Raw genomic sequence first — 62,876 nt, 5'->3', positions numbered from 1 at the left:
TTTCCAAACAGCGCATATCCTGAAGACTACCAAGGCAATCTGACCTCAGAGTTCATTCAAACCTGCCCTCATTCAAACTGCCTTTGACCAAAAGCACTTCATCTTTTAATTTCGTGTTTTGCCCAAGGCTGCGTGCAATGCTTGCAACAGAGGAGTACAGATGTCGCGGGCAGGTACAGACCTAAACATGGATTATAATGTAAAAGACAAGACCCATTAGTGGCCTGCAGATGAGGAGCAGCAGGACCAAAGGTCAACACAATTTCTATGTAATAAGCTTCCATTCAGAAGGTTCAGCCTTACTTAGCTCATTTCCTAAGATACATTAACCAATTTGTCAAAAAAACCCAACAACAAAACAAAAAAACCCCAAACAAAAATGAACAAAAAACCCCAAACCCACACTTTTCCCAGAAATTGATTACGTGATATACATGATATTTACCTTAACAGATGACTACAACCACCCTGTGATCCTGCCCTCACCCTATCAATTTCAATTTGGTGCCTTATTTGTAACAACAAATAAATCGTATATTGCAGACAGCTTCTCCTGTATCCAAAAGCAACAGGTAGTGAACGACCACCATGAATTGGTAGCCTTTTGCTTATCTGCAGAAGTGAGAGACAGCTGCTTGACTGCCAATGAACTGCAGAAAGCGAGAGTACGCAATTAAAAGGTACACCTGAGTAGGGAAAGTTGATACAGCCATGCCTCCCTGCTGACTTATGAAAAAAAGATGTAACAAAGAGCTGAATGTTACACGTTGCTAGGGTCACTACAGATGCTGGAAGTGAACTCTCTTTCCACATTATTTTAATCTCTCTGTATCCAATAATCTCCAGTGCCCTTATTTAAAAAGGCCCACACAATTTCCTTCCAACACTTAAGAGCAAGTGATCTGCATTTTTTGCTGCAATAAATTTGTACGTATAAATTTGTACATGGGCCTTTGTGCTAGACTGAAATGGGGTCTTTAACAAAGATCATCCAATCCAGAGTTGTCACTCAACTGTCCCCACATTTCAAAGTCCAGTTATGCAGCAGGACTTTCTTCCATCTTCATTATTGTCTCTTGCAACAGGAAACACAAGGCACAAACATTACTGACATATCACAAGGTTTTTTTAAACTCATGCTGTAAAATAATTTAAAGATGTTGTTTCACAATTGATCAAGTTGCTCTAAGATAACATTGCTGCCAAAAAGAGAAGTTGTGCCCCGCCTGTCATCACCTCCCTTGCACCAGTTCTAGGAATGGCAGGACTGCAGAGGGAGGCAGATCAGCTGGCCAGGCACCTTGAAAATTTAACAGCTGGAAAAAAACCCCAAAACTCTTATTTCCCTTAAAAATGCAGCTTTTGGAGAAGCTGGAGGAACTGTGGAGGGACTTACTAAATGTAACTTGTGTGAAATTTTTGGAACTACCTTTATCAGTAATTTCTAAAATGGAAAATCCAGGCTACAATAGTAAAAGAACAAAAGAAAAGAAAAAAATCCATCCACCCATGAAAAGTTTTCTGGAGGAGGGGAGATGCAATTTTAAAGTATTTCTACAATATGTGGTGGCAAAACCAGTTTTTCTAAAAAAAAAAAAAAAAAAAAGAAAAGTTCCTGTCCCTTCTTCCCCATTCCTGTACCCAGGCTGCAACCACACTTCTTGATCTGCTAATGCAAGGGTTGCAGCACCTTGCTATGAATTCTTTAACAAAATCAATTAATCTTAAAAATAATCCTTCACTTAAAACTTGTGCTACCAAACCACAGCTCACTTAACTGGTTCATCACAACCTTGACAGAAACTGTATCTGCACACTAAACTAAGCTAACCAGCAGTATTTGGTGGATATTTTTTTTTGGCAGATACACATGAAACCTATTTGTCTAGCAGCCCTTCATCTTACTAAAGCTTTTTTTTTTTTAATATTAGTCTGCATGCAGTTTCAATTAGTTTTGGTATTACTTTGTAATAAATAGCATACCTATCCACTCCTCTGAAAGGAATGCCAAATTCATACATCAGAGTCACTTAAGTAACATTTCTTATGAAAAAGGTTTACAAAGGTTTGGACCCACACACAGTTCACTTCGCTTAGTCACTGCTGCTGAAAGGATGTCTCACATATTTTTAAACATAGCTTATTTGGTTCCAGTCATTCAAGAATTTTACAGAAAATAATAGTTAAATTCCGTTCCCCCCTAAAAGAAGCCCATTCATCTCCACTGTCTGTAAAAAGCAGGACGGGTTTTTTGTCTAGCACAACTGAGAACGCAGAGAGATCCAGGCTTAGGACAGCTCTGCTGTGCGATGAAGACCATCCGCAGTAACCTGGACACAGTAAGTGTTCTGCCCATACCAGCACTTTGTTCATACTAAAGAAGTAGTTGCACACTTTAAACTGGGAAAAATGACACTGACAATAAAATTAGAAAGCAATCCGTTTATCTCTTGATGCTCATTTTGCCCCTAGGCCACCCCCAATTCCCTGAGAGAAGCAGAAACACCAAGTGGCTGCACAGCAAATTAGATGGGGTAAGTTAGTCAGATGAAATTAGCTGAGCCAAGTAACTAACTTTTTTTTTTAAACCCCAACCAGTTCCCTGAGCAATAACACAAATGAACAGGGGACAGCTGAGAAGCACAGGGAGAACAGAACTGTCTTTCTTTGCCAGTTTAAGAAGTTCAGGGGACTGTGGCTTCCCTGACCCTTCATAATGCTCATTAACAAAACCAAACACAATAAATATTAATAGGACAATACTGCTTCCCACCCTTGCTCCTCCTATTCTCCAAACTTTACTGCCAGTTTCCACACCTCTACAAAGTTAGGCCAAACCAACTGCTGACACAACACAGCAAACTGGATCAGGAAAAACAATCAACTAAAAAAATAGTATTTTCTTCAGCTAAATTAATTTTCCCACAGGAGGCTGCAACTAAGGACTATTTAGTCCAGAATGCTCTTTTTAAGAGTCCTGTTGTCGAGGCTCTACACCGTGACATGTATTTACCCTGTTTTCTATGGTTGTAGTCAAATTCCTTTTAGTATATTTGAATCCTTACAGGTTTCCATTTTATTTGAAAGTGGTTATTCCATCTACACACAATAATGACTTCAAGTTTTTGCCATATGCCTGCTTTTGATGGCTTTCGTTAGGTCAGTTCCAATTCTATGCCAGGCACTCACCCCTTTGCCCTCATAGAGCTGCTACCAAGCCCAGCACTAACCGATCAGCCAGCATCCTCTACGCTTTGACTCAAAACATAAAAGGCAAATAAAAAAGAAGTTTTGGAGCACTCCACAGAACATCTCTTAAGAGTGGGAACACCGCAAGTTCACTAAATCTTGAAGACTGCTTAGAAATTTTTGTCTGCTACATCTTCATCTAATGAAAATACTTTGTGCATGTACTTTAATCTGCATGCAAACCCACAAACAGAGCCCATCAAAAGGGTCAGAATACCTTACAACCACTAGCTTTACTTCAGAGAATAACAGTGAAAATTTATTTTGGATATATAGTTACATTCACATGGGAGAAATTAAGATAAAAAGGTTTTTAGGCATCCATTTATTCTGGGTTCCTTTCATCATATACATCTACTGCCTGGTTTCCAGAGATCTCAGGCCCTTTCAAGTGCAACTGTAATCACAGGCTTTCAGATCTTCTTAATTCCTCTGAGTCACCCAAAATTACAGAGCACACTTAGGTCTTGATCAGCGTATTGTGGTGGGTCTGTGGCACGGCAAAGACAACACACGCTGCTTGACCTAGTCCAGCATTATCTAACATTTAAACCAGTGCTTTCTTTCTGTGTTCATGCAACTGTCTGGAATCTATGTTGGCGATGAATACTGAGACTGTAAGACAGAAATATAGCTAAAAATGAAAACATTTCTGCTACATAAACAGTCTATAAAGATGAAATCTATTACATTACCAGTCTCCAAACGCAGACCTTGAAGGATATGCCAGCTAGTGGATGGTTAAGAGTTTCAGCATATTGGGCCAGATTCCAAAATCCTCAGGCCAGTTGGTAATTAACAGACATCTAGGTCCTCCACATGAAAGAAGTCTATTGTTTAAACAGTGACACAAATTTTTCCTTTCCTTTTCATAGCCAGTCTCTGCCTGTGTTTTAAGATTCCCTTAGGACCATAACAGTGTATGATTTTAGAAGCTTCACTTCTCAAATAGACAATTTGTTTGAGTTTTAGTTGCCAGGAATGCAAACGTGCTTACATCACAGGTAGAACAAAATCATTTCACAGGCTGAGTGGCTTCTCAGAGATCCCAAATCTCCCCTTTCTTTGATTTAATAGCTGGAAAAATTAGTATCCAAATAACCTAATAATACCTAAAACCTAATGTATCTACAATAACAACAGAATTACAACGCACAGCACTGAGGGCCTGTAAACACTCTGTGACAAGTCCAATTAGTAAGCAACTACCTACAGGGAATAAATATTAGTATCTATCTTCATAAACGATGGGTTACAGCAAAACTTCTATGACAAGCCAAAGGATGCCCCACTGAACAGGTTTTGTAAAGAAGCAATGATCTGTTCAAAATTACTTGTTTTGTGATCTGTCTGTTATCTTAGTTAAGATAGATGAGATGGGTGAAAAACAAGGGACTACTTATAAACTATACTTAAACTAGTCAATGTAATAAAACATCATGTTAAACTTGCATTTTGAAATAATGAGGTGTGGACACTTATCTATAAGGGATCAAGTTAAATCATCAAGAAGGATAACAGGGAGGATGTGACAGAGGAAGAGCAGGTGAAAGTACTTGTACCTCAAGAAGATACTTTAAGAAGCAAAGAGTCAATAAAACAAAGAGCCAATCCAGTCAGAAAAGGACAAAAAGGTAAACGAGAATTATAAAACATTTTCTGAATGCCCATGGCTTTCCAAGGTCCATGGCTTTGACTACTTTGCTATCTTCTGGAGTCTGACCAATGTCTCCATACCTCACCCAAGCCCATCTGGCCATATGAGGATACACCCAAATCCCCATCACATTCAAGATGATAAAAACATCCCCGGAGAACTGGATGAGATAGTTCCTTTCAGATTAGCTTCATCTCCTCCCACTCAAAGGAGCCATTTGCGGTCTCCCTGTCTATGCAGTCGTTCATCTGAAGTCTCTAAATACGATCAGAACTATGTAACACAAAAGCGTAATTCAGCAACTCAATCAACAGCACCATGCACCAGGACAGTCAGCCCTTTCATTGTCACCCGAACAAAGGTGCTAGCAAATGCGTAAGCATGTGGAACGGGCTGTCCTCACCTCCAGATGCAGTTAGTCAGTCCAGGTCTAGACCGCAGAAGCTGGCGGGAGAGCCCCAAGCAGCTTATACCGCTGCTAGAGGAGTGCTCAGGCAGGTTACTGGCATGTCAGATCAGCATCACTTGTGAGCTGCTGCCACCTAACAAGTTTGGGAAGAACTGAGTTTACCGGCTCACTGGCAGAGTTTGCCGCTATGTTGCGGAAAGCCTATCTTACAGTTCTAGGTAAAAGCAAAACCAAGGAAACTCAGGTATGTTTCAGAACTGCCTCCTTAGAGTCATTAATCTTTGTTTTAAGAAAGATATATTTCCCATTCCTTTTACTTCAGATAACAAGCAAATTATATTACTAATTTCTCTTTTGCCTGAGAGGCATGCAGTCATGTGCTTCCAGCTTCTTCCATCACTCCCAGTTGCTAACAAAAGCTTTCGAGTGCTACTAACACTTTATAGGGAATAACACAGACTACACCAGAGTCACCTCTTCACTGCATTCACTTCCTAAAATACAGAAGATTGCATTTCCAATCGCACTGACATACAGCACATTTATATACACGTTAATAATGCAAAAGTCCGACTTCAATCGGTCCTAAATTTCATTTAGTAGATTCCTTGTGTTAGCCTCCAGGGTCAGCCTCAGCACTTCCCTGCTCTCTTTGCTGGAGCTAGGCCTTGCCGTGAGCGACCACCACGGTGCGCGTTCACTGACAAGCGCCAGGCGAAAGACCCACTAACGGCAGATGGAGTAAGCTCCGGCAGCTTGCTCAGAGCAAAGGGGCTGCTCTCCTCAGTGCTGCAGGGTAACGCCACTGACTGCTTCCAAGTAAAACTGTCATCATGGTCAGATTCCTAATACTTACATTTCAGTGAATTACTGCTCGAAAAAGGCTTGATCTCATTTGCTGCTCGTGACTATGAAGCATATGGCAGCTTTATCATCACAAAACCCCAATCATTTCCTAACCATATCAGGCAATAAGACATACACAATTCTGTTATCCAACCATAAACATGATTATTTAACAACACTAATTGTTTATGAGATTACTATACCATCTCCATATTGCTGATTACTGCTTACCACACAGCTTCAAAGCATGCAGGCAAACACAGGATGCCATTTAGGAGACACTTATTTAGAGAAGGAAAACTTTATAAGGAAATAATCTTTTAAAATAACTTCTAATTAATACAATCATTATGATGCTGTGCTCTATCTTCTCTGTATTTGGTATATTCCTCATATACAATTTGTAACACCACAAGTGTTTCATAACACTCAGTATTCACTTGCTTGTACTTATATATTAACAATTCAGTAAAATTAAATTACTTAATCTGCAATCATCATCTCAGTATATTCCAAGAATATATTCCAAGTATATTCCAAGAGCAAGAAAAGCTTGTACTTAATTTTAAACTAAACAATTACAGGAGAGAAATCTCCCTTTTTAAGACACAAACTACTATTTTTATTGGGAGATTTGTCAGCACATTAGTAATGCTGAGCCACCCTGTTCCCAACAATGTTATTGTTAGTTGCCTCATTTCTCTCTGTAGAGTTAGGCAGTACTCACGGGCTAATCAGTGAACTTCAAACACAGGCACAGACGTAGGCATGCCTATGTAAACATTTAAAAGGTTTTATAAAAATACAAAGCAGATGCACGACATCAAAATCTTCTGGAGGATCTTGGCTCTGACCAGAGCTCAAAGTCATGTAAACATAGCATTCCCCCACAAATTACATTTCTATCCCCACCCCCCCCAAAGAAATACTTTTAATAATATCCACAAGATTGGAAATGCTTTGACAGTTATTTGAGCATATTATGTTTATCTTTACAGTTTAAAGTGGTGGTAAAAAAAGAAGTGACAAAAAAAGTGATGACAAACCACCCTCCGTACCTTTTAAGAGTGGGTTAATTTTTGCCTCTCTGAAAAATCCCTTTATATAGCCAGAACGCAAACACTTGTAAAATAATGCTGCTGAAAATTTTAAGGGCAATGTAAACTTTTTTATTTTCACACTTTGAATCAAAAAGGCAGTAATGATTTAGCACCTCATAGGGTACAGCTGCAACCAGCAAAGGCAAATGGCAGGGGCCAGCAGTAGTTTAGTAACTCATTCACTTACCAAGTATTTTAATTTGGTGAACTGGAATCAAAAGTCCAGACACCCCTCAGTAACTTGCTTTTATTCTCCCCTGCTCTCCACCCGTTTGCCTGCAGCCCCACCGAGCTCAGCCAGCTGCCAGGAGCCCTGTGGCCAAGACAACTTCCCACAGGGGCCCAGCGACTGCCCGCACTCCGCGCCGACTGCGGGAAGCCCCACAGGCACGGGAGGCACGGGAGGCACGGCAGGCCGCCTCACCCCACCCCACCCGCTGAGAAAGGCATCGCATCCCCCAGCACCTCAGCCCAGGCGGGCCCCACCAGGCCCAAATCAGCGGCGGGGGCCATCCCCGCAGCCTAACGCTCACCCAAGCGCATCAGCTGCCTGACCCGGCCACTTTCCCCCTCGCCCTCCCCGGCCGGGCGATATTGTGCCAAGATGGCGGCACCCCCACAGCGCCCAACCTGCCCCGCCACCGCCACCAAGGGGTTACGGCACCGCCCCGCCCCGCCTCCACCCGGGGACGCTCCGCCCCCCTGCTCGCCCCGCCCCAAGATGGCGGACACACCTCCTGCCTCTGGGCTCTCCCCCCGCCTCCACTGCACCCCGCGGCCACAGCCCACCCCCCCCCACCAGCACCGCCCCATTGGCCAACGCCGCGCGCACAGGCGCCGCCACCGCAGCCAATAGCAACAAAGAAAAGCGCGCGTCCATGCGTGAGCGGTCCACCTCCTGCTCACCGCCATTCGCTCGTGCGGCCCTGCCCCGCCTTGCGCAGGCGCAGTAGCGAGGAGACGGTGGCGCAAAGCCATAACCCTCAAGGTTCGGCATCCAATCACCAAGGACTTGCCTACCCCACCAAGGGCTGCACGGGAGCGGGAGGTGCTATAGCCTCGTGCATGCGCCCCCGCCCCAGACCGGCGGCGGGAGAGGCGGTCTGGCGGTAGTGCGCACGCGCAGTGCCCTCCGTGGGGGCGGGGCGATGGCCTCGCTGGTGTGGGGGAGTGGCAGTGGGGCTTCCCTGGCGGGGCAGCGCCCCCTGGCGGGCGGCAGCGCCGGTGCAGCGCGCGCTCCCGGCGGCGGAGCGTGCCTCGGTGCGGGGGGAGCGCGGCTCGGCCCGGTCGTGCGCCGCCGAGCGCCACATGCAGGTACCGTTAGGCAGGGGCGGGCTCGGGGGCGGTGGCGAACGAGGAGGAGGGCGGTGGGCCGGGGCCCGGCCCGTGGCTCCGTCGGGGTCGCGCCGTCCCTCAGCAAAACCCCGGGAGGCGGTAAATAACGCCGGCTGCTCCAGGCAGAGCCGTGTGGGGCCCGTCACCCGGCGGGGGTGCTCGGCCTGGCCTCCCCCGGGCCGCAGCCCATTGCTCCGCGGAACCCGTGCCTGAGGGATTACGGGGGTCTGGGTGACCCCCGCGCCTCAGCGTGGCGGCGAGTCCTTCTGTCTGCGCCGCACGACTTTAACCCTGTTCTCTCCTAAATCCCCAGATGAGCTGAGAGGCGTTGGCCGGTGGCGGGTGGAGGGTGCGGGGCCCAGGCCCCGAGTGGTGCGCGAGTGTCCCAGGGCCGGCCCGGGGTGGCCCCTGGGCAGAGTCTCGCCCCCACCGCAGCTTTGCCCCCACCACAGGTTCACTCCATGTCAGCCGTTGACAAGCGCTGGCGCAGCGCTCCCAGCCTGACAGGCAGCCCGGCTCCTGTCCGCAGGCCCCTTGCGCTGACCCTGCAGCCGTGTCGGAGGACGGCAAGAGCAACGCACTGCGCTCCGAAGCTGAGCTGGGCTCCGCGCTGGCGATACCCCAACAAGTGTAGCAGCCCTCCATGCAGCCGCCCCAGAAGATGGAAGACAAAAGAAGTAAGCCTTAGAATAAAATGTTTTGCACAGTCATTAGGCAGATTTTGTGAGAAACTTTTATAGAAATCGACAATCTTCACTTAACCTCTTTTCCCAGTCAACCAAATGAAATTTCTGTGCCAGAATGAATGGAGATGGTTTTTTTCGGTTATAGCATAGAAAAGATTAAGTAGCTAACTTATAAGTAAGGTACATTTTATGCTCTCTGTGTCGCTAGTGGTGATAGTCAGTAATTTGGTATCTTCAATGTGGTTGAAGAATGCTGCCTTTTCCTTAGTGTTATTCCAGTGGAGGTATCTTGCTTTATCTTGCATTATCTTGCATCTGTTGAGAAACAGATTCAGTAAATTTCTTGCTATAAAAAGCCTTCATTTTTTCCTAAATAAATTAGTTTAGTTGCAGTACTGCTGTACTGACAGCATTAATTTTTAAAAAAAGAGAGAAATGTAGGAAGTGGGGATTATGTAGGCTCAACTTACTATGCTGGAAAGTATGGGTCATCTCATGACAGCTTCATGCTTGAGGGATAATAAGAAATGACCCATGTAAAAAAAATTTCTTTACACAGCTTGTTTCATTGGAGTGTTCTTCAGCCAGGTCTTGACAAGATGTGAGATGGCTGTTTGAAAGTGGGATGAATATTTCACCACAATGCTTTCTCGTACAGTGCTCCCACTGATACCCGCTGTAGTATTTTGAAAATTTTGAAAAACTAAGTAGCTACAACCATTTTAATTTTTCACCTGATCTCTTACTTACTTGTCCGTTCTGTACCTCTTGCAGTGCTGTGCGACTGCTTTGAAGTGGAGAACCTTAGCAGTTCCGGAGAGGAGAGGATTGAAGGTAGTGTAATTTGGATATATGGAGGGAAAGGGGGAGGTAGTATATATTTGGCACCACTTCTTGTGTGAAAGTGTTAACCGGAAGACAATTGTTTTGGCTCTTACGGTGTATGTGTAAGGTGTTAGTCAGCAGCCCTACAGGTCCTTTATAGGAAACACGCACTCAAGTATTTTTTCTGGTAGCTGCAATAAGTAGCCCTGGCCTTGGCTGCTTGTTTCTTGCTCTAGCATCGTTTCCGTGCACAATGCTGGAAAAAAAAAGATAAATGGCCACAAGGATCCTACAGAGGGAAAAGAAAATCTCTCCAGAGGTAATGGCCTCAGCCAGGTTTAGAACTACTGCCACCAGATGCCAGTCTACACCCTGAGTCATCAGCTGGTGAGATCCTTTTGAATGCTGAGAAGGTAGATGCATCCTGTGTCTGTTCATTCCCTTTCCTCCTGGCTGGGGTTGACAACAGCAGCATTAACACTGGAGAAGAGATTAGTGATGTGGACATCTGTCTTTTTTGAAATGAAAATTATACTATGAACTTCATATGCAATCTTTGCTTCTCCATGCAAAACCAAGTTTTTGCTGCTGGAGTTTCAGGGCACTCCAGCATGAGAATTGGGGAAGCATTTCCAAGGTGAGTGAGTGGTTTGAGCATTACACGTAGAGTATATGTTTTATTTCCTTTTGGCCTACAGAAGATTATAACTCATGACCCAGAAATGAAAAACTGTATTCTGTCACCCATCCTTCGAAGTAATTTATCCACCAGTACTATCCAGAGTTAGTAAATGTATTGAAATATCTGAAAACAGGTAAGAAATAAGGACAGCAGTTTTAATCTGCAATTCTGAATATGCATTTTTAAACACAGATATTAAATATACTTATTTCTTGGTATTTTAAATTTGTGATACTGTCATGCACAGCAAAAGGGTGGGAATGGCCCCAGGCAGATGTTGTCTCTTGGAGCAGTAGTGTAGGTTTCCAAAAAGTGTTGTGGGCATTTTTTGTAACGGGACTTTGACCTTTCCACATTTTCTTAAAATTTCTGTGAATATAAAAGCTCATTAAATGATGTTGAGAGTTAGTGCCAAATCAGTTGTTTTACAAGATAAAGTACTTTCAACATTGCCTGTTGATACTAAATATTATGCTCTTAGCTGCTGGTGACATAAGCAGCTGTGGTTGTGGTGATAAAAGATTGTTGCTTTCTTCACTGCTGTCATGACACTTTTGAGAGTAACCATAGGCTTTGTACTGCCATAGCATTACTTAGTTTCTGGTATCTTGGGTAGCAGAAGTCATTCTTTGCTAAGGAAAAAATTAAGGAAATACTTTTTTACTAGCCTTACAAGAACACAGTATTTCATGAGTGCTGGGGAGGTGTCGCTATAGCACATTTGCCAACCCAGATTTACTGTCTGAAAGCAGAATGTAAACCTATATGGTGATAGTGGACTCTACCTCTAGAAATGGAGTAGGAAAACAGATTTACTTATTCGTTTGTGCTTGATCATTGAAGAAGAGAAACGTTAACCATGAGAGAGAGCCTGTTCTCTTTTCTGGCGTTGTCTGTTGACTCACTGAACCATATTCATTTTTCAGAGTCCTTGCCAAAGATGGACTGCTAACGTTTTAACAAGAGCTTTCATGAATGGGCTTAGTACCTCAAAGGTACATATACTTGGAAGAAAAGAGGTTCTGAACCAGTAGCTTAAAAAACATTTCTTTAAGCAAAATGTTCTTTTATAAATATTTTTAGTGGAGGAAGGAGGCACAATATAAGGGGTGTATTAATTATTGCAGCTGATATCACTTGGTGAACAAAATTTATCAAACTGCTTTTATCTGAAAATATTTCGAACATTTTTTTTCCTAGAAAACATACCAGAAATATTGATGGAACAGGATAGTCAGCTTGTGTAGCTAAGGGAGGTTACAGCTATAAAAAAATTTCCAAATGTCTTTTGTTTAATAATATGTTCACTTCATTCAATTGCAAATATTCTCCTGTATCACTTCGATGAGTTTCAGTGGTGATTAATTTATAGTGGGACTAACTTGCTGGTCTTTGCAGAAGGGCTTCCACAGCACCCTTTATAGACATGCTTGAAAAGTTACTTGAAGGGAGCATCATGGACCATCAGAAGCCACTCCAGTTTGTCACTCGACTTCTGTTTCATCATTGGGTTTAGGAATAGACTTCTGAAGGTTACAGGCTGCAAGAAAAGACAGCTGTCCTGTCTGGTTTTTCAGAAGTGCCTCCCAATGAAATGAGTGGGAGCCTTTGAAAAGTCTACTGGGAGCTACTTGCGTTTTTAGACTTCTTGTGAGCTTTACAGACTTGTAAATGGGAATTTGCATTTCAGGTGATTTGAAGACGTTTTGGACACAATTGGGAGGTAGAAGAGTGGATGTCATATTTGAGCAGGTGCAAAATGTGCTGCTGTTGCTAAAGCAAAAGATCAAGAATGGAACTGCCACAAACCAAGGTTTGAAATCCTTGTAACGGTTAAGCTGGACTGCAAGGGAGCTGTGGCCTGTTTTGTGTAGGGCTGTGTGATATCTGCCACAATTCAGACATTTCTGAATTTAAATTACTTACTAGTTGGCGTTTTTAAGCACTTTTAAAAATATATCTGCTTTTTAAAAAAAGGTTTAATCATTTCATGTGCATTTTGCCATTTTCTCATTTTGCGTATATACTTTTTCAAACAATGTGCGGCTTTTAAGCCCATGGAACTGAAATGTTTATTCTTGAGAAGTAATGAAATACCTGCAGTGCCTTGTGTTTTGTTTGTCGTCAGAAGTTTTAGCTTTTCAAGCTGATCTCAGTGAACTGAATGGTTTTGGGGTGGGATTACAATCATATAAGTAGTATTTCCTGTTGGAGGCACCATTATAACTTGAAACATTAGTAGAAAAATGTGACAGCAATGCATTTAAGATTGTTTCTGATTTTCATGGAAATAAGTTTCCTTCACCTACATCAAAATCAGAAGTCTGATAGCCCGGAACAGTACACAGGTTTCTTTTTACTGGTTTATTTAATTCAGAAAAAAAACCCTTTTTTTCTATTAAGTCGCCCATGTAAATGTAATCCATGGATCTTATTGCTTTTTTTTGTGCAAGAAAATGTACAGTACTGTAAGATGCTTTTAAGCGGGTATATGCGCACAGTCTGCATTGTACTGCTTGCTCTAGATTGGTAGCACAATTTTTTGTGTACTTGAGCTCCCACATCTTGATTGTTATGACAAAATACTACAGCAGTGCATAGATAATAGTTGAACTTGAATTCCCAGATGACACAATGAATCTGTGACATAGTTAAATTTGAATTTTTTTATGCTTTGTTCTGTAAAGATTTCAAACTAAAATACTAACATGGATTTTGCTGACATTTGTCTGCCACCTTGTAATATTTACTGCATGGGGTAAAGAGGTTGGGACAGAACTGGTCTCTTCTTTGTGTTCTTACTATCTGAAGGCCATTTCTACCAATTGAGGACTAGCATTAATTTGGTCTGCCAAGATACAGCCCTTCTTAGCTGGAAGGTGACTAGTCTGATGACAAAGTAAAGAGAGAAACTTACACTAAATTGTGTTTATGTATATATCACTGCCACTGGTTTGTGTGTGTTTGGAAACATTCCAGCAGCTTTCCAAAAGCTGGAGGATATTCGGTGCTGATTCACAACTACTAATATGGGCTGTAACTTTATTGTAATTCAAAGATGTGTCTACTAAGGACTGTGGTGTAAAAGGTTTCTAATGGTATCAGTCTTGCAATGCTCTAGATTAGCATAGTGAGGAAACAAGTGTCTCTGGAGGACTTACACTTTGTTTTCCCTATTATCATTACTTAAATTACACTTTGTATCTGTTTTGTTTTGCTTTTTGCATAGAATGCTGGCAGGCTTGGGCACTGGTGAATGAAGCTAATCTAAGTGATCTCTTCACATTGACAAATGGTATGTGCATCTCCATTGTATTTATCTGGTATGTGGATTTAATTTGTCTTGTTTTACTCACCAGGAGCTTATTTACCTTTGTTGAAATCAATGAAATAGATCTGAGAAGCCTGTTAACATTACAAGGGAAAAAGCGTAATTAGTTTCCTCAGGTACTGGAGTGTGGGCTCTCACCTGGGTTTGTACTTTTGTGGTTTGTGTGTATTTGTATATGGCTTCTACCAAGCGAAGAAAGTTTGAATTAGTAAGCCCTGATGAACCCGAGCTGACTGAAATAAGAGTCATCTTGTGCATGGCTCCACTAGCTGTAATACCTTGGCATCCTTTTACCTCAAATAATGAAGAGAGATCTGTATATGTGTTTCGTATGTGTGTTGTCTCCATGCACTTTGAAAGCTACATGGAAGATTTTAATGTGCAAATCACCTGGAGGTCTATGAAAAAGGGTAAATCTTCATGATGCATTTCTGCCTCTAGTTTGTCAATGCACACCTAAGTTTTTCCCCTTGGGGGAAAGAGAAGGAGAGAGAGGGAGGGAGAGGAGAACCAGGAGAGACAGTGTGTATCATGTGTCAGCTGGTCGCTTACTTGCACACCTATATGCAAACACATGACTTATGTAACATAAGTTGTAAAAAGCAGCTTCTTTTTTTAATAGAGCACTTGCTAGCATGCTTTTTGTTAGCTGTAGTTCATAGCAATGCATTGTTTTTAATGTATTTTGGCAATTACCTCTTTAGCAACTACGGTAAGTTTGATTGTAAATTGAAATGTGGATTGCTGAAGTTTTTGCTTGCATTCAAATTTTTTCAGTAGGTGATGTGTTTGACAGAGATGGCATACTGGAAACCAAACCCAAATTGCAGCGTCTTCTTACAGGTGACAACACTGCAAAGTCTGTAGCAGGTTCTCACAGGTTGGTATATTTTATACTTTATTCCAGTTCCTTATTTGACATATTCTTTAGTGCATTTGAGAGAGATTTTAATCTCTCTTGTATTTCTAAATTCAATGTTTTAAACCCAGTTTTGAATCCTGCAAGTTTTCAAAGTGAAAATATTTTTAACTTGACCTAACTGGAAAGCCTGAGGTTTTGAGTAGGCGTGTCTAGTTTACCACATGAGAACATTGCAGAATAAAACAGGGCATTAGGTTGTGAATAAAGATCTATGAGTATTACCAGGATTATCAGGGTTCGGACTGAACAATTTTTGAGTTCAGTTCTCAGACTTTCACAGACTGTGCAGATTGTCAGGCACATGATTTAGTCTCTCTGTATTTAGCCTCAGGTACTGATTTGGAAGATGGGGGTAAAGATATTGTTCCTTTTTTTTTTTTTAATATCCTTTCTGTGTTTTATTGTGTAAGTTCTTTCTGGGAAGAAGCTGTTGCCTTTTGTTTTTGTTTTTTTTTTTTTTTTTGTAATGCCGCTGAGTATGTCTTCATAAGATGTTAGGACAGTAACAGAATGCAAACAGTGATTCAGTGAAACCCTTGGCCTTCTAGCAATGGGCTGGTTTTTTCCTGCGCTAATAATATTGAACCACTAAAAAACTGAGCGTTTTACTGGTTGTCTAAGATGCTGCTCTTTTTTCTTTTTTTTTTTCTTTTTTATTCCAAATAGCGAAAAGGAGGAGATGGAAAAAACAGGTTCAGTGAGTAAAGAAGCATCTAGTAAAATTCAAGATTTACGTTTAAACCTGCAGTATCAGAACCACAAGTGCTCTAGTGCATGCCTTGCCAACAGAGCAGCAGGCTCCTACAAGGGTGAAAATCCTCTCAAGATACCAATCCTGTTTCACTTTCAAAGACGCCATGCAAAAGCAGACTGCCTTTCAAAATCACTGGATGTGAATTATAAAGCTCCTTGCGGTCGAAGTCTGAGAAGCTTTCAAGATGTACAAAATTATTTGTTTGAAACAGAGTGCAATTTCTTATTTGTTGATCACTTCTCCTTCAACACATACGTACTGTTGGGCAGGAACACCGTAAATCCCGAACCTCTCGTGTTTGATTTTGATATTAGCAATGGAGCCGAGTCTGTGCCCGTTTCCTTCTGTAATGATCTTGACCGCGCAAGATTACCTTATTTCAAATATCGAAGGGCATCGTGGCCGCGTGGATATTATCTCAACAATTTCTCCAGCATGTTTGTTGATTCATGTGACTGCACAGATGGCTGCATTGATAGGTAGGTAGAAAAATCTAATCCCAGATGAGTGACGCATGATGCTTCAATAGTAGGGTGGTGGTGTAAGTGCAAAGGCATGCAATACCAAACAGTGCCAAATAACAAAGGACCGATGCTGCTGGAATATCTGTGGTAGTTGTCATGTGCCATGCTCTGTGGTGGCTGACAGCACTGTGTCTTTGTCTTCTCCAGAGCTTGGGTGCTCCTACCCATCCAGCCTCTGTTGTAGGGAAGGAAGCAATCAACAGGTGGATTGTTGTCTTCCTCTCCCTTTTTTCCCAAATTGGCAGTGCTTCTCCTCCAGGTGGAGCTGGCAAGCAGATCGCTGGGCTTTGGGAAAGGAGTGGGAAAAGGGAGAGTCTTGTGTCAGCAGAGGAAGGCTCGTTTTCCTGGCAGGCAGGGAAGGATCCTGCATGACAACTTCTGCTGCAGCTCCTGCTGTGGGATGGTATCCTAGAGATGGAATGGGACGGCCTGGAGAGATCAGATCATTTGGAACTTAGAAGGTTACTGGGGGCAGAGGAAGAAACGTCCCCATTCACAGCTTCTACTTCCCATCCTTCCCCTGATTTAAACAGAAACTATGAAACCCTGTGGTCACAGAACACATTTATGTTCTGAGCAGTCCAAACAGTGTTGCTCTTTGCTGTCTCCTAAAGCCCAGTAACTCTGGGTTACATACTACACTGTGGGGACCTGCCACACTTAACAAATACGAGTTTGGTGATAATTTTGTCCGCTTTCTTGAAGGGTGTTTGTCTTTGACCTGATCTCTGTCTGTAGGTGTTATTTGGCGTTGAATCCATTTTGTATTATTGATAGCTAGGGCAGTTGCACGTACTGGTGTGCAGTATAATTGCCCATGACCCAACAAAAGCTTGAAATCGCAGCCTAGTGTAATGAAGCTTCAGTAATTAAAGTTACTTAGTTTCAGCTGAGTGGTGGGGAACAGCAAGCACATAGCATGCTGCTTCTTTGCACTGAACTCCCCCAAGAGTTGAGATGCTTTTTGATACACGGTTTTGGGGTTCAGGATTTGGTCCGTTGCTGTTTGCACAAACATTGTGGGTCTTTGGAGTTAGCGTGACATAAGATGGTGAAGACCAGCATTATTGCTTGAGTTCTCCACTCCACAGTGTGAAAGTCTTCACTTCCTGGGGGCTAGGGTGGGAGGAAGGTAAGGAAGTAGTGGCTAACAGGCTGGGATGCTGTGCCAGAACAGGTGATTTTCATTCATTCATTCAATCCATTTGACAGTGTCATGTTTATAATAAATTTCTGTTGCACTTCAGCTGTTTGCATGTGCCTTTTACAGAGCTTGGCAGAAGAATGGGGTTGGGATGGAGAAAACGTGATTATTGTAAAGCATGCATAACCAGGCAAGAGACAAAGAGAAGGGTAGGGTTCCTGAAATGGCCTTGTGGAGTTGAAGTGTGTGTGGGGGGAAATACAGGTATATATAAAAGTGTGTGTGTATAGTCAAGTACATTTTAAATTATCTATATTTGTGTTTGATTTACGCTGCCCCAAATACATTCTGAGATGTTTTACTGTTATTTTTTAGGTCAAAATGTGCATGCCTACAGCTAACTGCAAGAGGCTGCAGTAAAATTTCCCTATCTCCAAGTAGTAAAACATCCCGTGGATACAGTTACAAAAGACTGGAGGGACCTGTTCCTAGTGGGTAAGAAAGACCGAACTATTAACTGTTATTATATTTGTATGCTCTTATTTTACTCCTGTAGTGTAAGTGCTACAGGACTAAAATAACTGCAGTTTCTGGATTACTGAAACCTTCCGTTTTGGTCACAATTTTACTGACAGATCAGGATGATATAAAGTAGTTAATGTGACTTGAGTAATAGGAGGGAAAAACCCCACTTTTGTACTGCAGATACTACAATTTTCACAGCTTAGTTCAAGGTCCAAGAAGAGTGTTGAGAGTAACATAGTATTAGTATTAGCTGGTCCAGGAGCTCAGGACATATCTGAGCCATGTGCTGTTTTATTCAGGCATGCCAAGGGGAGAAGGGAGAGGGGAAGGAAGCCTGCCACAAGGGAAGAAGGTCTATCACAAGACCATCACAGCATATATCAGCCAAAGAAGTAGGAAGCAGTAGCCACCACCAGCAGTAGTTTTTGCCTTGTATCTTGTCCACCCATTTGCTCTGTAGGACTGCAGTCCTAAAGAAATATCAGCCAGCTGCTGTTGCCAGACTTGGTTATGTGTGACACTTGCAAGAGTCTCCAAAGCCATCGCAGTGCTGCAAGTGTTCGCCCTTTCTCTTATTCAGCTCCTGTGAATTAATATGTGGCCTGGGGAAGGTGCCAGTAACCTCAGGTGTTCAGGAGAGGAATTGTGCAAGGTAGCTTTCTACAATAGCCAAGGGCTGAACCCACAGGCTTAAGGAGCCCCTTTCAGTCCTTTGTTGCTGTGTGGTGTTAATTTATGGTTGGTATGCAGAATTAAAGCTGCCAGTGAACCCAGAAACAAATGCAAAAAAAATCCCACAATTGTGAATTCTTTTAGAAATATTTAATTAAATGCTAAAACTTATGACACTACAATTAGGTCCAGGCAGACAAGTTGTCTTTGCTAAAATCTGTTCCAGCATAGAATGAGGTGCTTCATAGGGATTTCTGCTTCTGTGTGATTTACTCCTATAAAATAAAGAGGTAGCATTTATTTTTCTTGTCTACCTATACTAAAATCTGACTGACAGACTCTTAAAATTGATGAGTCAGCAGTCAAGAAAGTCATGAACTTCAGAGCACTGCTGCACAATCGGTTTTAGCCAGAGTCTTTATCTTTTCAGTCAACTGCCTTATTAATGCTCAGGAGGGAAATTAATAATAGCAACTTTGTTTTGGCAATGCATTCTTTTATATTGTGTTTTGTTTTGCTTCCTCTTGACAGAATTTATGAGTGTAGTGTGTTGTGCAGGTGTGACAAGATGATGTGTCAGAACAGAGTTGTACAGCATGGCATTCAAGTCAGGTTGCAAGTGTTCAACACGGAGAAGAAAGGCTGGGGTGTCCGCTGCCTAGATGATATTGACAAGGGGACATTTGTTTGTACTTACTCAGGTAACAGAAGGTGACCTGTGGAAGATGTATAGCATAATTATCCCTCTCCTGTGGCCTGTGCCCTGGAACTTTTTTGAGAACCAAACAGGGAAATATGGGGTTGGAAGATAAATGAGGCAATATAATCTTAACGTGCAAGATGATCAAATGGACAGAAGAACCTTGAAGAACTCTGCAATGCAATCGTGCCAGACAAAAATCAAAATGTTCTGGAGCAAAGCCTATCTCAGACTGTTGATTTTTCCCTCACAGGTCTGTGCATCCTGTGCCAGGGCTAGTTTTCCCTCAGTGTAAATGCATTCATATTTTGCTTTCCCAAATAATGTTCATGTATTTTTTTTAATGTAAGTTTGAGCTGTGAGTGTGACCCATCTTAGCAAACAATTTTTCAAAAAGAATCTTTTCATTTTCTTCCAGGAAGATTAATGAGCAGAGCTGAAGTTCAAGTATTGGGAGATGCTGGTAAAGAGCTGAAAGAGAAGAGTGCTGTGAATGACAGAGGCCATAGCTTTTTTTCCAAAAAAAGAAAACTTGACACTGATTCTTCAGACTCTGTGATTGAACTAGTGCAGACTGGCAAAAATTACATTCTTGAGAAGCAGGAATCTTTGTCTCAGATTGTGGATAGTGAAAAGAAATCAACCCTGTAAGTTTACCAAAGCAAACTTAAGCATAACAAAAGTAATATTCTGCTATTCTAGAAAGTCCTTTGTAAAACTTAGAGTAGAACTGAATGTCCTCAGCTGAGGGTCTTTTTTTTTTTTTTCTTTCTCAACTTTCTTGTTAATTCCTGATAATTTCTTCTAGTGGGACAGAGGTTTTCCTCTGTATTAATTTTACTTACTGTGTGTACCACTTGGCATTTTCTAGAAATCCAATTCATCTCCTGTGCATTTGGCCTGTTCAGGGCATTAGTCATTAATCATTATGAAAGAATTAATAAAAGATACTTGAGATAAATCATTTAAGATACTTGATGGCACTGAAGGGTGTGCTAACAAACTAGCCACTAACTGTCCTGTCCTTTGTTCCTGGTCTCTAAACCTCTTGTTCTTTGTAACGTAATCTTTCCTGCTAGGAGTCTTAACCGTTCCCGTTAGGAGTCTGACAACACCTCACTTTTGCAGTGAATTATGCAAAAGTTCTGGTCCTGTTTTCATTTTATAGCCAGGGTCTCATAGCCTATCAGGATTCCTAAAATAAAATGACTGCAAAATATGCATGTGGCTTTGTCAATAGCATGCTGTAGCCTTTTCAAAAGGAAGTCAGGAGGTTGTTTTCTTCAACTTTATTCCTTGCTCTGCCACACTACTTTATAAGCACTTTCTTTGTACTGCTCATAAATTATTGTAAATTCTTGCTCATTTTGTAGTAGAAGATTGTTGTGGATCTTTGAGAAGCACCATGAAATTGCAAATGGAAACTTTTTAAAATACCTGCCAGTATATTCTCACTTGCATTTCAGTATCTTGGAAACCTAATGAATTATTAATTTTGTGAATTACATAATTATCAGCAATCAGCTAGATTTTACTTCTACTAAGTGCTGTTACTAAAAATTGCAGGGAAGCACAATTTTAAAGTTGGGTTTACTGCACTGCTACTTCAAATCTCATAAATTTCCTTTCCTGAGAATAAAAATGTTTTGCATGTGGGCTGTGTAAAAAAAAAAAAAAAAAAAAAAAAAAAAAAAAAAAAAAAAAAAAAAAAGACTTTGTTATTCTGTTGCTTAAGAAATGGCAGTCCATCTGATCTGAGAAACCTTTGAGAGGACATCAGTGTGCTAAGCTTGACATGTCATTCACCCAAACAGATTGCCTTTAAAAGGACAAACCATGTAATCATGTAATAATGTCACAAGTTCTCGTGGCCTTGAAGAGTATCATTTATTGCCATTATCAGTATCCCAAAGAAATACCATGTCTTTTTGTGGCAAGAAAACACATGTAAATGTTTTACATTGAAAGTTTTCTTGAATAAGAGCTGTTACTTATTGCTAGACATTGTACAGATATTAAGGTTAGTTTTGAAACTCATGTTTTCTACTTCACTCTGAACGTAATCCAAATGAATGTGATTTTAGATGTTTTAAATATATATGCCAGATCTGCTTCCCATCCTTCCTCAACCTTCTCCTGATGTGAAGGAGTGAGGTTCTTTTGTGGGAGAGTATTTTCTATATCTGCCATATATTGACTGTCTCCCCCTCTGTCTCCCTTTCTATCCTTTGTCCCCACAACATCTTTGCTTTCCTGTTGGAAAGCTGCACTGTCAAAACTGTTGAAAGTGGTAGCAGGAAAAAGGCAAAACTGTCTGTAGGTACTCTATTTTGAGATGATCTGATATAATAATAGTAAAACAACAGAGAATTTGGTTCTTGGCAGGAGAACTGGGAAAGGATGTAAAAGCAGCTGCTGATCTCTCAAAAAAGTACGAACAACTGGTTTTTTTACCAATGTTATTGAGAACCTAACCTAGGTCCTCAATTCTTAAAGGCAAAATAGTCACAGAACTTCAGGCGACGCCACACTGCAGGCTCTGGTGTAGTCTATTCTTTATGAACTAGGGACTCTTAGAGAAATGTGTGTTGTGAGAGTTACTTAGGGGTCTTTTTGTCTTTTGTAATTTCCTTTTGACCTTTCTCTACAGGATTCATCCAAGGAATTTAAGTATTGCAGCCACGAGAAGGCCTGGAACTAGAACAGTTGTTTTTCATAATCACCAGCTAAAAATGGTAATAATAATAAGTGGCTTTAATAGATTCATTTTTCACTGTGCTGAATATGTATGTTAATTTTGACCTTTTCTTCTTACACATTTAAATAGTCCTAATGATCTTTCTTCATGAGATTGTGTTGCACTGTGAGCTAAGCTGGCATGCTGGAAGATATACGCTATCCCTTCTCCATTATCAGTCCTTCAACATGTTCCCTGAGACCAGCACTAGCTTCCCCAGCACAGTCTTCCCTTCTCCACCCTTCACTTACACTCCAGCCTTGAGAGTCTTAAGAAATCATTCTCCCCCTCCACCCACTGTTGTATCTAACTACAGAGTGAGGGGGTCAGAGTGATAATATTTTTGTGATGTCTCCCCAAAGAATGACATAGCAGGGAGACAAGAAAATCTCAGGAGTTGGATGCAGTTTTCTCATGCAGTGGCACAGTTGGGAGAGTTTGATCTGACCAGGGTGTGAAGTGTTGCCTGCAAGTATGTGCAAAGGAGGGAAACTGGGGTAAACTTACTCTGTAGGTTTCATTGATTTCATTACACTTAAGAAATGCACGTGGGATTTTCATGCTAACATTTGGCAGTGCTGTCCCTTCTGGAGCTCCCATAACTAATTGCCTTTTTGTGGTGGGAGAGGAGAAGTCTTGCCACTTCTGTTCATTTTATTGAAATTGTGTAAAAAGCATGTTTGGGCTTTGTTTCAGCAACTTACACAAACATATTTAAATTCTGGTGAAATTGTTGGGACTTAAGCACTTAAATGTTTTGTTGAGTGGGGACCTCCTTCCAGGTTATTCTGAAGGATAATTTGAAATTAAGATAAATGTTGCATTACAGTAAATGTATGGACTTTTGAAACTTAGCCATAGCCATGCATTACAGTAGGTTTGAAATTTCAACCCTACAGTCCTAAAACCCACTTGCTATCCTGTATTAACCCAGAGTTGCATACAGCAAGAATACATCACAGCCTTTTCATTATCTTTTATTCTGTTTAAAGGAGATTGATACACTGGTGCACAGTGCCAGCTCAGATGAAGATAATAGTTCTCAGATTCATCAGTCAAGCAAAACAAAACTAACCAGTGGAACAAAGAAAGGAAAAGAAAGTAGGTTTGCAGAGCTATGAATACTGCGCTCTTAGTACACTTGTGCCCCATCAGGTGATAGACTTAAAATGTAGAAAGTGGTCTTCAGTTGCGGGCAGGCCTGTTCTCGGAGTAGAATGATGTTGTCCACATAATGCTTAGGCGGTCTTAAGAGAGCTCAGTGGTACAGAAATTATTGCTGCCTTGTGTATTACAGTGCATTGACTGGTACAGGACAATCTTTTGCCTGCAGGGTTGATCTTGGGACATGTTGAACAGTCCTGACAGCAAATATAGTGCAATTGTGGGAAAGTCAGTCTTGAATTATTGTGTCACGCCCTATACATGTTCCAGTCAACAAAAATTGAACAGGATATAATGCGGGTGTGGGGGGGCCTGAAGCTGAAGAGGCAGTATGAAACTGATGCTATTTGCATGTGCATCTTGTTTCTGTCTTAATTACAGTTTGTGATTCTCTCAAGAATTAAGGTGGAGAACGAGGATAAAATGCTATGTGGAAGAAATCAATTTGGCATGGGATTTGAGAAGAGGGGAGGGTCTAGGTCACTCACAGGAGACTTGAGCAAGTGCTTTAGGCACCGCAGCAGGAAACAGTCATTCACTGGAGGATTGATGAGAGGCATGGAAAAGAGTAGTTGTGTTACAGACTTGTAAATAGCAAGGAAGCTGCGTACATTTTGGAGAACAAAGAAGGGTGGGTGGATAAGAATTCAGGGCCAAACAAGGGAAAGGCTTTGGCTTTAAACTGGTGTTGAAAAATAACTTATGTGTCCATTGACAGAACCCACTCAGCAGCAGAAGGAAGAACATCTGATGGAAATTGAACAGATGGAGTCTGCTGACGTGGACAGTGCAGAATGCAAAACAAAGAGTCTGTCTCTGCAGGCTGTTGATTGTGGCAAGTCAGGTGTGCTGGATGACAGGTGTGTTGTGAGGCCATCCAAAAATCTACCACTAAAAGCTGACTGCAGAGAGGAAAATCACAGGCAGTCAAAACAAGACGCATTTTGTGAGGAGGCTGATGGTGACAGGACACTTCTGAAGAATGCTAATGAAGAAAATATTTATGTACTGGATGCCACAAAAGAAGGAAATGTGGGTCGTTTTCTTAATGTAAGTAAGAAGTTGCATGTGTTCTCTTAGTTGGCTTAGCTTAATTAGATAAATTATACATTTGCATAAACTAGAAAGCTTTTGTACATAAACCATATATGTGGTAGGTTCATGATAAGGCAGGCTATGTGGTGCTCCCTGCACTCTGAAGTGACAGAACAGCAGGCTGGGTCACACTGGCTGTTAGTGCCTCCATAAGATGATGCATGCTATATACTAGCTGTAGTTTTTGGCACCACTAGGTTTCTGAGTGAAATATTCCCCAGTAATGAGTGACATCTTTATCCTGAATTTTTGAACAGCCTTTTTTGGGGTTCCAGAGAGCAAATGGCACATTTTGTCGAACAACAAGCCTTCTTCCAGCCTCATTTTTTTGTTCCCCAACCATTGTAAATTCTAGCTTATGCTGATTTAGGGTAAGTGTTCTGATATTGTAGGAAATTTCTCTACCGTTCAATCATAGGTTCAGAAAGTGGTCTGTCATACTGCGTGCATATCTGCTAAATAAGTCTCTCAGTTTTGACTTGCCAAGAAACAGTAATGAATTACCAAGTACTTCCAACTAAGATGAATGTTTCATAGACACGCCTGCACGTACTCTGCAAGTAACTTATTTCTCTTCATTGGCGTGAACGTGGGTCTTACAGCAAAATCCTTGCATATGTTTAAGCTGCTCTTCATTGCAGAGGTAATATGGTGCTAAGATTAGTAGTGCATCTTGCTGAAACCTTTCTTCTGCATCCATGACCATAGATGTGTTCCTACGGGCACCTGAATGACCTTTCACATCTCATATCTCTTTGCCAACATACACAATCATATAATCTATTGCTTGCTCCTTAGCACTGTTCCCCTGGCTGACAGCAAGATGTATCTGTCACATGCTGATGATTTGTGGTGCATCTTGAATCAAAGATGAATTCTCACCATAAATTTCTGGAGGACAGCTTGATAAAAGAACTTGGTGCTCCTAGGCAAAAGTACTTTCATAATATGATGGAAATAATACTTTAAAGAGACATAGTTACTGAAAAAATAACTTTTGATAGTTATTTGATATAACTATCAATATACTCAATGGCATTGAGTAATAGAGATTCTGTGTGGGCTGGAAAAGGGAAGGAAGAAACTACCTACCTTTACTAGTGACAGATATCTGACACAAAATAGGTTCTTCATGCAATGGTGGGGTGTTTCACTGTTTCTAATTCAAATATTCTGTTTTACAGCACAGCTGCTGCCCAAATCTCTTTGCACAAAGTGTGTTTGTAGAGACTCATAACAGAAGTTTTCCATGGGTGGCGTTCTTCACAAACAGGTGAATTTTTGGAAGTTGTTCATTCAAGGTACTAGGGGAAAAAGCAGTGTTTAGTTATTAGGAAATAATTATGCTAAGGGGGGACAGATGCTTAGATCATGAAACCATAAAACTACCTTCTTGTTGGTGACTTCTTATTGTGCACTGAAGTCTGAAGAAATACAGCTGTTGATTGTCACTGATGAGTTTTTCTTCAGTTTTGCACTGAAATGTAAAGTGGGGAAGCTTAATTTTTGATGTGTCTATTTCGGTAATAATCTTCTTCAGTGGAAAAAGAGGTTTAACTCAGTATGGTCATTTTGAAAGCCAAGATTCACTGATCCCAGTGTTGTGTTTCCAGGAATGGACAGTAGATCTGGGCCCAAAAGGGCAGGATTGGACCCTACAGGTTCTTAAGGCTGAGACACTTTGTGGGCCAAACAAGCTGCCTCCAGGCCTTCTCCTCGTAGCTACCAAGAGAAGCAGGACTTTGTGTAGCCCAACATGTCCTGGGGAGGTAGCACTAGGATACTCAGAGGTGAAGACTTCCTCTGAAAGCAAAAGGTGTGGGTCTTCCCTTAGCGGATGACAGAAAGGGAGGTACGGAGAGCTGGTGGCAGTGAGACACAAGAAGGCGGCAGCTAAACCCAGGAGGGGAAGGATTAATTGTATGAATGAAGCTAGCTGATGCACATGACAGCGGGAGTACTAGGTGAGAACTTACAATAGAGAGGAGAGGATTCATTCCTGACAACCCGACCCCAGGGAACACTGATCATCTGTGGAGCCTTGCAACCCTGGTCCATACTGACACAGATGCTGTGGATTGCACTGTGAGGAGGGCTTCCGAGAACTGTGAAGACAATGTTTTGAAATATGTCAGAAAAAAGATTTTGTTTTAGCTAGAGTCTTTCTTGCTCAGGTACTCAGTAAAGAAGTGTGTAGTGGGCACTGAGGCTAGTGGAGAGAGGTAACAGTCATCAGCAGAAGGCACTTAGGGAAGAAGATTGTTGGAAGGAATGTTCACTTGGCTGGCCCTCCTGCTTTCTCGCAATCATCCTTTTATAACTTTTCTACATTAAGGACTGGATCATCGAGCTTACTTGTGTACCTTCCATGAACTTGCCCAGTCACCTTTTAAATTGTTTTACATTTCTGGCCTCCAGAACATCCTAAGGCAGCAAGTCCCAGGTTGTAATCATGTGCTGTTTGAAAAGTCCTCGTTGTTAGTTCTCAGCCTGCTGCCTGGTACTTCACTGGATGTCTCTTACATCGTATCTACTGAGAAATATCAGAGAATTACTCTCTTCTTTGTATTACTCATATTTTATTGTATTTTCCCTCAGTTGTCCCTCAGCACCTTAGTCTCAAGTATTTAATTTGGCATTCATTTTGGGCAATGAATTTCCTACCTTAGAAATGTCTTCTCTTTCGTGTACTGTCAGAGCAGCTGGTTCATAAGGACCATGTGTTTAATTCTGAGTCTTAGGCTTTGTGCATATAGATAGTGCAATTGCATTAAAACTTCATCACCAGTGTATCTAGAGATCTGTTCAAACCTCAGTGATGCACTGTACATAGTAAGAATAACAAAACTGTCTGTGTTCTCATGTAAATGTATTCACTTATGTGTTTTTTCCTTTTATGTTTTGTTTCATTTTTGTTTCCCAGAATTTACCTCAAAGTTAAGAGCAGGTTGTTTAGACTCTGACCCTATCGCACTACTTGATAAATTATTTTCTCCTAGGTGTGGGTATTTGTACTCTCCATAGCTCTGGCAGGCAAAGCAGCATGCATGTGCGAGAGACTCCTTATATCTCTTGGTTCTCTCCCAGCAAGCTGCCTGCGTGATGCTCCCTGCCCCCTATGATTTTGGGGTTTGTATGTGAGTCATTGGTGACAAATTCTAAGCACAGTACCGTTTCACTTAGTTCAAACAAATTGACCGAGTGTTTTATTTCTTAGGCATGTGAAAGCTGGAACCGAACTCACGTGGGATTACGGTTATGAAGCTGGAAGCATGCCAGAGACAGAGATTTCCTGTCAGTGTGGAGTTCAGAAGTGCAGGAAAAAAACCTTATAGGCAAAGCTTTCCTACTGTCAACACATCATGTACCTGGAGATTTATGAGCTGGAAGGGACTACTACACAGCGAACAGTCCACTTAAGTCTGTGGTGCTAATTACATTCAACTAAAATGCTTTTCACCTGATCATTTTTTAAATTTACATTTAAATGTCACTTTTGTAGTTTACAGAATTAGAACTGTTTGTCATAAGAACAGGCATCAAACTTTTTCCTAGATAATTTCTGTGCTCTTAGTCTTTTTTTTTGCCCCAGTCTCTTTTCATTCACAAGAAAAGTTCACAGTGCACTGGAAGCACTCATGCTTCTCTGCCATCTGCAGCAGAGACATGACTGATGCAGAGCAACAGGTAGTTGATGTTTTCTGTGCCCTTCCGCAATGCTGAGTTAGCAAAACTCGGTTTTCTGAAACTCTCATGAATGGCAGTCTGCCTGCTTGGGGGCTAAGAATTACTAAAATATACCTAAGCCTGATGGATCCAGTGGGACAGGTAGTTGAACAGGGATGAGATTAATCAGAACAGTGTGCAGAGCTGTGTGCATGCTACAACGTGAGCTGGGCAAGTCCTGCTGCTGCAGGAGAGAAATGACTGGTTTTTGTTGGATTGCATCCTTCTCCATGTTTGTGACACACAGAGAAATCCTTGTGAAATCCAGTGTGCCTCAATTCGGTGCCATATTATGTAGTGTGGGACAGGTGGGCCACAGAATTCCTTGCCATGTGGTTTGTTGGTAAGAGAGGAACAAGCTTCATTAGGTTACACTGAGTGCAGATGCAGGAGGCGGCTCTGAAATGGAGCAAGGGATGGGTGTTCAGATGTGTGGCTTTTGAATGTGTTGGAGCCTTGTGCAATGAAGGTGGAGTCGCGGATGGGCAATTTGGACTGCTTGAAGAACCACTACCAAAGATACCAGCAAAAGTGGTTTTATTGAAGTAAGATGTTGTAAAAGTGAGACTTCACAAAATTCAATGGCAAGGTTCACTCTGTTAGTTACTGCAGAGGATATAATAATGATTCAAAGTTACCAATACAAAATCAAACTTACCAATACAAAATCTTAGTGCACTATAATACAAGGTTATGTGCGATATTGGTCCCTTACCAAAGATCTGCAGTTGGTAAGGGGTCTCTCAGCCTTGAGCAGTAACCTTGAAAGGCATCCCAGCTGAAGGGGAGATCACCGCTGTGCAGCCAGCTGCTTAGCAGGGAGGGCTCAAAGGTGGCTCACTCAGGCTGTCATATTTATGGAATAAGGTTGTTGGCTCACAGTCAGATTACCTGCAATGGAAAAGGTAAGCATGAGACTCCTTGTACCCACAACTTTCTTTGTTCCTTGGTAAATGAGTCTTGGAAGAGCCTCCTGCTATTCATGCGTTAATTGTATGATCGATGTTCCAGTTTCCAAGCCCGTAAGCATTGATGGTCACCATGTCACCCTGTTCCTGTGTGGGTTTTCAGAGAACAGGTTGGAACTAGAGAAGTTCTTGGCCCGGTTACAGCCAAGGCCTTTGCTTCCTTTGGAGACTTAACCAAACTACTGCTAGTTTGGTCAAGGAGTCGAGTGCATCTGTCACAAGTGGATTTAAAGCTGGTCCTGCAGTTCACCTTACCTTCATTTCCTGAATTTGTAGGAGGCCGTGCATGGCAGATCATGCAGCATTGTCTGTTGGTATTTGCTGAGCCATTAGCAGATTTTGTTACTGGATTTCCTGTTTTACAGAGCAGAGGGAAGTACTATTTGCAAGAGTTAATGATGATTTAGGCAATTGTATATGGGAATGAAATATGCCTGTGAGAGACTGCCATGGCCACGGAATAGAGATTCCAAGCCTACAGCTATACTGCAAAATGAAAGAGAAGCAGAAGCCAGTTCTCGGGCCTGAGGCCAAGAGGCAACAGGTGGCTTACATCCACATGGCTTAGGGTTAGTCCTCTTTTTAACTGGGTAGCATCTCTGCTGTGTAACTGTGGACAAACATGGTACCTGTGGCCATAAGCTGTTTTTTGAGTTTGTTTTGGATGCTTCAAGCTTAAAAAACATGGGGTTGTGCTGCAACAGACAGTGCTTGCATTTCTCAACAGTCTCAGCATGCATGAGGAGTTTAAGCCTGTTAAAAATGGACCTTTAACAGAGATGTCAGACACGTGAACTGTTCTGCTCACAGCAAAACCTCAGCTGTTCTCTCCCATGGCCCTGTTTCAGAGCTTGGCATATCCATCAGGCAAACCCCTCCTCAGCTTTTGTCCCAGTCGTCACACTATGGGTTTGTGTGTGGTTTCATCATGCATCTTCAGGGCTAGGTGCAGAAGAGCGGGGTTACCCCCTATGTTGATGCAGTACCCCTTCAAAGGGTCAGAACCACCCACTCTTGTCCTGATCAGTCCCCTTCCACCCCTCTGTCACTGAGAAGCACCACCATGTTAGCAGCAGTCAGCATTCAGCTCAGTTGCTTCTTGCTTCATTGAAGATCTGCCTCTACTCAGAGGGGATATGCCTTAGGATAATGTCATGCGATGTAAAAACCTCCAGAGACATGCCGAACCGCGTGGCAAGCCCACTGGTAACCCAACACTGTAAGCCTTTTAAATAAGTGAGGATGTGGAAAATATCTGTCTCCAAGCTCAACCTGAATGTGGAAAAGCAGATGGGAATGTCATTAAAGCATCAAGAGGGGAAAAAAAGTACATTTTACTGCTGTTGATTATATTTCCGAAATGAGCGGTATGAACTGCAGTACTGAGCTGGTGGGCAAAGCTGTTTCTTGCTGCAGAAAACAGACCTGGTGTTTCAAAAGATAAAGCACTTACTTCCTCTGCGTGCTCTGCAACTATCCGAGAGCCTGCTGTCATCATGGATTTTACAGTAGGTATGTGTATGAGATGGGGCTTTTTGGCTAGTTGTGTTTATCAGGTCTGTCTTCAGGCTGGTGCTGCTTCATTCTCCTCCTCCATGTGAGGATACACTAGATACAGTGGTTGCAGCCCAGCTTCCAGTCCCCTGGCAGTCTGATGCTTTCACTGCCTGTGAATCCAACATACCAGAAGAGATCATAAACCATCCTTTTGCAAACTTGACTTACAAGGTGTGTTTTCTGCCTGTTCTTGAGATTTTATTAGAATGGGGTCTGTGAAGGTAGCTGGCAAGTATGCTCTCGAGATAACGGCTGTGCCAGTTCAATAGACACTGCGAGAGTGCTCATCTGAACTTGCTTTTTGCTCAGCTATCAGTTCCTCTGCTTGCCCTTACACAGCTCACAGATGGGTGTATTTCTGAACATCGTGCCACCCATATTTTAGCAGAGTATCATGTAAAAGCACCGAGCACAAGCACCAACGGAAGAATAGGTGGAAATGTTCCAAGTGAAACACTCAAAAGTGCCTGTGGAATGACACATTTGGGGCTTCTTGTCAGCCTGTCAGGGGTGTCAGAAGAGTAGTGCCTAATGGGTATTAGTCACATTGAGACATGAAGCAAAGCTTTCGAGATCCCCTGCGATCACAGTTTCTATTGACCTGCACGGGAGTAGGTTTTACAACACTGATGGAGGACCAGCAGAGGGGAATTCTGAAACAAATTTAGGCTTTTTCAGGGTGGTACCTTGTTCCTGTGAAATAGTGTGGTCCAGCCAGGCAGTGTGGACATTGATGACTCTCTAATGGTGAGCAGGACAGTGAGCAGGACTGTCCCAAGGGAGGGACGGTAGGGATGTGAGGACATAAAAGGGCTCCATGACCTACGGGGAAATAAATATTAGCACCCAAGGTGAGCATACAGATGCAAAGACAGCTGAAGATCACCTATGGCATAGGTATGAAAGAAACTGGACTGGAGTACATTACACTGATTTTTTTTTTTTTTTTTTAATTTCCAGCTCTACCTATTTCAGCAGAACTATATGGCTCTGTAGAGCAGGGGGTTGGAAGAAGAGATCACAAGGGACTTGCAGTTGGTTTTCCTCCACAGAGAATGATTTTTTCTGTGTTGAAGGACAGACTCATGTTAGGAAAATTTTCCTAGTTTAGGACTAGTGAAGGTGATTGAATCCAGTTGAGAACCATCTAGATAACAGATTTGGGAATCTGTGTTGCGTAGCAGCATCTGGCTAATAGATGCAATCCAATCGCAAGCCTGGACATGGGCTGACCTTAGCTCTGAAATGCTGCATCTGGGCAGGCGCAAAGTGATTTGGGAAACCAGCTGGAATAATGCTAGCAGTGCTGAAAAGCCAAAGCTGTTCTAGGCGGTAAAGGGAGCTGATCTTAGAAAGCTCCACGTTGTGTTTGGTGTGGCCTCCCCGGGGGCCGGAACGTGCCTGTTATGTTGTGGCTGGTGAGCTGTATGGGGGTGGAAATTTAGGGTTTGTTTAATTATCCCACACAACGCAGAGGAACTTCACCTAGTCTTAGTCTCGCTGGCACGATTTTGCCTTAAGCCTTGAGTGGCCGATGTTCAAAGAGCTTGCAGAAACTTTGCACCTGTGTGAAGCAGGAAGAGGAGATCTGGTGGTGTGTGTTGTGTTGAGACCTGCAGGGCAACGAGCTCCTCCCGGCACTGCTTACGCTTTGCGGTTACCTGGTGCGGGCTTGTCATGTTTGCACGGGCAGCTGAAGGGGATCAGCCTATGTAGGAACCATCAGGCTCGAAGGACCAGCACAGCCCTGGGCACAAGACCGCCTTTGACCTGCTGACCAAGGGGAGTGCTGGCCGGCGGCACGGGGACAGTCCAGTGCTCTGTGTGCTGGGTGAGCACCACCATGGCCGGGTAGGAAGCCGGGGCACCGCAGCCGCCCCTCCTCCTCCTTTCCTGGGCCTTTCCTACCCCTCTCTTCAATCAGCTGCTTGGTCAGATGTCACCCTGCCAGCCCCACACTGGGCACCGATCGCCACCTCCCCATCACATCGGGCCCCTCACCTGCCGTCCGCCTGTCCTGGTTAAGGGACGTGCAAAAATCACCGGGGGCCGATGGGAGGATGCGGGATGTCCCCTTCCCCGTGAGGAAATCCCTTGGGAAATGGCTGCCCGACGGCGGCCACCGGGAGTGGGGGGCGCGGGTATCGAACCCTTCACCCCCGGCCCCGGCACGCCCAAAGGCGCGGGGGATGGGCTGAGCACTTCTCCCTCACGACATGACGGGCGGGGCGGCGGCGCGCCTCCGCCCCCCTCCCCTCCCCGCCGGAGCGGCAGCCAATCAGCGCCAGGGGGGTGCAGGACGCGGAGCCACGCTCCTGCTGTCCCCCGCACGGGCACCGGCGGGCGCTCACTGAGCATGCTCCGTGCCGCGGCAGGGTACGCCCACTTCCGCGCGGGAGAGTTGGGAGGGGGCGGTGAGTGAGCGCGGAAGTGGCTGTTCGTGCGGGCCGGGCTGCGAGGACGGGGGTGGATGGTCCCCACCGCCCCGCGGTAAGTCTCACTGCGGAAGGGGGGGGGGGGGGGCGGAACTGGGGCCACCCGGTGTTCGGCGCCCCCTCAGTGCCTGGCCCTCCCCCCCAGTGCCTGGCCCTCCCCCCCGGAGTCTCAGTGAATGGGCCCGGCTGGAGCTCGGGGGAGAGCGGGGCTGGGGGAGGGGCTCTGAGGGCGACCCCGGGTTTCCCTCTGTGGCGGTGGCCGTTGTCCTGGAGGCCCTCCCCGCGACCAGGCCTGCCTCGGCCCTCAGCCTCCCGGGGGAGGCAGAACCGCCCCGGGAGGCTGAGGGCCGAGGCAGGCCCGGCTGGGTGACAACTCGCCCCGCTAGGCCTCGAAGCACCAGGGCCTGAGGGAAGACATCGCCTCAGCAGTTCCCATCCCAGCCCCGCCTCAGTGCCCAGGTGTCCTTCCTTCCTACCTAAATGGGTAGAGAGTCGGTCTGTGTCCTTCCTCCTCAAGTTCTGTCATGTCGTGCTTAGTGGTTGTAGCAAGGTGGGAACCATTAGCCTCTTAAAGATGACACTGCTGTGTTTGAAATGCTGGAAGTGGTGTGTGTCAGTGGAGCGTAAGGTGTTACTGTAGGAAGTGCATCAGGGAGCAGTTGAGGACCTCTAACAGCAGAAGTCCAAACATCTCCCACCTGGAGTACTGTGTCCAACTCTGGGTCCCCAGCACAAGACAAACACGGACCTGTTGGAGCGGGTCCAGAGAAGGGTCACGAAAATGGTCAGAGGGCTGGAACACCTCTCCTGTGAAGAACGGCTGAGAGAGTTGGGGTTGTTCAGCCTGGAGAAGAGAAGGACACCTTATTGCAGCCTTTCAATATATAAAAGGGGCTTATAAGAAAGACAGAGAGAGACTTTTTACCCAGGTCTGTAGTGACAGGACAAGGGGCAACTGTTTTAAACTGAAAGAGGGTAGGTTTAGATAGGATGTAAGGAAGAATTGTTTTACAAGGAGGGTGGTGAGACATTGGCTCAGGTTGCCCAGAGAAGTTGTGGATACCCCATGCCTGGCAGTGTTCAGGTCAGGTTGTACGGGGCTTTGAGCAGCCTGGTCTAGTTGAAGATGTCCCTGCCCATGGTAGGGAGGTCAGACTAGATGATTTTCAAAGGTCCTTTCCAACCCAAACCATGCTGTGATCTTGCGAATAGGTGAGAGTTTAGATCTGATGAGGAACCCTCCAGTCACCCCCATCATTTAGATCAGATGTGTTAACATATATCTTTCTAAAGAAAATATTTTTTTAGATCTTTGAAAATATTTTCCCTGTAGCAAGTGAAAGGTGATCAGAGAGGTGGATTTCTTTGCTGTTTTTGTTCTGAAAGCTTTGGGAAGGCTGGATGTGTTTATGCTGCCAATGACTCGGGGAAGAACCAGGGGGTGCTTGTGCAGGTCATGACCAGCAGTGCTTCTTTCCCCACAAAGTGCAAATGGAGGACGCAGTAGGTGTGGGATAACAGGTGTGTAATTTCCTTCTTTCTCCCTACTTCAATAAACCAACTACTTCACTATACTGAGGTGAAGAGGAGACCAAAGCAGGAGCAAGGGCAATGGGTCTCAGTGCACTAGAAGTCCGGGTACTTGGGTTCTTTTCCTTACTCTCCTACAGATACGCTGCGTGACATTCTGTGCCTTAGTTTCCTCCCATATAAAACGTGTATTTACGTGCGAGGATGTTTTCGGAATTGGCTCTGGAGAGGAAATACTTAGACAAACTGGTGATGTTTCAGCAAGGTATATTTGGAAGTAGCACAATCCCGGTGCGCTTGGCAACAATGTTCTCATCCCTTTTTACTTTCTGTTTCGTTTCCTGTATTCTTCCATTTTGTCACTGTTGCAAAAAAATCCCCAAAACTGCTTGTAGGAAATGATCCTGGTACCAGAGAAGCAGCCAGAGGCACGTGACTTTCTTTTCCTCAGCTGCTTCTCCTCTGTCTTCTGTTTTGCAGTTTCATTTGCTCTGTCGTTAGTGGAGGGCAGTGAAAGGGCCTCCAGCTCTTACAGGTGAATTAGTCACCTTAGGTTCCCACAGGCTGCTTCTGTGGCAGTGAAAGTGAAAGCCGGTGGTGAAGAGTTGCAGAAGGACTTTGTGACAGCAAGTGATTTGACTATAAAATAGCAGGTGAAAATCTAAAATAAGTGGAAAATTATGCATGTCAGAGCAACAACCATAATGCTGATGCCCTCTGTGCTCTCTGATACCACTTAGGGAAGAGATCTGGGGGATTATAATACGTAGTTCTATACAAGTGTCAGCTCCATGCTCACAAGCAGTCCAAAATGTGATTAAAATATTAATTATTAAGGAAAAGAAAAGAAAAATCAGAGCGCCATTATGACTTTGTATTGTAAATGGTAGCCCACCCTTTTGAAGGTTGTTTGCTCCTGTTGGAACATAACAGGAATAGAGAAGAGATTGAGAAGTGACAGGGATGATCAAAGATGTGGAGCAGCTTCTGTACAAGGAACAATTAAATAGTTTTAGATTCTTCAACTTGAAAAAGAGAGAGTAGGAAAAAGAATACCAGATCTATGCTGTCACGAATGTTACTGGAGGAGCTGAGTAAGGAACGATTTCTTGCTTCTTCAGGCAGATCCTGCGGTGTCAGATGGAATCCGTGAGCAGCAGGCTTAAGACCTGCAAAAAGCAAGGGGTTGTTTAGGTGAAATGTAATTAAACTATGGAACTGGAACCATGCCCTTAGCCTCTCCCCTCTTGCTTGAGAGCAGCCAGCTGAATCCATTGCCCTGTTTAGCTCAGTATTCTGTCCCTGGGAGTAATCTGTAGCAGAAAGCTAGGGAAGAGCACAGGGCCGAACTCCTCCTGTGGGGGAGAGGATACTGAGCTAAATGGGGCAGCGGGTGCAGGCTGGCTGCTTCTGCAGTGAGGAATGGCCAAGAGCTGTCCTTTCACCGCTTCAGGGTTCCTTCAAAGGCGCTGAAGTAACCCCAAGGCTGACCTTGACTGAGTGTCCTCTGTTCTCCAGCAGCACCAGGATTTCTCCTGAGCTTGTAAGAACACCAGGGACTGTAGACTGCACCTTTAGCCTCTTCCTCACAAAATTCCCAGAGCCCCTGGAGCTGGATCCTCTGACTGGGCCTGAGCAGGGCCTATGTATCTGCATCAATTCGAGGTATTAGCTTGCTGTAGAGAACTTTTCCTGAGTTCTAGACCATTCAAACTCTAGCTTGTTCTGCTTTTTAATTTCTTTCTGTCTTTGTTTTCTATTCTATTTCTAATATTTCTATTTCTATTTGTTTCTATTGTATTTATTTAATGCTTAAGTTCTGAGACTGATATGATGGTCGCTGTATAGATGGATATTGGAAAGCTGTCCCTACCCTACCTTGCTTACAAGAGAAGGACAGGGCGAAAAAACCCAGATGTGTGTGGAAGCAAAGTGACTTGCTTGATTAAGTAAATTCCCAATGGCAGAGCCAGAAGGGGGGCGGGGAAATCCCCTTCTGCTCTGGTATTCTCACTTGAGACTACCCCCTCCACTTTATAGAAGGGAGATAGGAACTAATGAAAACAGAGGTTGGCTGTTGAAAGCTACAGACAAGTGTGCAAGATTTGCTGGACTGAGAGACTTCCTGCCTGTTTTGTACTGGGACATTACTGCCTCTCTGTCACTAGACTAGTTTAACTTCATATCTTCCTATTTCTTGAAAGTAAAAGTAGACTTTTCTTACCCTTATCCTACAGGAGTTTGTGCTGTCAGAGGTGACGTCTCCAGCAAAGGGCAGTTTGGAGTATCACACCTAGTAGGAGTGGGAAATTGTTGAAGATTTCTGCGGTGGACCGACACAGAAACCACAAAGTAAAACTTCTGCTACTAACATGTGGCATGATGCTCTAAACTAGTGGTGGGGGATGTGGGTAAAGGCTTATCCAGAAACATTTAGACCATTTTGTGAAATAAGTAGCTGGCCTTAAAGTTTTGCAGCTGCTGGGGAAAACAGAGACTTTCTGGAGAAGAACAATTAAGACTTGAGAATAGATGTCCATGGGGCAAATCCCAGGGTATGGAGAAAATTATGTCGCTCATGTTAGCATTCCACCTCATTGAGAATGTTCAAACCTCTCATTTCTGACTCTGTCTTCTGCCCCCTTTTACTTGCAAGCCTCTTCGTCCTTCTTTGCTACATCCTTTTTACAGTAAGGAATTAGTCTTTCTTCCTTGTTTTCTGTGAACTCCTGGAAGGCACTGGAGAAGTTTGAGGACAGCTATTTTTCTCTCCTTGGTTGATTTGCAGACTCACATGTGGCAAAACTAGCTTAAGGAAGGCACTGCTATGGATGACTGACCTGCAAATAAAAGGGGTTTCACATCTAGGGCATGACTTGCTGGCCCGCTCTTCGGCCTGTTGTTGGAGCAGATATTGCCAAGCAAGTTTGAAAGCTCTTGTATCACCCCCCATGACTTGTTAGTGACTTTCCAAGAGGAAATAAACCAGTTTTCCTCCTGCTCTAAGTGCTGGAGCTCCTGGGAGCTAGTTTCCATCCCACTGCTGTCCCAAGAGTGGGCTTTGCCCGTTCTACTAGTAGTTGTTGCTGGAGGAGCAAAGCACCGAGGTTCAGGGGGATGTAGGGGAAGGAGCAGTTAGAGGGCAAGTGCTAGCAGGCTCTGCTTTCCTCTGTTCATCCCGCTTGGCGTGTGATAGTTGCATCAATTGCTATGTCTTTTGTCCCAGTTTTCCTGCTCTAGGTGTTTTCTGGATAATGGCGAAGATGGTGAGAAGAACATGTGCGTTTTGTTCAGAAGGGGAGGCTGGTTCTGTAATGTATATTGCCAAAGAGCGAAATATTGCAGCTCATCAGGATTGTCTGGTGAGTGGCTTTTAGTTGGTTGGTACCTAAGAGGAATGGAGAAGAAGGGCTAAAGGGGAAGTTTCCACTGCTTGTCTATTTTTGACTCTACAGTGGTGGCTGAATTCAAAGATGGTTACCCAAACCAGCAAGCTTATATTAGATTGAAAAGCAACATGGCTTGGCCAGAGTTTTGGAGAAGCGGGAGACACGGCTGCACAGCTGGAAACGTTGATTTGTGGTGTTTTCATGCATGTCTGTTCCTGAGCAATGGTTCTAGACACACATATGGTCTAACAGTAGGAATAGGTCTTCTTGAGACACTGAATTGGATGAGGCTTCCTAGACCATGGAAAGTTGTGTACTGACTTAAACCTTTGCAGGAAAATATTCGCGTCACTTGATATATCAAGGTAAAACACTGCCCAGTCTGTGCCTTATATAAAATAAAGAATAAAAATATCAGAAGTTGATTATATAAAAATATCTGTGAAGCTCTAAGCATGCTGTGATCCTAGAATGTATTTACTCTTTTTGCTGTCAGAATGCCTCTTCTTTATTCTGGGATCTTAGTGGAGCTGGTGTTTGGTGTGCAGAATCAATTACAGATGCCATGTTCTCCCTTTGGTGAGAGTTGCTTAGTGCAGGAGATGTGTCTGCTGCTGGAACAGCTTTCTGGCTGTCACTGTTTCAGCCTTCTTATTCTTGCAAGTTTTGTTTACATCTTTATTTTTCTGCTACTTTATTTTTTTTTTTAGCAGAGTGTTTCAGAAACATCTGATACCTATTTTACAGTGTTACTTGGATGTTTTGTTTGAAACAGGTTTTGTTAGGGCTATAATGTTGCTTCAATGTTGAAACTTTTTCTCTCTTTTTTTTTTTTCTTCAATAACTTTACTAATTTCTCTGTCTTAGGCTTCACTGTGCTGTTGTGGCTTTTTTGCAGTTAGCTATCACCTTCTGAGCAGACAGACTGTGCCTGCCAGTTGACCTAAGGGTAGCTCGCTTTTGTTTGGAATTAGCTATATATAATGGTTAGAAAAAAGGTGCTAAGAACTTCCCCTTCCTCACTTATTGTCATGGCTCAGCACTTCTGTGGGAATTAAAGTGGCCCAAATGTGCATGTATACATTTTTTGTGGGTTTCTTCCAGGCTTTGTACAATATTCCTATGTTTCTCGTGCAGTCAACTGTCGTCAGTTGACTGGAAGTTTTATTACAGAGAAATGTTGTATCCAGCTGTAAGCCTGAACAACTGGGCAGATAACACAATGTTCAAGGTGTGGAGGTCTGTCAGCCAAAGAGCTTCTCCTCCTCACTCTGGGCAGCCTGGACTTCCAGACTTTCTTCATTCACACTTCTTACTAAGTTCACTTTCTCACTTTGTTATCTTTTCTTAGTTCACCTTCAGGTCATGTGAAATCTCCTATATAGACAGAGGAACTTCTTTTGACTGGGAAAAGGTTTAAGCACAGCTCCTTGTTCAATGTAGGTGAAACCTCTTAGAAACACAGAGCCCTTCTTAGGTAGGGCAAGTGCAAGAATAAAAGATACACCCTTCCTCTCTTTTCTCTGGAATGTACTGATGACTGAGTCCCTCTATTAATTCTTAAGATCGTCTCTTTTGTCTTTAGTTATTTTCCTCAGGATTTGTGGAATCTGAAGAGTATAACCCAGATAATCTGGATATAAGGTTTGATGTGGCATCAGTGTTGAAAGAACTCAAGAGAGGAAAGCGGCTGGTAAGGAGTTTGTTTCTGAATCTGCACTTAGTCCTATCCCATAGTACTGAAGGTTGTCTGGCCTGTTTTATGCTTAAAAAAAATGCAGAAAAGTACTTGGGCCTTCTGATCTACTAAGATTAGGGGAAGTTAAAGATTTAGAGTTAGAAACATTAATTTGACGTTATATTTGGTGAAATTTAGTTCTTTTTGAATTAAAATGTGTTGGGTTTTCTGGCCTTTTAAGTTTCGTAAGAGACTTCAGTAAAGGACTAAGCCAGTGCCTGAAACAAAATTATGCAATCCATAAGTGTAAAAGGAAACACCTTCTGGTTTTAGCAGAAGGAAGGTCATTTAGATGAGATTTTCTTACTGGCTTTGTCTTCACCTGGCCTACTTTCTTACATCCTGGGTGGAACTCTTTTCATTACAAAGTTAGCCTAGAAAACATAAATACAAGCACTAATACTAATAGGTATTGAAATAACTTGGGCAAGATGTAGCGGGGCGGAAGTTGCCCAGTGCCCTCACATGGCTCTTTGCATCATTTGACAAATTCATCAGTATGAAATAGAGGTAAGATAGCAAAAAGGTGGCTGAAATAATGACCAGGGTAGGAGTTTGCAGGAGTGAACTTCCCTGATGAGTTATACAGTTGACTTGCAACGCAAGATTTGATTTTCCCACAGAGGATAGTATTTGCCTTGTATGGCAAGATTTTCAGCAGCTGTCTGTAATGCTTACCTGCTAAACCTCATCCTGCTCTAGGTGTGCAACTTCTGTCGCAAGAAAGGAGCCACTGTGGGCTGCGAGGAAAGAGCATGTCGCAGAAGTTATCACTACTTCTGTGCACTCTGCGATGATGCAGCAATAGAAACAGATGAAGTAAATGGAGTCTACCGGTATTTAACTAAGTATTTTCTAAGTAATTATTGTCAAGGTTTTGGTGGTGGTGTCAGGAGGAGAGACTTAAAAATTGTGTGGTTTTTAAAGTTCTTTAAAAAGGAAGTATGTTCTCTTCTCTTAAAGTGATGCTTGACCCTCTGTTCACAAGCAATGGGGGAAATGTTTTCCTTTCACAGGGAAACATCACAGCAGGGGGAAGGAATGTATTCACTGTTTGAGTCTGCAACACACCTGAAAGATCACTAGGCCAAAACCAAGGAAGTCAGTCCTTACTGGCTGTCTAGCTAGTCTTCAAGGACCAAGAGTTTTATTAATGTCACTCAAATTCTCAGTTTATGTTGGTTCAGAAGCTCCAGTAAATCTGGTCTGAGTACAGAGCAGGCTATAGCACTTCTGGATCTGTTCACATTAGGCAAATTCTGGTAATTTTCCCTCAGTATGCTAGCAGAGACCTTCTTATACCTCAAGTAAGTTGCTAGCATTAACACAATTAAACAGACTTTAAGTAAATTTTCTGTCCTGATCATGCTAGTCCTGGTGTCTGCTGCCCTCAGGCTGACTGCATGGCCATTCGTAGATGGAACAGGTTTTTTGGAGGACAAAAGTGAAGGGGTTGAAAAACTGGGACTTCAGGGACCTTTTGAGGTGCTTAAGTTATAGTAAAGTCTGAGGTGCATAAAACCCCTGATGACCATTCCTGTGCAAGGCCAGAGAGATCACAAGTCTTGTTAGTCTTAGATTAATCTGGTAGACCATCTAATTGCTACTTGTTTCAGGAAGAGGTGGACTAGTGTAGTCCTTAGCAGTGGAAGATTGGTCCTTTTGTGTCAAAACACTTGCACTCCTGGCTGCTTCACCAAGGCTCTCAGTCCAACATAAATACGTCTTTCTGCAAGGCTGTAAGCCCAGCTGTGTATGGAAGATGATATGTTTAGTTTATGCTTATAAAGTCTTCAGGCTTCTGCAAAGCTCGTGAAAGAGTGTAGCTGGGAAGATGGAAACTTTCCATGATCACAGAATAAATGGCTCTCATCATATAGCTTTAGAAAGGATACCTCAGAAGACTGAACTTCTCAAGATGTTGAAAAATTAACGGGACTGATAACAGTCTAGATACAAACTGGTAAAGAAGTGGTTGAATATATAGTTTGATTTGGTGGTTTTCTGAGCTGGTGACCTTGGAGGTTTGGAAGAGGCACCCTTAAAAATGCCTTGTATTAAGTCACTGTGTGAGACTAGTTGCTTGTCCTATATAGAAATATAGGAAACTAGGCTATAGCAACCTGTATTGAAGAGATTAAAAAGGACTGGATTAGAGAAAGACCGTGAGGCAGGTTTCAGGGATTTGAACCCAAAGACTTTTGCACAGTATCAGTGGCATAAATAAGGCACAAAATTTGTAGCTCACGTCAAATTATTGGAGAGAAAACGAACAAGACTTGAAAAACAGTGGACGTGGATTGACAGCCCCCTGAACTTTTTCATGGTGAAATATAACATACTGAAAAGCGTATCGAAAAAGAGAATTTCTTCAAAAGAGAGAGAGCTGGTGTTTTTAAATTCTGAGTTACCATCGTTGTGATGATGAGCACTGATTATCAAAACAAATAGAGCAGAACAAAAAAGAGAAGGCATATAATGCTATGGAAGTGGCTAGTAAGAGTAGAGGTGGGGAAATAGGTGTAATTTGTACTGCCATCTTGCAAAAATGGCAGTAGGGAAGTGCTCCAAATAAAGTGGCCTGAGTAGCAAAAGATATTGTCTGTTCTTTACAAGATGTTCTTGTACTTAGGAAGGTTGGTTTTAACTGGGAAAGAATAGAATTAAAGGGAGGAGAGGAAAAAACCAACCTCCAAAGGGCAATATTAGAAATTCGGAGATGTAAATAAGGTGCCTCCAGTACTTAGCTTTCTGATTGAATTGTTAGGCATGCATAAACCTGGTTTTTTGTGCATCAACATGAATTTCATGCAAAAAAAGCTGGCTCATCAAGGAAACAGACTGCGTTTCTAAGGTCAGTGCCTCTATTTTTCTAAAATAAAAGAATGACAATAATTAGAAAATGTCCTAGCAAATGCAATTCCCTTTAAAAATTGCTTCCAAACACTTGAGCGTTAGTCTTGGCAAATAGATTTGTAATGAAGAGATCAGCTAAACCACACTCTTGACAAGGCAATTTTGCTTAAAAAGTGATTTGGGATCCTTCTGTAAGAAAGGCGTATTATAGAAGCTGGTTCACAGTCTCTACACATTATTGTATCCAGAAGATAAGGAATGTTTCCAGCTGTAGTTGTTGCATTTTGCCTCTTCTAAGGAATTCACATTGCTCTCCTGGAACCAGAGAAAATATTCTCATCTCACATATTACTAAAGTCTTTAAGGCATAAACAGATTGAACAGCTTTAAGCTACTGGATCTCAAATGGGGTGCCCTACTTTCTCAGCATTTGGGAACCACCTGATCAGCACTGGGAAGCAGAAAGGGGTGGGGGGAGGCACAGAGATCTCCAAGCCAGTAACTGGCACTGTGCGTGGCAGTGCAGTGCTGTGTGGCTGTGCCAGCATGTCAGGCAGGGCTTATAAAGTCAAGCTGACTGGTTACCAGATATGTCTAACGAGGTTCTGGACCTGGCCTGAGTGGTACAGGGCAAGGGAGCAGAACAGTAGTAGCTACAATCAAGCAATATTACTACTGCAGTATTTGATCTTGACAGTATGAATCTCATGTTAATAAAGTGTTTCAATAAGAATACCTCTGTCACAGTGATTGCCACACCAGATGAAATGTGTCTGACTCAGGATTTCGACAGTGAGCAAGTCCAAACAGAGTAGGGTAATGGAACTGATAATTCAAAGCTTCAGTGTTCAGAGTCCACTGAGGCTTTAAAAGTACAGATACAAGCTTGTGCATGTATGTGACTTTACAGCAGGTGCTTTCCTAGGCGGGTAATGCTGAACAAAAATACTGATAATTTTTTTAAGCGTCTTTCAATTTACATTCAATGAAAAGAGGGGAAAATATCTGTTAAAATCAGTCAGCATAACTCTGTTTACATATTTATTAATACTTTTTCTCTTTTTCCTAAAATTGAACTTAAATTTTAGAGTGTTCTGCCCAAAACATGACCCAGGCAATAGGACCAATCACTATGGTGAGTTTCTTTAATGGCTTCGTTGATTTAATTTGTTTTAAAGGTTTGCATCCTACAGTCAATATCTCATTTGAACAAAATGAATGTTACTCCACCTTTATATTGAGTGGTGGATTTCTAATCTTGCAGGAGTGGTTTGGTTGAGATCCATGCATATGCACAAAAATCGAGGTTTTTTGAAGTAGGAAATGCTTATATTTTATCTTCCCTGAATCTCCCTCAAAACTGACTTAAAACACTGTGGGCCTGGTCCTTCATGGAATTATTGTGACTGTGTGCAGGCAGGTAGGCCCAAGCAGCTTGTAAAATCCGTGTGAGAGATGAGAGCCATGCTAACGAGTGATGCACAAGCTTACACTTGATTAGCAGAGGGGCCTGTTATAGGAGTGGTGACCTTAGGATTTTTATCTGAAGGTATGTTAAAACGTTCAGATTAGCATCTTCCATATTCACTGCAGTAGTTTTTTAAATAGGGCCTTTCATTCTGAAGGATCCCAAAGAGCTTTTTAAGTGTAACAAAAGGGTTATACAACCTCTGTTTAAGGATTGCTTCCTTTGCTACAGAAATGCAGCTTAATTTAGCAGTCCTGGTCTGTCCTGATTCAGAGGTAGTCAGGAATCTCACTGAATTAACCAACCAAAGCTGTGACTTTGTTAACCTAATGCATACAATCCTGCTTAAAATGGAGCGGGTCCTAGACTGGCCTCTACTTTGAAGTTAAGCTCAATCGAACTGTGAGCGCTAATGCTAAAAGTGGTGTGCTCCCACTGAAGTCTAGCAAACTTTGGCTAATCTTCTTGACAAATTCTGGCTCCACCCTGATGCCACTCAAGGGGCGGATTAGGTGATTATCATTTGAACTTTTAGTCGTAGCGTCTGGGGCTTCTTAGCCAGACATAAAATCCGTTTAACACCTGATATTGCTGTGGTTCACTAACCAAATGCAACTTCTTATTTCACTTAGTAGTTTTGCTTTCTACTTATCCATAGTTCTGAGGCCTGACATTCCCTCCCTCTTTAATTTGATTTCTGTGGTCTAATGGCTGTCAGTCTGTCGGGTCTCTCCAGGGTTCCAGGTGGTCTCCTGCCCAAGTACTAGACAGGGCGAGATTGCTTCGTTTCCAGTGTGAGATGAGATTAAGGCATTAGGTCCAGCCCTGCAGACCACCTCCTTCATAAGGAAGGCTTAAACTTTATGAGGTTGAAGGTCTTAGTGTCTTCAAGTGCTGCATATACAATGTATGGCCTGTTCCCTGAGAAGAGAGTTTTCTCTTAGAGGAGATCTTCCAGAGGCACTTAATTTGGAGACCACCTGTGTATGAGGGGTAAATGGATTCTGCTGGCAGTGTCTGCCCTGCCTCCTGAATGGGCTTCTCCCACCTCTGTCTGAGAGAGTAGCTGTACCCCAGGAGGTGGGGAGCAGCTGTGAGGGTTGGGTAAATGACACTTGGTTCCCCAAGCCCAATGTCTTCTGCCTCTGAGCAGCTCTCAGATGCATGCATGGTGCTCAGAATAGCCAGGGGTATCTGCTGGTGAGTTGGCTGAAGTAGCAGGTACTCTGGCCCACTCCTGGCCCATCTGGGCAGGCAGGGGACACCTGTGCTGAGTGTGTTTGCAGGTCTGCACAGGGCAGGGAGTGAGACAGGCTGGCATGGAAGCGCTGTGGCTCCACTGTAGTGTTTTGACTTTCAGGATTCAACTGGGGTGAAGTAGGTAAGCCGTTCCCCTAGGGCAGGCTGAGCCAGTGCTGGGCTGTGTGGGAGCAGGAGCTGGTACAAAAGGGCTGCCCCTCCACACTTGTTTTCCACAGTAGCTTGGAGAAAATGGGGTCAAGGAACATCCCCTTGTTCTTGGTCCAGACAACATTCCTGTGCTGAAATGTCAGGGCTCTGTTGTGTGATTGGAAGGGGATAGGGTGCCTTAGGGGCCAAGAAGTCTCCTTGCAGCTCTGTGCAGCAGGGATGGGAGGGCACTTTGGATTTGGAAACAGGCTCCAACCTCAGCTTAACTGCAACTGTTGGACATGCCCAGAGTAAAGGCTGACAAACGCAGAAGAGTGGAGAACACTGTGGGGAGCAGGAAGAGTTGGGCGGCTCTTCAGACTGTGTTTCTCTTGTTTTATAAGGTATCCCTAAAGCAAACATCAGGAAGAGCTGAGAAAATCCTACCACAGGTCAAAGATGTGCTGCTAGACAGCAAGCAACACTTTGTTGCCTACACCAGGATCTCTTAGACTGCTCCAAATTAGGCCACTCAGCTTTATTTTGGATGAAGTGAGAGGCTACGATTTCATTTCAGGCCATGAAAAATGCACGTGTACAGCTCCAGTACCCAAACCCCCAAACTTGTTTTAACAGCCTTCCTGTACCAACAGTAACTCCTCATTTCTCTTAATAGGATTATTTCTAACAGGAAAAACCTTACTAAGTGTTGCCCAAAGGATGTAAACAGGAGGGGGAAATATAACCTCACTGCATTTAAAACCTTCTGGTTTTGGTGGGCGGTTGAACTCTTCTCTAGCTTTCTCTGCTCCTGCCATGTCTTTCTTGCCAGAGTTACCCTCCTCTGCTTGTGATGCTGTAGCTGTTTTCAGCAGCTGCCAGTTATCATGTTGGAGAGAGGCTGGTGCATGCTGATAGAAAGGACAGAGTGAAAGCAGATGATTTTGCAGAGATCTCATACCATGTCACTAAAAACACTCTGTAGCATAAATAATATTAAACTTACAAGTCAAATTGCTTCTGGAGGCTTTCTAGGAGGGTCATTATATCGATGAAAAACCTCATGCCATTTGTTTGTCTTTGGGACACCTAAAATAATTCTGTATGTAGTCTTAGTTTTGAGGGTGTATTAACATAAACAAGAATTGACTGAAAAAAACCAGTCATATTTCATAAATTTGCCTGAAGTTTTTACCACCTAGAGGTAGTGCTGCTGCCAGGGAGAAGTTCACTCTGCCGCAATCAAAAATCTTATGTTAAAAACTGGGGTTTGGTTTATATTGAGTTTAAAAGGCAAAGTGATAGCTTACTGCTACAGTGATTTGCACTTCCTAATGGTTCAGGCTTGTAATTTTTCTTACATGCAAATAATGTTAATTCCACTGAAACGTCAGGTATTTGGGGAAGCTCAAACATACTCTTGCCTTGCCACCCAAAATGCCTCACTCTTGTAGCTTTTTGGGAAAAGACAGAATTTGAATGATGTGAAATTGTCAGTCTGAGGTTGACACATTTGTTACTTTGTTGTTTCTTGATTCCTAGATGCAGCTAATAAGAGGAGAAGACACGCATTGAAATCTTCCACCATCACGGAACAAATGGTAATCCTGAATTTAAGTAGTTCTAAAACAGGAACCCACATCTGCTACAGCAAAGGACTTCTTTAGTGAAGTATTTTGGTGGTGTATTCAGAAAGATACTTCCTCACAGAGGCAATAACTTTTCCTTTACAGCTGCCTTGTTTTGATCTTGTCATTCTGTCAAAACAAAACTGTTTGCATTTGGAGCTGCTTCAGGCAGAGCCAATGCTGCCCTCAGGTAACGTGGCACAAATGCAGTAGGAACCTCTGAACCAGGCTGATTCGGTGGCTGTGATCTTGACGTGACCAGAAAGAGCTTCCCTTTGGGGCTCCTTTTCCTTGGAAGTACTATGTCCCTCAGATTTGCTTAGGGCTTGAGACAGTTTCCATGAAAAACTGCTTTTGATGAGTCACTTGGCCTTTTAAACTGGCACGCACTTGTTTGTGAGCCTGTGCTCATGGTAAACGTGGCAGATTTTCACTGCAGTTCAGGCAGTTCTCAGCTCTGCTGGTGAAGATGGCCTTCCCAGGGGTTCGGGAGCTATCAAGCAGAGCATCCCTTTGGTTGCAGGAGGGGTTGTTTTAGAGGCTGCTGTTAGAAAACTTGTAAATACAGCTTGGTTGAAGTTCTGAGGTGATTCTCTTGGCTCCACGGAAGTATGCATGGGAACTCCCATTGACTCTTGGGAGGGGTCGGGATTGCTCCTTTCTAGGGGAATTAGCATCCAGCTTTCCTTGGGAAAAATTCTGCCTTTCCCAGGTCTTGAGATTAAAGGGAGGTCATGTGAGGGGACGTGGGCAATCTTTGCAGCTTTTATGTCGTACTCTCATAAGGGTAGGTTATTTGTCTCCAAGAATTTCTCAACTGTAAATCCACTTACATTCCTGGAATTATAACTGAGATTCATTTGAGCTGTTACCCATGGTAATGTGCTGCTGCTCTCCAGTGCTAGTGATCTCGGAAAGCAATACAAACACTGCAAATAAGAAGCTGAGAGGCTCCAGGTTTTATCACTGCGAGATAAATTGTTTACCGTTGTGTAAGCAATGCATTTTTACACTGGTGGAGTTTTGTGACAGAGCTTAAGAATTATTTGTAGTATTGTGGTATGATGTGGAATAGCAGAGAATGACTGCGTCCTGTCCAAAGGAAAAGAAAAATATTCCCCCTCTCAAATCCTTTCTAGTGTTACATCAGGTCTAGGGAACTAAACATCATTTGCACTGGGAGTTAGCAATAGGCATTTGTTAACATCTGTGCCATTTGCAAACACATATAATTAAGGAGGGAGGTGTCCCAGGTGTTGGGCTTTTTTTAAAGAGTTTTTGGTTTGAAGCAGTTTTGGATTCCCTTTTTAAAAACTGAATGTCTGGAGAGGAATATCGTTAGCTGTGCAGAGAAGCTGACTGTATTCACAGGTATATGGGCTGCTTTTTGTCTTTCTGCTAATATAGAGGTAAGATAACGAAAACAAAGCAGTAAATGTCAGTATGATGTAAAAATATGTTGATTTTCTTACAGAGCACAGAAGAGACAGCAGAAGAAAACAGTTTACGAATACTAAAAAGAAAAAACAACAGGCATAAAGGTGCGACTCGCTTTATAGAACAACTAGGAAATACTGTGGTCTGTTATGCTGAAGTTCAGAGCTTGGAGATGGTTGATAGCAGTGGTGCTGCAAATGTATCTATTATCCCCCTGAGACGAGTGACTCTCCAAGCTCTGGCAAGGGAGCGGAAGTCTGATTTGTGGAATGACTGTGCAGGTTTTAATAATGGTGCATCTAACAAATCTCTGCTTTGGTTGAGACTTTCCATGTCACGTGAGCTGGAGAATTCACCTGGGGTTTTTATAACACTCCTGCTCTGGCTGGCTGCTGTGTTCAGCTGTCTGTCTCCAGCAAACATGGGTCCCCTTGCCTGACCCCTCTCCTCCTTGTCAATCCAGTTAAATTGAAAAGGGAATCAGTCCTCCTTCACATCGGTCTCCTTGCGCCGAGCCCCTCTTGAAGGAGAGGGGTGCAGTTCTGCCAGGTGACACGCTGGAGCGGGTTAGCAGAGGAGGTGCTGTGAGGAAGGGGCATTGAGCAGGAACCCAGCAGTGAGAGCGGAGTTCAGTGCACCTTGAACAGGAGCTCTAGCTCACTGGGTAGGAATGGAGCTTGCTAAACGCTGCTACAGTTCCTGCTGCCACTGGTGCTTATGTTATTTTTGAATCCTAGGTGTACATAGAGTGCTTAACACAATATAGTATTTTACTGCATTAAGTATGGTATTACAACAGTGAAATCAACCACTGGACCCATTCTTCAGTTTTGCAGTTTTCATGTTACTCTGGAAGTCCTGCTGCAATTGCTTGTCGGAATTATGCTGTCGCTTGGAATTTTGGAAGGTGTAAGTGGTGATTTTTCACCTTCCCATGGCTGTACAATACATGGTATTGTAACAGTAGGTGGCTGCCTAATGTTTTTCTGAATTTTTACTACCACTATAAAGAACAGGGAACCTGTAAAGACTCATGGAATACTTGTAGGGCATCTAGTGTAAGTGAAATGGCATTTCTTTTCTCACAAATGTCTCTAGAAAAAAGTAACATTGTTTTTAATGGAGACTGGCAGACTTCTGTGAGCTGTCTGATAGCTCCTTCCTTTTGAATTCCCATTGAATTCATCTTACTGAGACCTGTCGCTGACCTGCTGCTCTGAGATGAAACAAAAATAGGTAGTTATTTCCCTAGCAATCCAAATCTGACAAAGTGGGCGTATAAAATGGGCTGTAATAAACGAGTTTAATGCCTGGATCACTTGAATTAAGGCTACTTTTACTCCTCTTACCAAATCCAATACCATTTCACTTCTTGCACTGTTTTCTATCCTTTAGCCTGTTCAGTCCACACTGTGTTCATGAGGATTGGAAGAAAAAAAGCAAGACAAATCACCTGCTTTCCTATACTGGGGGTATCAGGAGGCTTTAGGAGTGGTGAACTTAAGAGTTGTGGAGATATTTGCTTTTGATGAATGAAGCCGAATCTAGAGCTTAGGTAATTTTATACCCAGCGCAATGCTTACGTTTGCCTGACCATGTTTTTGTTCCCACTGAAAAGGGCTGAGTGGGTAGCTGGAGGAGCCAAGGATTTGCATAAGTATTTGTTACTGGAAGGGGGAATTTAGCCAAAGTTTTTGTTTCTGAAGCCAGTGAGTAAAGCCCACTTTACAGATCACTTCTGTATAAGAGTGTGGTTTTGTATTTTAACAGTCCGAATAGACTTTCTTAGGAAATGTAAGCAAGCTGGGCTTCTGGATGACATATTTGAAGAAATGCTGGACACACTTCACCTGGCGCAGGAAAAACTGATGGATGACAACACTTCAGAAACAGGTATGGAGACCCATGGGGGACTCTGCTCTCAGAGCAGAAATGCTGATCTGAATGCCAGGCACTCGGCCCTGGGTCACCTTCCTGAGGATACTTCTGTAGTGCCAAATAACTGGGTCCTGTCTTATTTCTGCAGCTGCACAGCAGGTGGAGAGTCAGTATTTTTTGGTGTACCCGTGTTAGTAGAGGGGAAGATCTGCCAACTGAGCATGCTCTAGTAAGGCTGACTAACTTTGAATTTTTGAAGCCACCTTTTACCTGTTGGCATAAGAATAGGTAGGTTCAGCCTGACCTCTTCTCCCGGGCACTGAAGAAGAGGGAAGTCCTGAAGAGAACCAGAAGGTTTTATTTGGATCATAAGTCTGCGTTGTTCGTACAGCTTCACAGAGGGACCAGCTATCCATTAATGTCTGCACTCTCTTTTGAGGAAAAAATTCCTGACTATGTGCATTTTAAGTCTTTGGATGATCAGTTAGAACTTTAATGTCAACTGTTAGTGTGTATTTGGGGGTTTTAGTGGTTTAAATATCAGCTTGTAGGAAGTACTTTGTTCTTGGAGGATTCCACTCTTAATGTTGCTTTGTCCACAACAGTGAGAAAAGAAAATGTCAAACCTTCCTCTCCTATTGTCCTCCTAGCTTTACAAAGTTGTGAATAATACCTTTGGATAAAGAATGCTAATTTATGCAAAGTAACTGAAGCACATGCATACAAAGTGAAGTGTCCCACCTGGCTAAATCTTCCTTATGAGCAGCTTGCGTATAACATGACAGCAGCTGCTAGAAGCAGTAATGAACTCCAGGACACATTAGGGGTTCAAAGGTCTTCACCATTAAGCAAACCTCTTAACGGTCATGCAAACTCTGTAGGTATTTTGTATTTTGTTTCATTGGAAGCCTCAGTTATGAAACTGAGGCATAATTCTGGGCTGGTTTTTAACACGAAACAGTGACAGCACTGTCCCACCTGTCCCATGATCTGTCAAGATGAATTGGTATGGCCAGCCCTGCCGTTACACGAGACTTAAGTATATTGCTCATTTTTAAATGGACTGTTCATGTGATGCAGACCCAGAAAGGGAATTACAGGTAGGTGTCCTTTCCTATTTTCTGTATGAAACAAAAACAAAAAAACAAAACAAAAAAACCCAAACAAACAAAAAAACCCCCAAACCAACAAGCAAAAAAAAACCAACCCAGAATTGACAAATTGATCCTTCTTTCTCAATATAGACTATATGAGAAGGAAGACATCTTAAAACCACAAGCAATCAGTATGATATAAAATAAGTAATTACTGTTTTGTGTTACTTCTAATGTAGGGCTCCACATTAACGTGAGGGTTCTGTAAACCTTTACTCTGTAATATTAAATCAAATTATCTTTTTCTCTAGAGTATGAAGAGACAGTGATGTCACTCTTTGACTGTGGACTGTTTGAAAATATACTGACAAATATTCATTCAGGTATGTGAAAAAAGCTGTTGGAGCAGTAGCAGTTGGTATGGTTTTTGGCATTGAGGTTATTTTTCTGAGCGTTCTGATAAAATGACCATTTAAAATGAAAATTCCAAGGAACTTTTTTCTTAACATGATTATAAATAATCACATAAAAGTCATTGCTACCTGAATCTTTAGAAATACCGTATGTCAGATCTGGCTGGCTGACCTGAAGGGGAGGCAAGTGATAGTTCCACAGCTTTAAAAGACCAGAGGGTCTCCGCCCCAGAGGAACTTCCCTCTCCTGCAGGCTACACTCGTGTCCTGTTTCTGCAGGTTACTTCCCTTCCTCCTCCACAGCCTCCCTTCAGCAGCTTGCCTTCATTACAGCTCTGCTCCTGTCTGATGAATGCTATTCAGACTGGTTGTTGCATTTCAGTTAAGAGCATTAAATGCGATGAGCAGAACTTAGCTGGGCCTGAGGCAGTTGTAACAGTGCTTTGAAAAACAAGCCGAGAGTGCTCAGAGTGAAATGAAAAGAGGATGGGTGGGAGCAGTTGCCTGGGACTACTGGTGTGGAAGGAAACTCTGGGGCAGGGACTGTAGTCTCGGCTATTTTATCTATTTCAGATAGGCAAGTCTCTTGCTCCTGTTTGCCTCTGTAACGGTTAGCAGCCTTGTTCTAACACCTGCTATAATTTATCCCTGTGAAAAGGGAAATGGGTTTTAATTAGCTAATGCTGAGTTTCAATGCATGAAGGTGATGTTTGCTGTTTCCCCCATTCCACCTTCACTTGACTGAAAAAGCCAGGCCCTCTCTTTAGTCTCCTGTTCTCACATGTAAATTCCTCTTTCGGAAATGGGAGTGACTGGCGTTGCAGAATTATCCGACACAAGGTTCCGCTAGTGCCTCATCTGCGGGAACTAATACATCTCCACTCATAATTCCTCATGTGACACAACCCTGGATCACACTCGTTTCTTTCACAGCTGCATCAATTTTTTTATCCTCTTCTCAGCTTACGTGAATAATTCTTGATATTTGCACCTACGTACACACAACCACGTGATACTTATGTGTAAAAGCTGTCCCCTCTCCAATTCCCCACTACTTGAGCAGCTGAGTTCCTCCTGCACCACACAATCTTCTTTCCTGATACCATCAGCCTACTTTTTTCATTATCGACCTTGAAATTAACACACATCAAGGTTGGTTCCAAAACTGATCCAAGAGGAGCTCTTAAAATCAACAAGTCAGAAAGGAATGAAAACCATGTTAGCTACAAGTGAAACTGTAGGGATGGAAGGAAATGTCTGCTATTTTTTTTCTTTTTTTGTGTCCCAATCTGTCTTCCAAGCTCTAGCTACTAAGTCTCTCTGATGGTGCATGAAGGACTAGTATAAATACTGTGTTTTCTTTCTTTGATATTTTTCCTGGAACTGATGATTTGGGGTCATCTGACATGCTTTACCTTCAGTCCATTTTTTTCATTTTATCTTTTTTCATTTTATCTTTTTTTGACTTCTTGGATCATCATGCAAAACCTGTTCTGAAGCCTTACACATCAACACAGCAAGGTGACTCTAAAATGTAAATGCTGATACTGCTTTTTTAAATCCCTTTTATATATAGTGATAAACAGTTCTTTTGCAGCATGTAGCTTTACTGCAAACTTGACTGCATTTAGAACTTTTCATGTGGGAGCTGCTATCGCCTCATTGGCGATTTCAAAATTCTAGGTTGGCGATTCTTATTCTCCCCTCCAAGGAGAAGTGACTCCCTTTAGTTTTGCTTTCTGTTCTGTTGCCGCGTGTCCTGCTTGGGGCGATCCCTCAGTCATCTTCAGTCTCCTCTTCTTGCTGGTCAGCAGTCTGTCCAGTGGCTTTTGAGCTCCTTGGTAGTGTTTGTTTTCAGGGGATCTGTAGCAGTGAATTCTGCAATTCAGTTGTGCAGACAAAGAAGGCGACACAACTGTTGTGCAGTACCTTCACCGAGAGCCCCTTAGCACTTGTCTTAGGAAAGAGCGAGCGCAGTCATTCCAGGTCCACATTCCTCAGTCCATTCCCAGTTTTACAGAAATACATATTCTCTCCCTGTAGGTCATCTGCTGTATGAGGTGGAAGGTTCCCAATCTGTTATCTGCCTTCCTATGGAAGTGCTCCCATAGGCCAGCCATTCCCATCACCGATATCTTTCTCTGGGCTATTTCTATTTCTGCCACATCCCTTTGGAAGGAGAGGAATGGAGCCGTATGTCTTCCATCTGTAGGTCACCTGTGTGCTGAATACAGCGACACAATCACAATAGTTGCTCTTTGTTTTGTTTATTTCTGATAATTTATTAATTCATATCCAAATATTCTCTAAGAGATTTTTCTCCAGCTCCCACTTGTACCATGTGCATCTTTTTCTTCAAATATGTGCCTGCTAGTTCTTTTAACCACACAGGCTTGATACCAAATGAAAATGCCATAAAGGCTGCCAGTGGCAAGCAATGACAACGACTATTTCTGTTGCAGTCTTGTCAGCTGTTGAGCTGACACTGTGGAACAGTGGGCACAGACTCGGGTGGGACACTGGTGGGATGTGACACCTGGCTGCAGAGGAAAGCAGAGAAAAGAGGGGCCACCTGCTTTTTTCCAGTCAGAGCTAGGGTGAGGCATCAAGTCCCTCTTCAGTGAACCACTACCCAGGCTTTTCAACAGGAAGGGGACACCACCATTGTTCTGGCTGCTTGTTTCCAACACACACGCTCAACCTCATTGGGTAATGTATTTAAAAATGCGTTATAAAAGTGTATGCACATACATAATCTTCCATGTACACACAGAAACAGCAGCAGTCATGGGCTTTCTGAACAAAGAGGAAGAAGCAGGGGGGAGGCAGAAGGCCAAAGGCTTTTTTTTTTGGGGGGGGGCGGGGTTTGTTTGAAACCAGAGTTAAGGATGGTTCAGGCTCTAATTCAGAATGAACAGGGGTAAACGTCTGGAGCTACTTTCCCCGCTCCACCCTTTACAACTTGGGAGACCTCCTTCAATGTCTTTGCCTCAAAAAAGAGAAAAATGCGTTTTGCTTCTCACTAAAATCTTGACTCTGGTATTCTCACACACTGTGAGGAAAACTTGTTTGTTGTTCACAACTAACTTTGCTGGTCCAAGGTCACTGACGCCTCTGCATGTTTTGTTACTGAACAAAGCAAGTACTTCATTTGAAACTTGCAGTAAACAATATAAGGTTATGGTAATGCTTCTGAATTCTAGTGAGGCCTGTTACTGAGCTCTCACTGATTTCAGTAGTCTCTAACATTAGGAGAATGGAAGCAGCAGAGAGAAGAAGAAAGCCAGTCAGGCAGGGCTTTGCAAATAAAGTAAAGAACTTGGTTAATCCCATCAGCATACTGGCAACAACTGTTTTACGAGAAGCAGGAGCATTAAATGCTCCTGAGTCATGTTTTTGAGAATCTAGGTGTTGAATGCAGTTGTCCAAACCATCTCTTTTTAGGTTTAATTTTAATTTTGTTGTTGACTAAAATCCGTTAGGCTTGTAAATTTGCTTTAAGTGTGTAATTCAGAGATGTTATCTTTAAAGATTTAAAATACATCTTTACTGGAAGAGTCCCCATACAAATAGATTCTGAAAATGGAACTGTTAAAGCTCATATGCAAAATAACATTGGGTTAGTAACTAAACAAATTATTTTTACATTTGCTGTGATGGTTTAAATTAAATCTATAACACAGCTAGTTTTGAGATTACAGTATATGGTTGACAAAGTATGTAACTCTACTCCTTTGTGTTTTCTTTTGATGCTTTCATACTCCAGCCTGTCTCTTCATGAAGGGACTGAGCATACAGGGTGTTCAGCTGAAGACTTTGCTTCAGAAAGGCAGAGGTTTTATTGTAGACTAAACTGAGCATGGGTAGCCTCTGCAGTGTTAATGCAGATGTAACATCTATTTTAAATTCATAATAGTTACATATGAATTAAAAGCTTTTAACACTTTCTTTTTCATCGTAGGAACAGAGGAAAAAATCCAGGAACTTCTGGAAAGCAGGAAAAGACTGGATACCAAGATTGAGCTACTGCAGGACTTAAAAGAAGTTGTCCTTCCTACCCAAGAGAACATGGCTAGTACATCTAGTACAGTGTCAGAATAACCCCTAAGTCTGTCTGTAATGGTGTCAATATTTAGGATTTTCTAATGATAGCAACTATAGAGCACGTCTGGTCAGTGTCTTATGTAATTCCTCCCTTCCCCCCCAAGATAAGGACACGGGCAAGAAGTGGGTGTTTTACTCATTTTTATACCTCACTGTTGCAATAATTTTAAGTTGTCCCTTTCTTTAAATTTTACCAAATTTAGCTTTTTTTAAAGCTCAACATAAATGCTCCAAGGAAGACTTTTTTCTTAAAGGGAGTATCAGCTGCCACAGAGCACTTCTAAAGTCACTTTAACTGTGGGAGCCCTCTTCTGACTGTGTGTGGTAGCTGCTTCACTGTCTGCATCTAGACAGTGATGTTTTAAGGATCACATTGCTGCTTTGGCTTTCCAAAGAAGATAAATTAGCAGAACTTGCACTCAAAGAAGCCTTCTGAATTATAAACAGGAGTTTGGGTTTTTTTAATTAAATGATTCTTGATTGACTGCTTAATGTATAACTAGTTCTGCTGTAATGGCAGTGGTGAAACAGTGTTTGCAGGCAGCCCAGAAATGGTTGGGCATCATACTCCAAACAAGATGTACAACATAAAAAGGATCAAACAGTGGACTGTATCTTCCTTTCTCCATTAAGAAAGGATATGACTTCCATGTGTTTTGTCTTAAAAAAATTGTTTGAATACAGAAAAGCATTGTTTAGCTACAAAAGGGTAAGTTAATAAATAAAATGTTTTTAAGAAATCCGTGTAGTCATGTTTACTAGCTCCACTGTTGTATGGGACATGGCTGAGGAGCGGGTATGCTGTCACAGCATAGCTTAATCACACCTTGCCTCACAGTAGCAAGCAGAGCCAGAGCAGAGTGATTCATTGCCCTAATGATCATGTCAAACACCACTTGTCATGACAGGCAGCAGCACCATCCTGTTAAAACAGCTCTAGTCTCTCCATGACTAGTAAAAATCCGTATCTTGCATTTGTTCTGTATGAAGGTGGAAATCAGTAAGCACAGAGTAACAACTTTCAAAACATAACCTTTTGGGGTAGAACTATTAGCTGTGCCTGATAGAACAAAATACTAGTATTTTTACTTGCTTATAGAGTTCAGGCCTGCTGGCTGTCCAGGACCAGAAACACAACCTATTCACTGCCTGAGCCAAGGACTCAAGCACCACTCACAGCTATTCTGCCTAGGAAACTCCCACCTAAAAACAAATAATGTATTAACACAGAACATGGGTTTAGCTAATATTAGGAAACAAAGATAGATGCAAATCCACTGTCATGGGAAAGACATAAAAGCTCCTGTGAGCTCTTTTTCCTTAACAGCAGCAATCTGACTTACTGACAGGCTTCAGAACAGCTTAGAGGACAAGTCAACTCCCGTACTCTTCTCTTCCAGCCCCTGCCAAGCTGGACCTTTAGTCTAGAGTTTGCAGTCCAAAACAAGTTGTTTATTAGAAACATCTATGACACATTTGGAAGCATTTTGTCAGACTATCCTAGACTGAACTCCCAGCATCATGCCACAGAAGCTCCCTGGCCTCTATCAATAGAAAATTCTAGGCTTTGCAAAACTTAGCAAAGTCATAACCCAAAATTAGACCTATAGTTAACCTAAACTTCAACTCTGAAGTTCCACCCTGTATTTGGTGGGGATGTAATACTTTAAAAGTGCACAAAAAATAGTAAAGGTATATGTCTGTACATAGCTGCTGTAAGGTTACAGTCACACATGGCCTTATTAGTGAAAAAATCAGATCCACAGATTGTAATCACTGGGTTCTAAATTAATAAATTTGCTGTTTTCTGAAATTGAGATGACAAGTATTTGCCAAGCACAGTGAAATCAGTAAGATTCAGTAATACATGGTCTGTGGGGTTGGGTTGGTTTTGGGTTTTCTGTTTGTTTTTAATAAAGGAACTTACATGCTGTATGTAAACACAAAAAGCTTGCAATTTTCTTCAAAGGCCAAAGAAGCTTGCTAGTGAACAGGTACAAAAAAGTCAATTTTATTACATGTAGTTTAAATTTATACAACACTTAAATGCAAAACCCCTACTTTCAGAACAGTATATCCCTTCACCTTCAAGGGAACCAGTGTAACCTTAAGTCACCAAAGAGGGAATTTTTCCAATTAACCATTATAAATCTTGCTTGAACAGATTACATAAAGTACACATTACAATTTATATTAAGGTACACCCAAATATAGAAGTTTACTTCCAATTAGATTTGCTAGTAACCCCTTTCTTCCAACTCACTTGGCATAGGCTTTGAGGATATATTATTTTTGCACACTTTTTAAGCACCGAACACACTTGGTTAATTACGCACAGCAAATGGCAAATTCATTCACAATCATGCAAATGCAGTAAGATATCCATGCCTTTTGCTTCTCTATAATCCCAGGGAGTTAACGATTTAAGTGACATCATTCAGTGGCTCAGGTCAGACTACTCTCCAACCCCCAAAAGTAAACTGGAAATATTAACAGGTGGTGCTAGAACTGAGATTTCCTAGGCTAAACAGCTAAGTCCTTAACACCGTCTGGCATCCTTAGCACACTGCAGTATTTCCTCTCTCAGTCCAAAATCTTGAGCTGGTTCCACCATCCAGGTTTGCTAAATGCAAGTGAATCTTTTCCTCGACATTTTTACACTCCTGAGCACAGAAAACATTTGTTTTCACTGTAGCCTTTCACATCTTCTGGTGCAAGAGACCAGATAACACTGGCTTTTACCTGTACAGTTATGACATCCTTATAACTGCAAAAAACCCTACAAACACCCGTAACTTACAGCCTCATTTCAGTTCTTAAAGGCTCCGCATTTACTGGCTTTAGCAATGAATTCCTTTAGCAGGGGACCATCCATTTGCCAAAATGCTGTAGTTTGTGTCACTTCCGTCAAATGATTGACACAAAACTTAAAGCAGAATTCCTCTAAGTCCTAAACAAAACAAAAAAAGAAGAAATCTTATTATCTTTGCTTCTGTCACAGAAAGTTACATTCAGGCACAAATGCCTGTATGTTCTTTATTTTTTGCAGAGAATTAGACAAACACATTAACCCAGTGGCTCTCAATGTTTTTCCCCACGCAGTCACTATGTAAATGCAACAGAAAATAGTAATTCTACCCATATCACATGATTACAAGGGGAAAAGTAACTATAATTTGGTTCTCACTATATAGCTGCAGTCAGTCACAAAAATCAGCTATTCTGAGCAATATCTATTTTAAAGGTTTCCCCACTTGAAGAGTTTCATCTGCATTCACTGACAGCTATTAAAACCCAATACAAATAGAAGATCTTGGGGTAATGATATATAATCAAGACTGTGGATTAAGAAAATTCAGCTCTTTTGTTCCAAAACATAAACTCAAATCTATACGTGAGGTTGCTTGACTTCCTACTTAGCTAAGGGCTCAATGCAAGCGTATGCTAACTGGGTAGTTGTAAAGCACAGTTCAACCAGAAGGCCTTTCTGTGCATTAGAAACAGACTCATGTTACAACGTATTTCACAGATGTCCCAAAAACTATTCAAAAGAAGTACTGTGGCACAATACAGCATAGCAATTCTTGCAGAAAGTGGGCTCTGGATATTTGAGTCTACTTGGAAATGCCTTCTATTTAAGGATTAGAAAAGCCTCAGCAGACAACTATCATTGCACCCACATAATGTCAGAGAGAAAGGATGTCAAAAAAACCCAAAAAACAAAACCACAGGAGAAGGTCATTGTCAATGTAAGGTTGACCACAGAACACTTATCACTCAGATTGTTTCCAACTCCTCTTTTAAAGAGGAAATCTGCATTTTGTGGTGCAGATCTAAGCTGCTATGAGGAGGATGCTGCAGCCCTTACAAAACAGCAACTCCCCACCCTTTTTCTAATTTCATTATGTTAGAAGTTTGTAGGACTAGTACTTTATACGTGAGAACACACCCTTCCTTAGCTGCTCAGCAACTGGACGCTGCAGTAAGGTGTAACAAATTTGCAAACTCTTTAAGCCACATCAGGTATGAAAGACTGATTAATATTCATGTTTTCACTTAAGGTCAATATTGAAAGCTAGAGCAACTGTGTGCCAGTGAGAGTTCTTGACACAACAATAGTATAAAAATATATCCTGGCCTAAAACCAGGCATTCTGAAGCTGCAGATCTTGACTTGTGTGGCATCTGTGCAACGAAAAAAGACAAGCTTATTAGAACTGAACACTGAGGGTTTTCTTTTTTTAAATAACAGAATGAACTAGCATTTTAAACAAAATTACATCATACACATTGCAATATTTTGCACTGCTTTATTAAAAAAAATTCATATTCCAAGTCAATGCAACAGAAGCATACAATAAAAAGAAATACTGTAGTATTAGTAAGTAACTTTGGAAAATTTAAATTTCTGTATATAAAAAGGCTGAATTTCATTTGCAGATGGATGGACTCCCAGCAAACTGTAGTTAATACAGACTTAAGTGAATAAAGGCACAAGGTACATCCAATGATTATTTTAAAAGCTACAATAAGAAGCCAGACCTGACCTAATTCTAGCCACCTCAATTCAGTCAATCACCAAAAGACAGACAGTATAGGAGAGTTTCATGTCATGGAGGTATTTTAAATTAGTGAAGCACCTTATTTTAACTGTTGTCGTCCAGACGCACAGTCCCTTGAATGAATTACATCACCCAAGGAATTTCAAGCCCCCATCTAGCATTACTGCATGTAAAAACCACTTTTTAGTAAAAACCAACCCCTCAGTCTCACCCATTCTCTCCCTGATGTAGCACTTAAGCCTATGGTTCTATACTTCATTTAGCTAGTGAGGTACAGCCAAGACATAGGAACTGGATTTCTTCTATCCTTTACAAGCAGCATCAATCACATACTGAAGACCTACCCGGCAAAAAATCTTTTAAGGCTAAAATATGGAAATCTCTCTATTTTCCATGAACTCCCACTAAAGAAATAGTTATTCACAATAAAGCTGAAGCCGCAGGTCAGACACTAAAACAGCTCTTTGGGTAAGGTATATCAAAGAAGCAACACACTACAAGGCTCTGAAATAAGTTAGGGTATCTGCATGCCAGTTGCTGGATATTAAGTACAAGAAAAAGCAATGAGTTGATTTTCTGAGTACCAAAACTGCTTTATAAGCATAAGTAGCAAGTTAAAAATTAACCAATCACAAAGTTGCAAACATGATGCACAGATACTATGCTGAACACTAACAGCCGAAGCAAGCCCAGGAATACTTCCTGATTAAGTTTATGAAGCAGCATGTTAATGATCTATCTAGTGGTGAAATGCAGTAGGGAAGTTTCGCTAGCCTTCCCCCCTTTTCACACACTGTTTCTCTGTCTTCAAAATTTATTAGCCCATAAAGCAGTTCTTATCCTGCCATTTCCTTAGCAAACTGTGAAGACTGAAAGTGTATTTGATTGTAGCTAAACAAAACAAAAAAAGCCAACAGAAAGACACACTGCCAACAAAAAAAAAAGCCAAACCCCAGTGCACTCAATCCCCAAACCTACCACCATATGACATCACACACACCACACAACCTTATAAATAAGTAACTTAAGGCTTACAAGACTGCTTTTCGTAATGTTACGGGTTTTGCTTTGTATTTAAACCCATCCCTTGTTTCAGAGTTAGTGTTTTCATCCTCAAAAATTTTTTGATAGGTTCCCACCCCCCCCCACCCTCCCCCCCGAAATAGTAATTCATGAAGCTTGGCACAGCGTCGTAACCTTTTACCATGAAATTAAGCAATGCAAACATTTACAGATACTGAGTCTCAGCCTGGGACTTAAGTCGTCTTTAGATGCCTGTGTACTGGTTCACCTTCCCAGTACTGGTTTACGGGGGAAAAAATAAAGATATGTATCTCTCACAGCAAATACAGTTTTTATAATTCCAATGTTCTCAAACTCTGAAAATGGCAAATAGTATTATCTGATAGTAAGTGAGAGAGAGTTTATATGAAAATATAACGGGCTGTTTTTCTCCGTAGTTTAAGTCAGAAAGCAGCCACCTATTTAAGAGATTGAAGTTTAGAAGTTTACCTCTGCATCATATCTCACAGCAGCAGAGAGTAACGAAAATGCATTTTCCACAGTAATTCCTCTCTTGATAATGTGTTGACACAGTTTTTTCAGTCTATTTTCACAGTACGAAGTAGCCAAATCCAAAAGCCCTGCAATTAAAATGCCATTGTATTAGTCACTTGTAATGATATCTGCTCTTTCAACAACGGTCTATGTTCCTGGGGTACAGTTTGCATCTGTATTCTGTATGCAGTATTCTATATGTCTATAACATGCTTTTTGCAAGTAGGTCACTATTCAGAAAAATGTATTTTACCATTACACAGGAAGAAAGGCCTTTTATTACCTCATGCTGCAATCCTGTTAATCTCTAGAAATACGCAAGCTGTTCCACTGATTTGCATACCTAACTGCTTGCGAGTGGTGCCTGTTTTGTGACAGTTCCACAACACGTGCAAAAAGCTACCATTATAAAAATCTATGCTTGAATTACAGCTTGCTCTTTGCTCTGCTGTCTGAGTTTCCCCTATTAATCTGCTGAGATTCTTTCATATTATCCTAAACAATAATTGACTCAATTTAGCAAAATATGAAAGTATTTTAACCCAGAGAAATAGTTTCTCTCCCAATCTTGAAAAAACTGCTGATAGTTTGTTTCTAAATATGCACAACTTTTGATGCAGTAAGTTTGCTACAACAGTATTTTAAAGACAGCTTAATTAATCACCAGTAAAATGCATTATAGGCTAGACTAGAAGCCTGTATTAATATATTTATTCTGCATCCCCTCTCTCAGTTTTTCTGGATGCTGCTTTCTAACGTAATTGGACCATAAGCAATACCTATTGCATCTT

The 62,876-nt window shown here is 42.4% G+C and overlaps 3 protein-coding genes across 4 annotated transcripts in view; 2 read left to right on the top strand and 1 right to left on the bottom strand.

Moving 5' to 3' along the window:
• The first annotated feature begins 9,096 nt into the window (after positions 1-9,096).
• Positions 9,097-27,970, top strand: SETDB2 (SET domain bifurcated histone lysine methyltransferase 2). Its single transcript, XM_009810096.2, has 14 exons — positions 9,097-9,273; positions 10,057-10,116; positions 12,480-12,602; positions 14,019-14,084; positions 14,898-15,000; positions 15,709-16,275; positions 17,840-17,959; positions 19,193-19,362; positions 19,780-20,008; positions 22,012-22,096; positions 23,091-23,199; positions 23,981-24,312; positions 25,542-25,630; positions 27,575-27,970. Exons 1-14 carry the CDS (start codon positions 9,240-9,242, stop codon positions 27,690-27,692), a joined length of 2,205 nt encoding a protein of 734 aa, XP_009808398.2. The 5' UTR covers positions 9,097-9,239; the 3' UTR covers positions 27,693-27,970.
• Positions 27,971-36,913: 8,943 nt separating this feature from the next.
• PHF11 (PHD finger protein 11) lies at positions 36,914-56,215 on the top strand. The gene is made up of 10 exons (XM_009808467.2): positions 36,914-36,925; positions 37,800-37,935; positions 39,548-39,655; positions 40,403-40,536; positions 43,645-43,691; positions 46,956-47,014; positions 48,516-48,582; positions 50,249-50,371; positions 51,762-51,833; positions 55,825-56,215. The coding sequence occupies exons 2-10, from the start codon at positions 37,828-37,830 to the stop codon at positions 55,962-55,964; spliced, it is 858 nt and encodes a 285-aa protein (XP_009806769.1). The 5' UTR covers positions 36,914-36,925; positions 37,800-37,827; the 3' UTR covers positions 55,965-56,215.
• A 1,756-nt stretch (positions 56,216-57,971) lies between these two features.
• Positions 57,972-62,876, bottom strand: part of RCBTB1 (RCC1 and BTB domain containing protein 1) — a 24,647-nt gene continuing 19,742 nt past the window's right edge. Inside the window, exons 10-12 of one of the 2 annotated variants that reach the window (XM_059835576.1) lie at positions 62,865-62,876; positions 62,041-62,171; positions 57,972-58,917 (exon numbers count right to left, since the gene is read on the bottom strand). The exon at positions 62,865-62,876 is cut by the window's right edge and continues 140 nt beyond it. In XM_059835576.1, the coding sequence (XP_059691559.1) occupies positions 58,777-58,917; positions 62,041-62,171; positions 62,865-62,876 (284 nt within the window). In that variant the 3' untranslated portion in view covers positions 57,972-58,776. Of the gene's footprint in view, positions 58,918-62,040; positions 62,172-62,864 lie in introns of those variants that run through there. The other variant, XM_059835582.1, reaches the window with a different exon arrangement.

Source organism: Gavia stellata, chromosome 1, assembly GCF_030936135.1.
Source record: "Gavia stellata isolate bGavSte3 chromosome 1, bGavSte3.hap2, whole genome shotgun sequence".
Taxonomy (NCBI): Eukaryota; Metazoa; Chordata; class Aves; order Gaviiformes; family Gaviidae; genus Gavia; species Gavia stellata.
The sequence above is the reverse complement of the archived record's forward strand: the minus strand, read 5'-3'. Positions and strand labels throughout refer to the sequence as shown.

Excerpts from the sequence above, each read along its gene's own strand:
- PHF11 (XM_009808467.2), top strand. The coding sequence starts at position 37,828 with ATGGCGAAGATGGTGAGAAGAACATGTGCGTTTTGTTCAGAAGGGGAG. Across the intron at positions 40,537-43,644 it reads GAAGTAAATGGAGTCTACCG|AGTGTTCTGCCCAAAACATG; the intron begins GTATTTAACTAA and ends CTTAAATTTTAG. Across the intron at positions 43,692-46,955 it reads CAATAGGACCAATCACTATG|ATGCAGCTAATAAGAGGAGA; the intron begins GTGAGTTTCTTT and ends CTTGATTCCTAG.
- SETDB2 (XM_009810096.2), top strand. The coding sequence starts at position 9,240 with ATGCAGCCGCCCCAGAAGATGGAAGACAAAAGAA. Across the intron at positions 12,603-14,018 it reads TGGAACTGCCACAAACCAAG|AATGCTGGCAGGCTTGGGCA; the intron begins GTTTGAAATCCT and ends CTTTTTGCATAG. Across the intron at positions 23,200-23,980 it reads AACAAAGAAAGGAAAAGAAA|AACCCACTCAGCAGCAGAAG; the intron begins GTAGGTTTGCAG and ends GTCCATTGACAG.